Consider the following 72,089-nt stretch of genomic DNA (forward strand, 5'->3'; position numbering starts at 1 on the left):
GTATCAGAAATACATCAGTTCCAGACTGATTAAGAGTGCTCTTTTCATTTTTCTAACAAAAACACAAATATATTAGCTATATTTCAAATTTCAGTCACGTCCAAAAGTGTGGTGCTTCTATATCCTTTAGTAGCAAATATAAGAGATTAGAGAACTCTTAAAAATCACATTATAAACACAAATACACGTGCAACCTCTTGCCTTAAGATATTTTCTTCCAGAAAACAGCATCTACCACTTACCGTACTTTTTATGTAGCTCTTAGGAAAATTTCTTGAAACCAAAGTTTTTAGATAACAGTAAAGCTGGTTCCATCTGTGATCTATTATGTCCCTTTCTTGCATTTTCTAGGTCAACAGCTGCAGAATACAGTAGTAAAATCCTGTCTTTAGCCACACTTTGAGTTATAACACAAAGAAATATCTTTCAAAATAGTCTCTATTTTGTTGGATTTAAGAAAGTACCAACATATGTATACGGCCTGCCATGAGCTTGAAACAAATTAAGCAACAAGATGCACGTTTAGCATTAACGTTTCTGAAGCAGAACAAACCTTTTCCCCATACCTCATCCTGTCTTCTTCCTACCGAACACTTTCCTAGCACTGAAGTAATAGCGGGGCACTGTAATACTTCAAGCTTTATACTATATTGTTAAATACAGCACTACCTGACGAACGTTTAAGAAAAACAACCACCGAACACTCGTTGGAAAGTTCCTGATGTAAAGTGAAACTAAGGATATCGACTATCAAACAAGTACTAAAACTTCCAATTTTGAGGAAAAAAAGGAATCAGTGGGCTAGCGTAGCAATACTGCGCGTCTATAGCTCCGCTTAATCTTTTTAACTGCTCTCAGGTGACCCAGATTCCCGTTCGGCTGCCCACAATCACCAGGTCCAGTAAGCCTCACGCCAGCCCCAGTACAACAAAGCAGGCACAGAACCTCCAGTGGCCACTGAACTCCTCCTCTCCGGAGGAGTCGCGGCGGTAGGCGGAGCAGGACGCCACGCCTCCACAAGGGCGGGGCCTCCTCCCATCAGGGGGTGGGTGCAAGATAACGTCACTCAGGAAGCGCGCCCTGATTGGAGAACATTTATAAGGAACACGGAGGGCGGAAAGGAGGCGGGGTCTAGTTGCCCAGGCGACCGGTTACCCGGCTGTCGCCTGGTAACGGTTCGCGGCGGTCCTGACTGCTGCAGCGCAGGCGGCATAGGCCGCAGAGATCTGTGGGCCAGAGCCCTCGCTGGGCATTTTCTGTCCGCTCTGCAATGGCTGCCGCTGCAGCAGTGGTCACGCCATCGGGTTTGGACGATGGGGTGTCTAGGTCTCGCGGCGATGGGGCTGGGGAGGTGGCGGTAGAGCGTGGGCCCGGAGCGGCCTACCACATGTTCGTGGTGATGGAGGACTTGGTGGAGAAGCTGAAGCTGCTCCGCTACGAGGAGGAACTCCTCCGGAAGAGCAACCTAAAGCCCCCGTCCAGGTGGGTGCCCTCGTCCCGAGTTGGCTGGGCCTTGGGGAGATGCCTTCCTCGGGCTTGCTGGGAACGCCGCCCACGGATTAGCAGATCTTGCCTCCATCTTCCTAGCCAGGGAAGGGCGCTTCACCCGAAACTCAGCCAGGGAGCCCTGGAGCTCTCAGCGTCACCGAGCTCAGACTTCGTAATTTAGTAGAGAAAGTAAACAAGTTGTGGAACGGCAGAGGACTGGGAGACAACCTGCTCATTCCTTTAAACACAGACGCATCTCCACAAAACACAAACTGTTATAAAGTTACGAAAAATACTTACTGTAGAAAGCACAAAAGAACACAATGAAAATGTGTAGAAAAATACATAACCCACAATCTCATTTCTGGAGATGAAGTCTGTTATCAGTTACATAATTTCTACTTTTTGTTTCCCATTACTAGACCTTATATGTACAATTGGCAACCCTGGGATCTAAGGACCTTGCTGAGGAGCACTTAATAGTAAACTTGTTGACAATTGCTATGGTTTAAAAGACTTCTACTTTTGCAATAACAGTTCTCTTAGAAACTGAGAAATGGAAAAGAAATGACAACTGTAGCAATTGTTCTCTCATCATGGAACTTAAAGTTCTGTGCTTGCTGTGCAAAAAGTTCATAATATTCTGAAGGCAATGTCATTAGTTGCTGAGGGTAATGGACAGCTAGCATTTTCTCCTCTAGTCATTAGCCAAATGATAGCCAGATAATTAAGTTTTATTGCTTTTCCTTCACTTTAATACTTACATTTATTTTATTCTGTAAGAGACAATTATGTTTGCAGATGGGCTAAAATTTCTTTTCTTGACAATTCTGATTTCATTCTTCTCTTTTCCATTAACTTGAAAGATATGTAGGGTTTATGTAAACTGTCCATGTTGCTAAGTTAGTCCGTAATAGGAAAAGGGTAAGAGGAAAAAGTAGTTGAGCTTGATCCATGATAGAAGTATAGGTTAGGAATTATTACTTAAAATGATTTGTCCTGAAAATATAGACAACCAACATTTTCTAGGTTAATAAAAATGTATTATTTTTCCAAATGTCAAACTAAGATTCTGTTGATATCATCTCTCTAATATTTTCTTATGAGTTCAGCAGGATACTTTGTACCTTGGATTTATGTGGAGATATACTAGTCCAGGAGTTCTCGAAAGTATAATCACCCAGACCAGTAGTTTCAGCATCCCCTGGAAATTTAGAAATGAAATTCCTCTGGCCTTTTACCATGTCTGTTTTTTTTCAGAAATTCTAGGGGTGGAGCAAGCAGTCTCTGTTTTAGTAAGCCTTCTAGATGATTTTGATGCATAGTAATGTTTGAGAAACTACTGTCCTTGGTCTGCAATATCTATCAATATCCATTCCTTTGTCCTGAAGAATACCAGTTGATAAAGAAAAGATGAGTTGGTGGTGGGTAGAAGCTTTGAAAGGGTTTTGAGCATATATCTGAAGGACTTCCATGGCTTTATTTTTTCTTTCCATATTTCTGTTATCTCCCAAATAACTTACACTTATTCTGAAGGAGAAAGTATGAGAAACATGAAAGATTGTTGACCATTGATTCTTAAGACAAAGTTTATAATAACTGTAAATACATTGACTATAATTATGATAGCTACATGAAAAAAAAACAAAATAAGATTTTTGATCAAACTGACTTGAGTGTTGTTGCTAACACATTTTATTTCTCTCATTTTTTTCGTATAAATCATTCTAATCCCCATAAAACTTTACTAGAGTAGGGGATTTAGCAAAAGTCAAAGTGAACAATTGTTTGCTAGACTGGTGATGTGATAAAGGCTTCTTAATCCTGTCTGCACCCTAGAACTTCTGAAGTTTTTGAAATATACCTATGCTGGTACTCCACTCTCATAAATTATAATTCAATAATTTGATGAAGAAATTAGCAATGATTGGTCAAGAAGCAGTATATTTACTGGCGCCTCAGTTGATTTGAATATGCAGTTAAAATAAAAACAACTGTTTAACATACCTGATAGGTTAGAAACAGTAAAAATGCACATGAATAATGTTTAAGGTCTTTTAAAAACATATTCTTATGATTTCAAATTATCATTTTCAGAGGGTACTCACTTATTATTAAACTTTTGGCAAAAGTTTTACATACTTTGTTTTCTGACATGCACTACATACCCTGCATATAAAGTCTTTGATCTAATATTTTATGTAGAGTAGCAAATGACCTAATTCTGCTGGTACGGGACTTTAATGTGAGTGCTGTGCATTACTGGAAATGTAAGAATGAATTAACAGTGTCTCAATTTGAAGGCTAGACCTACTTGCATTATTTCAAATTTTCCCCTCCTCCCTTATTTTGAAACAGACACTATTTTGCTCTGCCTACCAACCCTGGTGAACAGTTCTACATGTTTTGCACTCTTGCTGCTTGGCTGATTAACAAAGCAGGACGCCCCTTTGAGCAACCTCAGGAATACGATGACCCTAATGCAACAATATCTAACATATTATCTGAGCTTCGGTCCTTTGTAAGTATAAACACCCTGTTCTGTCTGAATAGACTCAAGTTATTAATTTTAATATTGGTAATTCAATAATAAATGCTAGCCTTTTGAATGTCTCCTTTATGGGAGGAAAAAATATGTATATATAATATATATAATAACTATATATACTATACATACATATAATGTATAGTAATTATCTCTACATTTCTTTTTGTGTAAAACCTTCTCAGAATGATACTAGAATATTAATGCCACTTCTGAAAATATTTAGCATATAATCTTTCTAGCCCAAAGTAAAATTTTTCTTGGTAAATTTATGAGTGGTTAGTTCTTCCTTTAAAAGAATGATTTAAAAAAAAAAAAAAGAACTACAAAGTTGAAACACTTTGTATTTTGAAAGGGAACTTTGATTTGATAGCCTACAATAGCAGTTATACTCTTAATTTATGACTTTTCCTGGAGACAACTAGTAAGTCATTTTTGGCGTACATATTACCACTTTTTGACAAGTGAGTCATTCTGTCCCTCACATAGTTGTTTAAACTATGTTACCAGGCTAGTAGTTTTGCTGATTTTTATTTTAACCCAACAAGATCAATGATTTATTATGCTATTGCAATATAATTGCCTTTTAATTTGATACTTTTAACAATAAAGTTTTTATTTTAGTTTTGTTGTTGTTGTTGTTGGATAGATTTCTAAGAAGCAATGTAATAAGTTATTTTAAATCAGAGAAATAAAAAAGTGATAAATGTGTTCAGCAGTTTTGTGCTTAAAATATTGCAACATTTAGAAAAAACTAACAAATACTAGCCTGTTATCTTTTGTTTTTCAGGGGAGAACTGCAGATTTTCCTCCTTCAAAATTAAAGTCAGGTTATGGAGAACATGTGTGCTATGTACTTGATTGTTTAGCTGAAGAGGCATTAAAGTATATTGGTTTCACCTGGAAAAGGTAACTATTACTCATCCTGACAGTAGTAATTTTATGTGCTTAGCATTTCCTCTGAAGGTACACAGCTGTTTAATTGAACTGATAAGAATTGACTGTTTTAAAACTGAAAATGCCACAAGTGATTAAGAAAAGTCAGTATAGAAAAATTGGAATGCCTATCTTCAAACCATTTCTAAAGTAACATTAATATTATTGTGCCCCTCGATATTCAAATATGTAATTATTAAAGGTTTAATTGTATATATTTGTTAATTTAGGAATTTTTTTTTAAAAGTTTCTGCATGTTTTATTTGTACACACCTGCATAGTACATACATAGAGGTAACTAATAGCTACAGGTTTAAGAAAAAAATGGGAATTAATTCCTTAACTGGGATTTTCCACCTTTGCTTAATGGCTGGGCCAGTATGCTAAAGAAGTGAAGAAGCCACAAGATACTCTCCTAGACATCATTCATAGTTTTTTTCTATAACCTGAAAGTGCATTTCTTTTTAATATTTCTATGATGATTTTGGATTTATCCTGTGGTATTAAAATAATGGATTGGGGAACTGGGATGTAGCTCACTAGTAGAGCAGTTGGTTCTCCAGCACTACAAAAGTAAACAAACAAATAATAAAATCATTTATTTATAGGTCTGGCTTTCTTAGAAATCCTGCAATCTTCATATGTACTCTGTGGCAGTTAGCCTAGTCGTTGGTATACCAAAGATGCCCAATTAATGAAGAAGAAATAAAACTAGAAACTGTCAATGTATGTAGGTTATTATTTGAAAATATACATTTCATCTTTTCAAAATTAGGATTTTTGGTAATTTAGAATGTGGTTGTTGTCTCTTACGTAAGCAAAACATAAGCAAGAAGTGGTTTCTGAATTAAAATTAACTTCTGTAGAAAGAGGTATATGTTATTTCCTGTTAACATTTTAATCTATATTTAATTATAGTCTTTCATGTAAATAATCTACTTCTTCTTAGTAAGTTCTTTTAAAAAATTCTTTGATTTAGGTTATCATCAGGTTTAATCCTGTGAAATAATCAATCTTTAAACTGAAATATGGAAATTTCATTTACTTCAACGTGAACATTTCTATTTAGTGCAATATAGAGAATGTCTACATGATCCATAATACTATTTTATTAGATTTGTAGAAAAGGTAAGTTATGTGATGTGCTGCTTTGTTAGGCATGTTTTTAAAGTTACCAATATATAGTCTAATGTATTTGAACTTTACCAGAAGCTTTAGTATCTCAACCACTATTTAACTATTTGATTTTTGCACTTTATTTCTAGGTACATCTTATTCTTGGCCTGGGCATTGTGCCTCAACTAATTTCTAGGGACTTCATACAAGTATATACAAGGGGAATATAAAGGAGAGAAATTGTGAAGTAATAAACATTAGAGAATATATCAGCTATGTACTATGTATATTACATAGAAGTCACATATTTATAGATGTTTATTTTTATGTCTAAATATGTCAAAACAAATTCTAGAGCATTCATTGCTTTTGAGATATTACCTAATTCTAATAATGAAATATTCATCCTTTAAGAACACTGATTTGGTTCACAGTACTTTCTTTCCTTATATTTTTGTATTCTGTTAGCATGTCAAAGATATGGACATGTTAATAAGTTGACATCATGATAAGTTGCCATAAATAAACCCAAAAACATTTTTGGTTATTTTAATATTGAAATGATTGTTCAGTGTTTAGTGTTAGGGCCATTAATTAGACATTGGAAATAAGAATAAAGCTCATCACCCACAAAAAACAAACTTCCAATTGATCAAAGATATAAAAGTGAAAAATAAAACTACAGAAATACTGAAGACCAGAGGGACATAGGAGATGTCGTGTTAGGGAAAACCTTGTATGAATGATGTTAAATCTAGGATTTATGCAAGGAAAGGTTGCCAGATCTTTCTAGTCAGAACTGTAACAGTCTTGAGTAGCCAAGATTACAAGTAATAAACTAAGAAGATATTTCTAACACAAGTTAGGAAAAACATCGGTGTTCTTAATTTTCAAAAGCCAAACGACAAAGAGCACAAGTAAGCACTTCACTGAGAAAGAAATATGAATAACCAATTAAAATAAGACAAGATGTTCTACCACTCTCATGCCAAAGAAATGCAATTTTTTTAAAAAAATGAGATTTTTTTCACTTGGTTGATAATAAGGATTCTTTTGAAGATTTAAAGATAAAAAATTAGATATTTATATTATAATGGTGAATATGGAAAGAGAGATAGTATCCTTCACTGTTGTTCAAAGTATAAATTAGGGTAACATTTTGGAAGTCAAGTTTGGCTAAATCCTGCAAAATAATAACATGTATAAAGTTGTTAATATAGTAATTCCACTTATACAAATTTATTACAAAATAGCATACATTATGATAAAGGTATAAAGATGATTTTTACAATAGTGTCTAGTCAGAAACTAGAAACAACCTCATTATTAAGACATTGACTGCCAATTTGTAGTATTGCTATTCAGTGGAATATAGTGCAAGTGTATAAAAATAAGAGATATATGCGTAACTAAATGTGTATGTTGATAAGTAAGGAATGTAGATTGGATAACACTATGTCTAATATCATAATTTTTGTAAATGTTTTCCTTAAATTTGGAGTACACATTTTTATTTTTCACACAGAAAGTTTCAGAAGGAATACAGGAAACATTTAACAGTAATTATGAAAGCAGTCACAGAGGACAAGATCTGAGGTGGAGGGAATCCTTATTATTTCTATTACATTTTTTGTCTTATTAAAAAAAATTTTTAATTCTCATATTAAGCCTTATTATTTTAGGCCATCATACCCTGTGGAAGAATTAGAAGAAGAAACTGTTCCAGAAGATGATGCAGAATTAACATTGAATAAAGTGGATGAAGAATTTGTGGTATGTGTGTTGCTGAACTTTGTGTTTATTTTTCACCTTTGGGTTCCTTTCCTTAATTCCTCCAGACTTCCATTTTCTGGAATGTATTTTGTTTCTAGAGAAAAAAAAATCTTTTAAATACAGCGCCAAATATCAGTTGTTTGGACCTTTAATTTAGTGTTCATATTCTCTAGTGAATTTTAGCAGAGGTTCTTAAACGTTAAAAGTACATACCACTAGTTATATGAGTAAATATTTTGTGAACAACCATTCATGATATTGAATAGACCATGACTATCAAAGGATTTAGAATAGAAGATTAGAACTGAGGGTAATACATAAATTATTCTACTTTATAGGAACAACATTCATTTCCCAAAAAAATTATTTTTTAAAATTAAGATGAATTCTACCCTACAGAGTTATCTTTTTGTTATTGGTACTAGAACCCTAGTTGCTCCACTGCTGAGTGACAGCCAGAGCCTTTTTTAATTTTTATTTTGAGACAGTGACTCAGGAAATTGAGTTGCTGAGACTGTCCTTGATCCTTTTGCCCCAGCCTCCTGAATTGCTGGGATTATAGGTGTGTGCCAATGTGCCTAGCCCAGGAATGTTTTTATTTTTTTAAATATTTTTTAGTTGTAGATAGAAATAATATCCCCAGTGCCTCACACATGCAAGGCAAACGCTCTACCAGTGAGCTACAATCCCAGCCCCCAGGAATTTTTTTTTAATGCTTAATATAACCAACATTATTTAAATTATTTGGTAGCATCTTTACCTTTTTCTATGCTTAACATCCTATTCCTGGTGTGAGGTTAAATGATGAATTCTCTACAACAGTAAGATGATAGATATAAAAGAGCTTTTTTGTAAGATAATGCTCAGAACTAGAAATGAATTTAATCCTAATGTTTTAAAAATTATGCTGAAATGTAAAAAAACAAAATTTATGTAATATGTTGCTGTTATAAACCAATTAAAGTTTTTAGGTAACTTTTTAAATTAGTAGATAATGTATTCTGTATTTCAGTTTAAATAGGTTATTATCTGCTACAAAGTTGTTAATCATGGAATTATTTTAATATTAAATGCTAAAAAATAACCACTAAATTTGAATATTCTTACCCGCTTTTTGTAATCATATCCTTAGTACTTAATGTCCAATTAGGATACTATGTATCTATTAAGTTAGTTTTGAAGAAACATGAGTGACATGAGGATAATAATTTACACTGTTATAAAATTAACTGAGGAAAAAATTCTAAATTCTGTTATCATGACTTCAGCTATGTAAAATAACTAAAGAAAATAAATATCAATATGTTAACATTTGTTGTAAATGGGTAGAAGGGTTATAGGTGATTCTTTTTGACAATTCTTTGTGCTTTCAAAACATTTAACATTCATTTTATCAGCAGTGCAAATAAATATTTTTAATCATATGGAAAGTAGATGACTGCTACTTACAGAAGGAAAAAGATCATTGTAAAACTAGTCAGCTTGAAAAATATTTTCTAACGTGATAAAAAGTCAAAGCAAAGCATATATTTGCTCACTCTGCAAGTATTCATTGAGCACAAGTTATGTAGTGGGTGAGGACCAGGTGGTAGGAAATGTGCAAAAGCGCTAATGCAGCTAGGAGCTTTGTGTGATCAAGGAGCTGAGAGAAACCACTGGGCCAGAATTTCTGAGTGAGAGGGCTGGTGATTTAAGATTAACTAGGCAGATAGACCAAGTCCATATTGTTTGGGTCATTTAGATTTAGACTTTATTCCCTGTGTAATAGATCTTTTCATTCAGGGCTCAGAAATTAATTCCTCACATATTCCAATTTTTCACCTCATTTATTCTACTTGAGTATTTCTCTTGTCTTTTTTAATATATATTTTTTAGTTGTTGATGGACCTTTATTTTATTTATTTATATGCAGTGCTGAAGAATCGAACCTAGTGCCTCACACATGCTAGGCAAGAGCTCTACCACTGAGCCACAACCCCAGCACCCCCCCCATCATCTTGTCTTCTTAATAAATACTTAATAGTTATTAATAAGTTTATCAACAAATACCTGGGCCTAGAACCCCAGCATTAACTTCAAAGTCATAACTTAAGGGCAGAAAAAATTTCCTACTCATCAGGGGAAAAAAAAAATCTCTGCAGGCAGAAACCATGTCTAATTTTGCTAGTTGTTTCTCCAGCTTATTGAGCAGGGCCTGGCATATAGTAGGTTTTTATTAAATAAAATCTGTCACCATATTGTTGTGTAAATATTTAAAATTGTATCTAATTTTTTATTAGGAATCCTATAAAGTTCAAAGCAGCATTATAGAGTCTGTACGTTTAGAGAAACAAAACTAGAAAGCAGCTTTTTAATACATTTCTTCCCAATTAGAGGTAGACCTTTTACTATCATAAGATGAAATCAAAGGCCTCCCTCAGTGAGTTTCCCCTAATGCTATTTGTTCCCTGTGTCATATCTCTTTTTTTCCTTTCTTCCTTATTGTCATCATATTATTCTAAGAAGCTCTCTTGCTTCCCCTGCCTTCCTTGCTAAGGAAAGCTGGTTTAGTGCCAGAAAACCTTATGTTGGTGGCATATTGATCCTGTTGCTTGAATTTGTAGTGTGGCTCAAGGATGGTGAAGAACATTTCTGGCAAAGTTCTGTAGAAACTAGAAACTTTCAGTTTTAAACTGACCGAATCAAGATAGGACACATTGGTAATTATGAGGGAAAAAAAAGTATTGGTCATGACAGAATATTCTCACTTGTTCTATCATATCCTTAGTATAATTGGCAGTAAGAGAATTAAGAAGGTGCAAATTAGGCAAATAAATGATAGGAAATAGTTGTGACTTCTGAATTATTGAAATTGGAGTTCTATTTTGTTTTATAAAACATTTTCTAAGCCTATTTATATTTGAATTTCTTTTAAATATTCTCTTAGTAATATTTAGTAGCTTGAATAATCTTATATAATCAGTAGCTTAATCTGAGTTCTTTAGAGAAACATAATCCCCAAATTGGGACACACAAACATACACACACACATGCACACCTTTATATATGGATAAAGTTACTATAAGGAATTAGCATATGTAGTTATGGAGGTTGAGAAGTCCCAAGATCTGCATTTGATAAGCTGTTGACCCAGGAGAGTTGGTAGTGTAGTTCTAGTGTGAATATGAAGAGCCAAGAGAGCCATTTATGCGAGAATATAAGTTTCAGTCTGAGTCTGGGGATAAGGAAGAGTGATGTCTTGGTTTGGACAAGGAAGAGTGATGTCTTGGTTCGAAGACAGGCAGAAAAAAGTAAATTCTGCCCTTATTATTCTGTTCAGATCTTCATGGATTGACTGAGGCCCACTAATATTGGGAAGAACAATCTAACTGCTCCTTCTTCTGACTCACATAGTTATTCATCTAGGAATATCCTCATAGACATACCCTCAATATGTTAAACCAAATATCTGGGCATTCTGTGCTGAATCAAATTCACATATGAGCTTAACCATTACAAGTCCACCTCTTTCAACTTGGCACCCATACATGTCTCATTAAATCATTTACTCTCCAAATAAGGAAAATAGCAAGGTCATAATTCCACCTAACAAAATGATTCTGCATTCAACAGATATTGCACCTAACTCTTTCTCCAAAAGGAGGTAAAGTTCTCTAGTGATGTTTTCTCTTCTTGATATCTTTTAACTTTAATATTATCATGTAAAAATAACAATATTTTCTGGGCATGGTGGTACCCACCCATAATCCCAGTAGCTCAGGGTGACCCAAACTTTCAATCCTGAAGAGTCTTGGCAATTAGTCCTTCCTGGATTGGGTTGTAGTTTTCAATTGACTTTAATCACAGGGCATAATAATAATCAGAGACAATCTAAAGGATATTTGGACGTATTTCAACCATAATCTTTCTTATTTGCATTGTGGAGTAATAATCCAATTTCCTCTTGGTAGTCAGGATCAATCATGCCAGCAGCACAGTAATTTCCCTCTTTGCTTGTTGATTTGGAAATGTGAGGAGCCCAAAGTAGTTATATAGCAGTCTTAACTTTTAATTCAGTGGAATCATCGTTATATCTCCTAGTGAAAGCATTCTTCCATTTGGAACTAAGATGTCTAGGCCAGCAGAAAACAAGAACACGGGAACAGGAAGCAAAAAATTTTGCTAGTGGGCTACTAGGTGTAATACAAATGGTGCCAGACTCATTTCTACTCATTTCTCATTTGTTAGTGTTTAATCCAGTATAGTTCAATGAGTAATTTATTGATCACTTATGACAACAGTCTTATTAGGTTATTATAAAAGCATCATAAATTTGTTTCTTCTCACATGTGCATTGAGTCATTGGCATTTTAATCATTTACTCTGGTCACAGAACAGACTAAAGTGTTTTTCAAAAGTGTGCATATATGCTTCAGACTTTAGATGTAAATAGATCACTTTTGTCTGCACCTCTGTACCCCATTATTCCCCACCCTAAGAAAAGTAAATATTACTTGAATATATTGGATCCACATTTACATTTTTTCATATTTTACTAAAGTCATTCCAGTTTTCCAAGCTTTCTCATGTTGTCATATCTTACTTTAGTGGCCCCACTCCCAAAGTTTCTGAGTAGATCTGAATAGAACTTTAGAATTTGCATTCTCACAAGTTCCCAGGTGGTGCTGATGTTGCTGGTCTCAGAACCACATTTTGAGAACCACTGCCTTACATGTTTCCAAAGTCTTGGTAAGGATTGTCTTTGAAATCTACCACTGAAACTTGAACAATTCTACATGTGGAAGTGTCTTTACCAACTGACACTTACTTGTTAGTCTGTTTTTTTCTTTATGAGATCATATGATGTGAGGACCCAGCTCTGTTGGCTTTATTACATGTCCCTAAGATTAGGATAATCTTATTATATTTGTTTCATGTATTATGTCAGTTGTCACCACAAAGACCTTGATAGAAAAGGGAAGCTCATGTTCTGTGTGCTTGGAGGACCTGCCCAGACTCCATATTTACTGTTCATTAGGGAGAGAATTGCCTCTCAAAGGGTCACTTGATGTGCATAAACACCCACCCTCAACTTAGGATGCATCTGAACCATTCTTTTAAATAGAATTAAGGCCATGAACCAAACACTACTGGTACCCATTACGTTATTAAACTTGCACATTCAAGAAATGTAAAAAAATATGCATCGGTGTGATTAGTCCTTGGAGCAAGTGAAACTGTTTTGTATCTTGTCATCCTTTCATTTCTGTTCATTTCAATCATGTTGCTCAAAATTTCCATAAATTCCCTCCACTGTCTGTTTCTGATATGCCACTGGGGCTATTTTCCTCTGATTTTATGTTTATCCATAGTTCTGCAGCAAAGGCTCCTTCCTTCCCCTCACTTTTTTTCCCTCTCTTTCTTTCTTCAGTGACTGCAGAAAAGATCCTATTTAACTGGCACCATCAAAACGTCAAAGAACATATGAGCTGTTAATAATATTGTGCTTTATACATATGTTTATTAGACTTTCAAATATGCTTTACTGAGTTAGTCCTTATATTAAGTTTGTTATAGCTTAGTATATTATGTATATGAATGTTGGAAATAAATTTTTTAATTATAATTTCTTTATAATTTAAAAATGTTTTTATTTTCTTAAGGAAGAGGAGACAGATAATGAAGAAAACTTTATTGATCTCAATGTTTTAAAGGCCCAGACCTATCACTTGGTAAGTTTCATTGGATGCACACAGGACCAACAAGCAATCGGTATGTGAATTCTGCTGGAAATTTAAATGAGTAAGAAACATTTTCAGAGACTGTTTTGTGTGTCCTTTGAAAAGTAGCTCTGGAAATGTTTTCCTTCATATAAAATGTTAAAATTTTAGCAAATATAAAAATCCAGAGGGGTGAGAGAGGGAGCTTCCATCTATACCATGGAAAATCAACACAGTGCTTCTCAGGCAAACTGAAAGTAATTAATTTGTCCGAGGGCAAGTTGTATCATGGAAAGACATAAATTGTTCTATTTCAAATTATTTTATGTTAAAAATAGACAAGAATTGAATAATCTTGATTATAGTAAAATGTTTAAGTTGTAATTTTGAAATAAAATAGATTGTATTTAGACTGATATTTAGACTGAGTAGTCAGACATTGCTTTAAGACAGATTGCTTTTGCTCCTTTTTAAAATCATGAAATAAATCCAGTCTATAAAAGAGTCTGAGCTCTTACAAATGTACATGTGGGATTTTTGCATTTTTCTATATGTATGTTATATTTCAATAAAGTATAAACCTATGCACTCAATGAACATATGTACTATATATTCTTATTTGTCCTTTGATTTTTCTTGTTTAAATTTTTAAAACAAGTTTGGATCTAATTTTGGTTTCATATCATGAAAAATTCCTTGATCACACTACCTCAAGATGAACTGTTTATTTATTGCTTACTTAGTATTGTTAATTTCATTAGATATTAATGATGGGAGTTTGTGCATGTGTATGTATTAGTGGCCCACCATGAGACATAATAGAACATTGTGCTAACTCGCTGAGTATGTGTCTTGAGATAGTACTTACTAGGAGGATTCCAATCTTGGACAAGTTTCCAAGCTTCTTGTGCCACATCTTCTTCATCCATAAAATGAAATAAAAATATTACCCATTTCTAAGGTTTTTAAAGATTGAGAGAGTTATTCTATTTAAAGAAGTATAATAATATCTATCACATAGAAAGTGTATATGTGGCAAAAACCAATATCACATCTTTGCTCCATGTTTCCTCTCGCAAATCAGATTTGTAAACTCCTTCCTAACACTGATAACCACCTTTTTATCATAAATAAAACACAAGGTACTGAAAAATACTTCTAAAAGAATGAAGGTTTTCTTTACTGATTAATTGGAAAGTAGAATACTGTTAACATTTAAATACAAATAAACTCCAGTCTTTGCAATACCTTACTTTTACAGATCATTTTGTAGTTTTAAAATTACTTTAAACACTAAACTTAACTGATCTTGCAAGGTATTAGATAGGTGTTAACTCATTACAAGTATAAACATTAAAATTTGTGACCTTGGGACAAGTTTAATTTATTAAAAATCTAATAAATTATAGTACCTGGATTTAAACGGTCCACACTCCAAGAGTTTGACAGGGCAGGTATGGTGATTCCTTTCTCGAGCAAGTACATTATAGTGTTGGTGTTCATGTATATATGTGTTGAAGATGATGGTAACATGTTCCTAAAGTATGAGGAGAAAAAAGTAGAAATGTGCTGACTGTTACTCTTGGGGAAAAAAAAAAACTGTCATTTGTATTAACTTGTTTATTGACGATAGAATAGATGCCTCTGAAGGCCTGGAATTCCCTATGGACAGAGTAGTTTGGGTACTGGAAAGACCAAAGTAATTTAATTTGCCTCTATCTCTACTCCAAGTCCCTGTTGGTTCTGATTTCAATTTGTCATCTCACTTAAGCTATTTGGGAATGGGTTTTCCTTCTATATGTGCCTTTATAGTAAGTATTCGATCCTTTGGACAAACATTACATAATACATATTCTTAAGAGTTAAAACTATGTATGGTTACATTTTCACAAGAAGAAATCCAAAAGCCAGGTGTTTGTGGATGGTCAACCATGAAATATTAATGAGACAGAAAACCCTTTCATATTTTAAAAAATCTGTCAGGCTTATAATATTTCCCACTAAAGCCATCTGCCTGAGACAGCTGTGTCTGACTCCATCTTATGATGGCTCAGGCTGCTCTTTCCCCAAGACAGAATTGTTACATAGGTTAGTAACATAAATTTTAAGATTTTGTATTTCATGCAGCAGGTAGACTCACAATGCAGAAGAAATATCATTTTAGTAAAATCCAACATGAAGAATTCTTCACTAGTTCAAGAATGATACTATCAAGAAAACTAATCTATTAAATGTGTAAGTGATAGTGCAAACCAAGCAGTGTGTGGATTGCAGCAGTTCTTCCATATTTGTGCCTTTAAAATAATAAATGACTCTACAGTCATTCACTATCCTCTCACCTGCTTTACTTAACAGACCTTTGCATTGCATTGCAATATATCAATTCCTGATCTGTTTATTGTGTCTCAATTGCTAGAATGCAAATTCCTCTAAAGCAGAAGCTTTTTCACTGCTTTTTCCACCTGTTTGTGGTGTGTAGCAGTTACTCAGTGGCTGATAACATTGAATTAATGCATGCTTGTATGCTATTTTAAATTGTAATTTTATAAGCAAGGAATCATTTAATCTTCATAGAGTAAAGAAAATTTCAACAATAATTATTTCCTCTTCTATGAACCTTGTAGGATATGCAGAGAGAAATTAAGTATACTTCTTCCTTTTGATATATAAAGTGAAGTCTAGCCCCTGAAAAGTGTGCCCACAAGTAGGAGTTGGGAGTAGGCAAGATGTGGTAAACTGAAACAAGAGAAAATGCAAATGAAAAAGACACATTGCAGGTTGTGTTCTCTGGAAGCAGACACAGTTTAATAAACACTTGACAGGGTGCCAAATGTTTATTAGAAATATAATCTGTGAAAGGAATAGGACAGAAAGTAGGAGTGGGCAGAGGAAGAAGTCTAGCTATGATGCAGATCTGACAAAGACTTAGCCAATCTGGCCAGGAACTGTGGAGCAGATTTTGCCTGTTTGACTTAGTCCCTGGGGGCAGGCTACCTGGGGAAGCACCTACTCCCAGTTTAGATGGCCCTGAAGGTGAGATAGAGCTACATTCCCCATAGTTGTGCAGCAAGTTCTTCCTCCAAAGAGGACTTGGTGACCTATATTATTTAATACCACAACATAAAGCCTGTAGCTAATAATTTGAAGAACTTGTAAAGAGATACTGTCTGCCCATTGACTGAACTTTTAATGGATTGCCTAACATCATGACACAGAAGTAGTGTTTTATGAGCGCTGAGAAAAGAAAAGTTTCCTCCTATTAATGATGAAAGCTTACAGTGATGAAATTGGTTTGTTTTGGAGGTAGGTGCTTTCCAGAATATTCATCTATTTGAGATTTCAAATATATATTTAACATTTAATATTTATATATTTAATATTAATTCATTCATGTATTTAAAGCCATTGTTGTTGTATAATATTCCCCTATAATTTTCTTACCCTGATTATAATTTTGCCAAACATAATACTTTTCAGGAAACAACTGCAAGGAATGAGAATTTGTGTCATTTTCCAAAATAATATCTGTAGGTTAATTGAATTTTGAGATAATCTTTTATAGGATAACCTGATGAATGATTATTGGGCTTCAAGACTAGCCCACAAAGTTCCATATTCTCTAAATCCCTCTAATTTCTGGTATTGAAATCTGAAATTTAGCCTAAGTCACTCAGAGTGACTAGAGCGAAGACCCAGTTGATGAATTAAAGTTTTAACAATTGGGCAGGACCAGTGATGATTATAAGGATAGTGAAATGTTCAGAGCTGTGAGAGGTGGGAGCAGGGAAGGGAGGTTCTGGTGGCAGAATGTTAGCAAAGTATGTTGGTCATTTCTAAGTCAAGTATGTCAGCTGGGGAAACTGCACATTCCTGGTGGCTGTGCTGCATTGTGAGTGGTCTTGGTAGCCCCACCGTCCATTGTGAAACTCAACAGAATCACAGCAACAGTGTTCTGGCAGTATAAAGCAGAGGTGTCATTCTCCTCCCCCTGGAAGAAGAGATGAGAGGGGGCTGTGCATTCCCTGAATTCTATTTTTAAATGCCCATCACTTCATTTCAAAACATTTTTTTCAAACATGCCATAGATACTATTCTTTCTTGAGATGCTAAATTTGAGGTTTTAGAAACCAAATCCTGAGTTATACAGCACAAAACCATGTATCTCAAAAGGTTTAAACACAATAGGTTTTTAATTATTTAGCAAAAACTCATTGTACCAAGAATGAGAGACTTTTTAGCTTAAAAAACAAAAGCTGAAAGGAAATAAAAGTATGGTCTTAGAATAAAAACGTCAATTCAGTTTTAGAGTATCATCTATGCAAGTCTGCAATTTTGTAATAAAAGAAGGGAAGAAGATTGATCTGCTGGGGTTAATATCTTAAATTATTAAAATTTTCTACATTTTAAATATGACTTCCTTCTGGACAAAATGTCCTTTCTCAATTATATGGGGGGATGCTGTTTTACAACATAGCTTGCCCCATTAATTACCACGGATTCTGATTGAGAAAAATATTTTTTCTTCTTCTTTCCTAAAACATTTGAGTCGTAGGCCTCCTATCTGTGTTGTGAGATAAGTCTATAGTAGGTTTTTCACAGGAGAAATGATTCTGTCAAGATTTCATAATCTGTCACATGGATTATCATTTTGAGTGGTAGAACACATTATGACTGAGTAAATGCTTTTATTTCTCTGGTAACTAACCTGCACCACCCCTTGGTTTTACCTCTGGAGGTGTGTAGGAAATGTGAGTTACAGAAGAAAACTCTGCTTCTCACTGCTCAGAAGAGGTTCAAACAACAGATCTTGCTGGATGTAAAAGACAGGGTTCTGCTTGATCTTTAGTGCAGCTTTTGAACCCATACTTGAATTTCAAGAGAGATTCATTGTGGGTTTAGCAAGGAGTAGGAAGCAAAGATTTCTCAAAATCCCTTCCAGAAACAAATTTAGGCCTTCAAGGTAGATGCTATGGTCAAAATAATCTTAGATAAAATCCTGATTATGGCACTAGCCACATGACCATAGCAAGTTAATTAATCTCTCTGTGACTGCTTTTTTATCCATAACATGATACAGTTCTTTCCAGGCTTGCTTTGTGATTAATATCACCTAACTTGTGGGTAGCACCTGGCATGATGCTGGCATAGAGTTTGCACCTGGTACATTTCTTATTTTGGATATTTTTTCACCTTTCCTAGAGACAGAATTAGTTACCAACATTCTTATGTGCACTAGCAGAATAGAAAAAGCCTTAATCTTCAATACAAATAAGCCCTTAGATTGCCATGAGTATTTTTGACTAAGAAGCTTACATAGGATACAAGTTATCAAGAGAACTTGGATTCAATGTAAGTATGAAGTCCTGGTGATGTCATGATTTTATTTTCATAATCTGTCACATGGATTATCACTGAAGGCCCACAAGACCAAATTTTCTGTCATAAAATTTCTCTCCTACAGAAATGACTAAGGGAATCTGAGGAAAAATAAGAAAGGTTTTTTTTTTTTTTTCAGGTATCACTTAAGAACTGTCATTCTATAAATGGATAGGTTACATTTCCTGAATCAACATTAGTAGCAGATATTCATTACATAATTCTGTGTATTAGGTGGTACCCAGAATATGTACATGTTTTTAGACTTCTATTATTTAAATCTACCCACCCCTACACCTCATCTCCACCCATGACCCAGCCCTGGCAGTGTTAGTGCTTTGAATATCTGACTGACTGATTTTCATCCAGGACATCTAGGTGGTCAAAAGACCTGTGGATACTGCCTTTGAAACATCTCTCATGTTTATCCCTTCATCTATCTATCACGGCAAGGTTCTCATCATCATCTTTCTGGACTATATAACAGCAATGTCCTAAAATGATCTTTTGTCCTCATCCTCCCCATCCCCACCCTTTACTGAGGTATTTTTACCCTACTGCTGTATCTAACTTATCAAAATGTGACTTTTATCAGCTCATTCTGAATTTGATATTTTTTAAAGCTTTTCTCTGTCATTTACAGAAATTTCAAAACAATAAAATTTTGGTCAGGCTTTCAAGGCCCTTAGTGAATGCATATATCTACTTACAAAATATACATGTCCACACACACCCACAGAGAATATAGTCTTTCTTTAGATCCTTCAGCATCCTACTAATGTTACTTGGGAGAAGAAGAGATTACCTATGGGTACAAGATTCTGAGCTGGCTGTTAACATTGCATGTTTGATCTTTGAACTTTGATGCTGTGCCCTACTATTTGAGCCCAAGGTTACTTTATGAGATGGTTTAGACTATTATCTTCAATTCTTCCTTTGACAGCTTTAGAATCAGTTTCATCTCACCAGTTTCTTCTTTTACCTAAGACCAAATTTTATTCCATTAACTGACCTCAAAGTCTTCCTGATAGGCCATAAACTCTTTGCAGGCAGGGATTAAATCCTTTTATCTTTCCAAACCAAGCATAGTACCTGGATTCTTAACTTGAATGTTGTAGGAGGTAAACAAATGGCTTATTAGTTCAATTAATTAATTGTAAATGAGACTACTAGATACCTTGTGTCTTATTGAGCTTTTAATTGTCTCTTCAGCTGCAGAATCTGGAAAATGCAGTTTCCCAAGAGCTGTGCTTGATCTTAGTTAATGTTGTCTCAGAAAGGGACTTTGTCAGAATGATATAAAATTTTGATTAAATGAAAACAGCAGTTTGTTTCTCTTACTAATAGCCCCATATAAAATACCATTTGTTAAACTGAGAAACAAATGAAAAGATTTTCTCAAAGTAGTATAACCAAGGCACAATGGAGTTTTAAAATGATTTATACTTCATATGTAGAACTTGCTTAGTTGATTCATCCAGTTAATAGGCATTAAGAAATTTTGAGTAAGGGGCTGTAGATGTAGCTCAGAGATTAGGACACTTGTCTAGCATATGCATAGGCCCTGGGTTCAATCCCCAGTACTGCCAAGAAAAAAAAAAAAAAAAAAAGAAAAAGAAACTCTGAGGAAAGAGACTGTGAAATTTGAATAAATTAATGGTGTTCTACATCAAACTAAATGTTATCTTTTTGCCTTTCATTTAGCAACCAGGACATTTCCCTCAGTATATTAAATATTGCTCACAACTGAGTGAAACCTTTTGAGCTTGAATCATTTTAGGATATTGGGAGTAGGTATCAGTAAAACATTACTAAAGAGAACCAAATAATAAGGGTAAATGAAACTTACTAAATAGCCCAGCACTGGGATATCCTAATGCAGTATTTAATCGTCATATACTCTACTAACTCAAATTCTAAGTCTTATTCAAACAGGTTCACTATAAACACATTTGCCTTCATGAAAATTATAGAAACATGCCCTTTCTCAAGTAAAATATTTTTAGTATATTATTCACAACTGGAACAGTCCTACATCTAGGCCTGAATAAAACAGGACTGTGGATATGTGTCCCTTCTGGCCTTGTTGGTGATTCTGGACTTTAACCTCTTGTAAGAAGGGGAATAAGGAGGAATGGAAATGAGGGGATAGGGTTGGACAGCTCTAGCTCTGGGATTTCATCAAAGACATCTAGTTTCAATTCACATAAATGGTATAAATCAAACTTATTTTTAAATCAGTGAACAGAGTGAGTGTCTACATTCTTTTAAGAATCCTGTGAAACTTCTGCTCAGAAAAAATGCCTTCTTGCTTCATTCAGCCTGGCCCTGCAGCACTGGGATTTGGGGGCCCATAATCCTGGCAGGATCAAACCTTTGTACATACATGGCCCAAATGTCAGGGCTCACATATTCAAACTTTACTGGCAGTGCACACATGCTCACTACCACCATCCCAACTAGCATACCCTATTTGGTATAGAAACTGGACTAGTCAGATTTGGGTCTCCTGTAGCTCAGGACAGGTACCCAGATGTGCAAGTGAGTGTGTATTCCTGGCTTTTTCAACCATATGCATGTGCCAATATGTATGTACATGACAGAGAACCTTTCCCATTGTTTTAGGTTTCAACAGGAAAACCCAATCTCTCTCTCCCTTTCTGCCATCACAATAATCTTACAGAACTAAGCATTCTACTTTGTGAATGCTGCAGCCCCCCTACTGTCCCCCAAACTGGGGTGCTTTTGTGCTACCCTGGATTCAATTTATATAGATATATACAGCATTCTATTAAGTACTCAAAAATAATTCAGTGTTTCTGTATTTAAATGAGCACTTTAATGTCTAAATAGAATCTTTTGAGCTTTTTCACTGAGATTTTCCATACTTTCCTAAGATCAATGCCTACTTTTTTAATTCTTCAGGATTTTCTAAATGTAATGTAACTAAATTAATTCAGACCACAAATTATAAAGTATAAAAGCATATCATATTAGTTATTCGTTCTCAAATAGTAAGGTTAAAATCTACAGTCCCTTGAATTTCTGAACAAAATTTAAGGCTGTGGGTCTATTCAGGGCTTGCTGATATGAACTGGGAGGTAGGAGAGTCTGTCTTATGTCAGCAGTGCCCCAGAGACCTAGAAGTGAGTTTAGAGTCACTAAAAACCTCTCAGGCTTCCACAAAAAAAAAAAAAAAAAAAAAAATCCCTCAATAAAGTAATCTACTTAGTTTTAGATTGAATTGAAAGACTAATCTAATCTAGCTCATTTAACAATTGTCTTTTAGTGACATGAATTCACATTGAGAATGTGATTTCACTATAATGCTTGCGTAGTCTTTTATGTTGACATAATCTTATTTATTCATTCATTTATTCATTCATTTATGTATTTATTTTTGGATACGGAGTACTCGGCCACTGAGCCACATCCCCAGCCCTATTTTGTATTTTATTTAGAGACAGGGTCTCACTGAATTGCTTAGCACCTCAACATTGCTGAGACTGGCTTTGAACTTGCCATCCTCCTGTCTCAGCCTCCTGAGCCACTGGGGTTACAGGCGTGCGCCACGGTGCCCAGCAACATAGTCTTATTTTTGAATTTTGTATTAGGGAACATTTCAAACATAACACAAGAATCCTATGTATCATTGCCTGGTTTCAACAATTATTAATATTTTGTCAATTATGTTTTCTTTGCTCCATAGAATTTTAAATTTCAGATATCATGTCAGTTTATCTATAAACTCAGCATTTATTTCTAGCATATAAGGATTCTCTTAACATGACCACCATTCTGTATTGTACCTATAAAACAATAATTTTTTAATATCATCCAATACTCTTCTGTATTCAAATTTCCATACTTGCCTCAAAAATATCTTTTTACAGATTATTCATTTAAATTACAATTCATGTAAGGTTCATGCATTGTATTTGGCTGTTTATGTCACTTGGATTCTATATAAATATTTATATATTTTTCAGTAGATTTGCTTATAATTTATCAAGGGAATTTAAAGGGAAAAAATGCTACCAAAATTATTGCCTTAGGCTTTATCTTTAAATCATTAATTTGTATATTCTCTGCATTTTTAAGTCCATACATATTTAGTGCTGAAATGTGAAAAGCTGGGGAGAATGTTTTCCTTTTGTGTATCAAAAACAGTCATGAATTGATTTTATTACTCAGGTGCAGAAATCAAATGTAGATATTTGGTCCCTATCCTATCCTGTTTGAGTTCAAATATGTCTATATAATCACATTTTAAATCTACATCATACTTTGACCTAACCAAAATATTCTTTGTTAGTGTAAAATTTATAAATAATAAGTTCTTTGGTTTTAACATTTTGATCTTTTTTGTTTTGTTTTTCAGCTTTTGGATTTCTGTTTATACATAGTAAAATTAAACTAAATAATATTTTCTTACCAAACATGAGTATTTGTATTTTTCTACTGTTGCCAGTTAACATACATAAATGGCTTGTCCATTTGATGATAATCTCATTGAGTTTAGTCTGATATCTCAAAGACATTGTCCTTTATAAAACAGATATATCATGTATTTGCTCTTTTTAATGCTTATTTTGCTATTCTACCAGGTTATAGCATTATTTTCTTTCAACTTGGGTAGGAACACAGAAAGGAATTTCTATTGCCACTATAATTTTAACACTACCAGCCTCAATTTAAATTGTGCAATGCTGCTAAAATGTCTTGAGATTTTTACCATTTCTTTTTATAAACTCTCAATCTTGTGATATCTTTCCTTTCTTAGGACATGAACGAGTCTGCCAAACAAGAAGATATTTTGGAATCCACAACAGATGCTGCAGAATGGGGTCTAGAAGTTGAACGTGTACTACCACAACTGAAAGTCACAATTAGGACTGACAATAAGGTATCAAAGAGAGAACACATTTTGTTCAAAAAAAAATTCTGTAATTCAATTTCAGGGTGAGAGTACTCCAAATTATACAAGATGGAGAAGGGTAGTAGGATTCAGTTCCAACATTTTGTCATAATAGGTTATTTAACAAATTGTTGAATGAATAAATAATATGTTATGATCCAAAGAGCAAAAAATAGATCTTTGAAAGAATGATTTGGAACACATCATATTTCACTGGAGTAGTGAGCGGGTATTTTTTTAATATGTTTCATTGTATTTTCTTGGAAATTATATTGAGGTGAATAGGAATTCTATGATTATACCAACTAATTGGGGTTAGAAGATGGTTTTGAATTTTACTGAATGGCAAAGCTAAAGGCAACCTTGGGTGTTGCCTTAGTAAATCTATTTGGTTCATATGTTTAAAAGTTAAATATTTAAATAATCAAGAAATCATAGATAATAAGACTTAGGGATTAGATCAAATGAGCTAGATACTGTACAAGTTTCTGTTTCTTTTTTTAATCTATACTTTTGTAAATAATGTCTTCAGAACCAGCAAATAAGTAACTAGACAATGCTATTCTCATTAGCAGTATAATAATCTCTACAGATGGTGCTAAAGAGACATCTAGGTAAAGAAACTAAGGAGATTTTCATCCTTAAAGACTGGATATAAACCCTTAGGACTATGGAACAAGGTTCTAAGGAAGCTTATCACTTATCACTTTGTGGTCCTATATCTGCCCCAAAGTAGAAGCCTACAAAGACTGCTGTTTTCGGAGTGTCTTAGAAGCTAATTCATTCTTAGAATATATCAGACAAAAAGTAGCCTAGATTCCTATGACAGACTAAGAATAAGATGAAGATGAGAGTTCTTACTGTGAACAGCTGTGGGATAAACTCTATCCAAGATAAGCAGACAAATTCTGCACCCTGACATTGCCATGTATTTACCATATATTTACCCAATCTTATAGAGGACGGCTATTATTTGACTCTATTTATTATGTTTTGAATCTGGAGTATCCCCCAAAAGCCTATGTACTGAATGCTTGGTCCAGAGTGCAGCAATGTTCAGAGATGGGCTTTTAGGAAATGATTGCATCATGAGGGCTCTAACATCATCATCAGTGGATTAATCTACTTGATGGCTTAATACCCTGACTGGACTACTGGGGGGTAGTAAAAACTATAGGCAGGTAGGTAACTATAGCAAGTAATTAACTGGGGTTTTGCCCTTGGGGACTATATTTTGTCCCTGGTCCCTTCTGCTGGTGCTCTCCCTCTCTCTCTGCTTCCCAGCTGTCAAGAGTTGAGCAGCTTTCTTCTGACATGCCTTTCCACTATGATGTTTCACCTTGGAGCCAGCCAACTATGGACTGAAACCCCTGAAACCATGAGCCAAAATAAATCTTTCCTCCCGTAGGTTGTTTTTCTCAAGTATTTGTCACAGAGATGAAAAGCTGAGTAACACTATATTAGAGGTGAATTCTTTATTTGCCTATCTCTCATATGTAAATACATATTAATAAGAATTTCTTCACTGATTAGATCTCTGCTAGAAATATTAGTTTGTAAAAACTAAATGTGATTCTTTTTTGCGAAATTTAATTTCTAATTCTTTGGCTTTGTCAGAACAAATTCTCTTCATAAAATTAAAAATCACTATTATTGTGATTCTAGTTAGAGTAACATGTTAAAATAGTTGTGTAGTTGGGAACTCTCAAGTACAGTTTAATCCCAGAAGGAAGGAAGTCTAATTTGTTTGCTTTCAAGCTAAATAAACTCTTGAAGGCAAACATCTCATTTAGAACTTAATAGGGTTTGTTTTTTTAGCAAAGTCATTGAATTTCACATAATAGAAATAATAAAGAAAGAAAGAATATAAATGTAATTGCTAACAACATACTGTTTTACAAAACTAAGTGTGGGTCAAATTCTATAATAGATGGTAATGCAATAACAAAAATCATGGGTTTGTGGAGAATCATGTTCTCCTAATTTAGGGTAGAATTGGAACCTATTCTCATGTCATATTATCAGCCTTACTCTTACAAGGATATACTATGTCAAATTATTTATGCATCAGGTTTATACGCAACATTCCAAATTATCAGATGAACTTATTTAAGTTTGTTTTAGAATATGTGAATATTATTTTGAATTTCAATTTTTATCATAAAACATACTAACCTAAAGTCATACCTAATTTGCTTTATTTCGAATTCTTCTCTAGATCATTTGGTCTTTATGTCTAGTATTTTATAAACTCTTTTTCTCCAAGCCTTTCAGAGGTACTCAAGGGGAAATGCAGATTTATGGTCAATTCTTTATACAACTGACTTAAGAAAAATAAAATTATACATTGGTTTGAGAAAATAAGAGGCTAATTAATAGAGAAATGCTTCTCATTTCTAATAAATAAAAATAAAATAATCTGGTCACATATGATGTTTCTTCACAGAGACTCATTATCTTCCTTCATCAGAAGAAGTTGACTCTAACATCATAATAGATCCCATCCTTCTGCAACTTCTGACTATCAAAACCACCACATCTCTTTAATTTTGGCTAGCATACTAATAACCATTCACTCAACACCAGGCTATTTAAGACATTTATATATATCTACTTTGTATTTGATTGGAAAAAAAGAAATTAATTATTTTGGGATCAATGTGTTTTACTGGTAATCATTGGATTAATTTTTAAATAACTTAAAGATATGGGAGATAAGTAATAACTTATTATTTAAATCCATTAGAAACTTATTGAAAATAGCCTTGCATTCATGGTAAATGAGTCCCAAATTTATCTGACACTGAGTCAAATATTTATTTTTCTTTTTTATTCCCACAGGCTGTTTATTCTCTCTCTGCTTTGTGGTTGGGAATTACAAAAGAAAAGAGAAGAAAATTTTCTCTTTTGTTTTTACACATTATAATATATATACTTGGATGAAATTGTATCATACAGCAATATTTTATTTTGTGTACTCTCCATAATATTGCAATCAGTTGATTTTTTGCAAAGTAACTTATCCCTGTTGTCTGATACTACATGTTACTATTGCCAGTTTTCAAAGATAGCAAAGTAATTTTAATATTAGCTTAAACAAAATAGAATTAGGAAAATGAATATGTTGCCAAAAAACAAATATGCTGAACAACTGAAGATAATGAATTGTTATAAATATATCAGTTGTAATGGGTTGTGTTCATAATTCTCTTATTAGCATTGCTTATAGCTCCTAATGATTACTCTAGGATAGTTTCATACCCAGATACCAACTCAGGTCTGCTCCATGTAGGAATCATGTGTTTAAAGACATAGTTAGATGTTCTTCAAGAAGGTCAGTAATTTTAGCCAAATTCTAGGATATGCCACTGTGGTAATGCTTCAGTTATGACCAAATGGGTAAGGCTCAGGAGTTTATTCTTTAGTCTGAGGTTACCAAAACCAGAGTAGACATTGGTGCCACCTAAAATTATTTAAGAGTATTTTTGGTATCCTGTCCCTACATTTTGTAATTTTTTTGTCCCATCTCCCCCTTACTTTTTTTCCTCATTATTTTTCTCACCCTTTTCTTTTCTATTGAATTTTTATCTTTCTCTTTTTTGTTGATCTTTATGAGACTTGACAATGGTACCCATATATGTTGCACAACTGCCCTGCTGGACTTAAAGCTAAATTAGAGTATTAATAATCAGACTAGACTTAGATCTTTAACTAGTTAAGAATTATTCTAATTTCTGAGCCTTTTTAAATATAATTTTGTTTTTAATTATAAAAATAATTGGAAGCACTGTTTCAAAGAGGAAGAGGGCAGGTAGTGTGCTATGAATTAAGATCCAAAGATCACCCATGTAGTCTAGTCTCAGTTCCTGATTTATTGAAACAAAGTTTCAAAACCTTAGTGGAATCCTGGTAGCTATGAAGACCCGCTGATTAACTTATCTCATATACCTTCCCTTGGCCCCTGGAGGTCATATTTATGCTACTTATTTACCATGTGACCTAATGCAAGCTATTTTACCTCTCTGTTCATCCTTTTCCTCATTTGTAAAATAGAACTAATCTTATTACCTCACAAAGACATAAAGCATTGAGGACAGTCTGACTCATAGTTAATATCTAATAAATTATCATTGTATTATTATTGTGTTCTATTATAGCCCTTTTGTATTTGGTGCCTGTATTCAGGAAGAATTTACAAAATTTCTATACTAATGCTTTTATCACTTAAGGAATATTTTTTATAAGCCTCAGCTTATATCTTTATAATGGGTCATAATCGGATTCATGTAACTATCACTTTGGTAAATCTTTCTCATTTTTGCCCTAGTAAATGTACATGTAATATGATTATAACAGATAGTAATAACTGTTATTTATTAAGTGTGGTCTATGTGCCAAGCTCTGATTGCCTGGCCTTTGTAAGTGATATGGTATTTGAGCTTTTGCCTATTCAGTTAGTGACAATATAGTATATGGTTGAAAGCACAAGTTCTGAACCCAGGTTGCTTGAGTAAATATTCTAGTTCAACACTATTGGATCCTGCAGGCAAGTTACTCAAACACTTTGTACCTCAGTGTCTTCTTCTGTAAAATTGAATTTATTATAACATCTCCTTCAATGAGTTATTAAAAGATAAAATGAATGAACATTCTAAAGCACTTAGAATGGTGTCAAAAGAATAACTTATTATATGTTGGTCACCATTTCAGTGTGCTTTTATTTATATAATTACAATTATATCTCTTTTTAAAAATATGATGTATCATGAGCATTTTTACACATTGTTAAAAATTAAAAACAATAACTTTAATGGCTGTCTGTAGTTCTTGAAGGTTACTGTTAATACCCATCTGAGTGCCAGGCTTGCCACGCTTAGCAGATTAGAGTCAAACCAGGAGGACTAGAATCTGGGAGGAGAAATGGCAGAGCAGAGTAATACAAGAACTAGAGGTTAGAGTGTAGGTTAGCATAGGGACCATAAGATCTGACAGTGTAGATCAATAGTATGAAATGGATCGTGCCAATGAGTCATGTTAGAGAAACAAGTGGTTATTAAAGGTGAAAGGCCCATTCAAAGGCAAAGCATGGAAGGTAGGAAACAGAAATGAAGAGTAATTAGAAAACTAAATTTAGAAATCTTCTATGCTTACTCATTGCTGCAAGAGTGTATAATCAGATCAACCTGTAGGTTGAAGCCGCTAACCTTTTTTCAGTTTGTGTGAGAGGCTCTTGCAGGGTACTTTATGAGAATTCTGGAAGGGTAAAGTTTCCTACATAACTGAAAAATGTTGAATTCCATAATGATAACATATATATTTTTTAAGTTTTTTTTTTTTTTTTTAAAGAGAGAGTGAGAAAGACAGAGAGGGAGAGAGAGAGAATTTCAATATTTATTTATTTTTTTAGTTCTCGGCAGACACAACATCTTTGTTTGTATGTGGTGCTGAGGATCAAACCCAGGCCGCACGCATGCCAGGCGAGCGCGCTACCGCTTGAGCCACATCCCCAGTCCCTATTTTTTTAAGTTTTTAAGTGAATCAGTTGACAGTCATTGATTTGAATGTAACAGTAGTTGAAGCTGAGGTACCAAAGAATGCTACATGTCTCATATTTCTTGGGAAATAGATGTGGATGAATACCCATATAGATTTTTACTTTTTGTATTATTAACTAATGTTGAGTCTCTAAATAATACTGTTTCTTGAGGAAATGTATCTTTTGTCTTGAGTTTTAACTACCAAAAGTAAACCTTTATTTGACTTTATTGAAATTAATGGAGTCTCTTCAAATGAGAACATGCAGAGGCTATTTATTTAGAACTTGCTATATAGCAAGGGCATCAGCCAACCATCACTTGTATTTGGCAGAGAGTCAAAGTCAAATACAAGGGAACTTAAAAGACTTTTTAGCAAAACAAAGAGGGGAAGCCTTCATATATGTTCAGACATGTCCAGAAATATAGAGGTGGGCTAAGCCAACATAGACCTTTTTATGTGATTGATTGGTTAGGGGAAGATGCGTGGATTCATCTAAATGTTGGTCCTAAATTTAGAGAGGGTGCTGGACAAAAATGGGGAAGCTGGCCATCACTGAATAAGTTTGGGGCTAATTGCTACAGAAGTTGTAGTTTGGCTTCCTGGACTGGTTACTAGAGATTGTGGATTTGAAGTCTGTTGGTTTGTTTGTTTAATAATGGCTACTATTGTCCGTTTTCCATTTATATATTTAGTCTCTGAACTTCATTCTTTGACCAAGGAAATGGCTTCTTAAAATCATCAATCATATTAGTCTTTAATATAGAATGATTTTTTTTTCAAATCCAGGTTTCTTACCACAATAGAAGCCAAGTAAACATGAATAATATTTATTTCTATTCCTCAGAAGTAAGGAAAATTATAAAGTGTGAAATCAGTTTTCAACTAACCCTTAACATAGACCCTTTTTAAAATTATGCAATACTTATTTCTAAAAAATTGTATATTGTAATGATTTAATATTAGGTATTTAATGCAATAAACAAATGTTCTAACATGCTTTAATGCCCGGTAAATATTGTAATTAAAATTTTGATTAATGAATTAAGTAGATTTTTTTCCAAATTATAATTAAATGTTTCCTGCTTTGTTGTTTTAAAAGATAGTTGGGTAGGTTCTCCCTCCATTCCACCAAAATGTCTGTAGTAATTATGTAAATCTTCAGATTCATTCATTACAAGGAATTTAGATAAAGAGATTATTTTTTAAGGCTTTGGAAATAGTACAGCATGTATTTCTAATTATTTCAAACCTTTGATTCACTGGACTGCTTTTTTACATCCTTTCCTATTCTTGATGATCTGATTTTCTCAGAGTCCTGTTGTAAAAAGAACCTTAAACTTTAAATTTCAACTTCAAGCAATTGAGTTTTATTTTAACCAAAGTAAACTATATAGGTGTTGCCTTGGGTAATTCACAGCAGGAAACCTTTTGGGAAGAGTCATTGTGCTAAGGATGAAATCATTGCAATAGTCTTGAGCCCTTGGGCTCTGTAGTCACTGTGAAAGCTAAAATCTAAGAGGAAGGAGAGAGGCCTTCGTTAATCAGCAGGTAGAATTCCATTTAAATGAACCTGGAGGGACTACAAAATTGCTATATTAGATCTCAGTCTCTTTGAATTGGAAGTCAAATCCTAAAGAAAGTTATAATAGTGGGCCTTTTTTCCTTTTATTATTGTAGACAAAGCTATATCTGGAAGCAAGAGAGGGTATTTTTCTCATTCCAAAGCAGTAGAGAGAGTAGCTTGTTTTGACCTTCTATAGCATCACTGTATTTGGATGCAGTATAAGAAGGTGTTAATAAAATTTAGTTTCTCTAAATATTTCTGACCTGCAGGGATTTATAAATTGTTATTGTTTGGGACTAAAGAGCATGTCTTAAGACTATACTCTGGTTGTTAGATAGGATACATCAATAGGATCATTGTATCTGTGAACCAAAAGGTGTAATATATTCTGTGGGCTGGGATACAGGAATACATTTTATGTATATAATAGTTATTAAAAATGGAATTCTGCCTCTTATTTGAATAATGAAGAAACTACCTTTATAATTCTTACAGATTTTTCTGGTAGTCAGACCTTCTGTTAAGAAATAGTCTTTAAATTATTAAAGAAAAAGAGGCACCAAATTAAAAAAAAAAAAAAAAAAAAAAACAGCTTTTGCAATTACCAGTAACAAATGTAAATACAGGTGGCAATAAGTTGGTCTCCATGAGGCTCCATGCAGGAGTAATAGCTCCAATTACTGTCACAAATGTTTGTAATTGTATCTATTGCTGCCAGACAATAAATGCTTTTTAATATAGCAAGGCCATAAATGTACATGCTGCTGTTGTTTAAACAAAATGCAATTTTCAGCAAATTTATCCTTGAAACACCTGCTATAATCAAAGAGAGGTGAATTGCTATCAAAATAAACTGCTTAAATTAACTAGACACATACATTTTTAGAGCAGCCTGCATGATTACTCAATTTCCACGTCATCTCAGAATGAGGGAAAGTACTCACTGATGGACTTTTCAGCAACCTTTCTTTAAAAGCGTCTACAGAAAACAATATTCTTTTGAATTATTATTTGTAAACAAGGTGTGTTATTTTGTGAACTTACATAGTATTTGCAAGGTCAACTGTTTTCACTTTGTTGCATGTGGGTCATGGATAGCAGGGTTTGGGGAAAGAATACTGTGGTTAAAATTATACTGTAAAAATGCAGCAAAGGGCTGGAGAAAAATTCAGCCGTCCTTAAGTAACTGGGAAAGATTTTTAGTCGCTTCTGTCAGAGTCTTATTGAACATTCAGGATATTCTTTGTTTAAAGATGGTTGATGATGCCTTCCTTTCTATTTACCCTGAGTGTGATAAATGTTTCAACTAGATGGGGAAAAGGTTCCATTTATCACAAGTTAAAATAGGAGAACAAGTATTTTTGCTTTAGAGATTCTCATCAGCTGTAACTAAAGAGCATCAACAGTGGTGGCATATTTTAAGGAAATAACCAATAAAGACTGCATGTTTTGTAACTACTACTGCAGAGGGAAGTGACTAATGCCTCACTGCTGATACACTGCAAATAGACATTGTGATTGAGAGCAGTGAATTAATACTTATTGATTATAATTAAAATGTCTAGACTACCTAAATATTTCATTATTGCAAAGTATGATTTAATGTTTCCTTTAAATTACTTAATATAGAATATGAATTGAAGCAGAAACCATTTGTCATATGGGCCTTTCTACAAAAATGTCCTTTTTATTGGCTTGATTCATTTTTCCAATCAATCATATTAGAGTAGTTCTATCATTGAGTTTTATTTAAAATTCCTTAAGATTTGAACAAATTTTGTACCCACGGTTTTTATGCCATTAGACTTGATTCTGTTTATTTTACCAAAATAATAATTTATATTTCTTGTTTTTTTAAATATGCAGGAGATGATTGATAATTGGTTTTGTTTGTTCATTTTTCTTGGTGGAGGAATATTGAGTATCAGTGTGAGATCCAAGTTGTGATTAGTAGATGCCTGATGTTGGAAGGGACTGTCAAAGTCATCAATCCAGATCACCACAATGGTTACTCGGCATCCCACAAAATAATTAAATTTTGATTTCTGATTTGACGTATGAGCATCTGCCTTGCCAAATCTCTTCTCTAGGCCTATAACTCCTTATAAAGCCTGGAAACCCTTGCTGGGAATATCTGTATGGCAAAATTAAACTAGTGTAAGTGGAGTAAGTATCAGTAATAAGTCTGAGTCAACATATGAAAACTCTTTAGAAACAGATGGTAAAGATACTCTCAGCACACATTACAAATGTAATTATTTAACTAACAAGGTATTACATTTAGAAATTGTGGCTCTCCAGTTTCGGTTCAATTATAGGGAGTTGTGAGAATCCCAGTGAATGTTATGATAGCCTTGCTTATCCACTGTGCCACTGTTTAATTTTTCTCTACAATGAGAGAAATGTCTAGAAAGCATGAACTTCCCTGAGAAAACACATATTTTTAACAATCATTATTCCCATACCCTCTACAACAAAGACACTACAACATTATACCACACGAATATACAGTGGTCACCCCTTATCCACAGAGTATATGTACCCCAGACCCCTAGCAGGTGCCTGAAACTGCAGATTGTACTGAATCCTATGTTTTACCTATATATGAATATGTATGATAAAGTTAATTAAAATAACTATAATAAATTATAACCGTACACTGTAATAAAAGATGAATGTGTTCTCTTAAAATATCTTGTTGTACTATACTGTTCTCACACTTGTGATGATGTGAGACGATACAATATGTGATGAAGCGAGGTGAATGATGTAGGCATTAGTACCATTAGGCTACTAAGGTTACTTGAACACAAGCACTGCTATACTTAGTTGATCTGATAACCAAAAGGGATACCAAGTGACTACTAGCAGGCTACTCAGTGACCAGTGGGTGGGTACCATAGGCAGTGTGATTACACTGAACAAAAGGATGACTCATAACCAGGTGAGATGGAGCCAAAAAATATGAAATTTCATCATGCTATTCAGAATGGCGCATAATTTAAAACTTATAAATTGTTTATTTCTGGAATTTTCCATTTCATATTTTCAGATCTCACTTGGCCATAGGTAATCAAAACTGCAGAAAGTAAAACTGCAGATGGAGTTGGGGGCTGATGTTCTTAACTCTTCCTAAGTATGTGTTTATTTCTTTGAACACATAAAAAGAAAAATCATGTTTTCATACCACAATCATGTTTTCATACACAAGGGTGTACCACAAAAGACTAAGCTGTTGGCAATGGAAGAAAAATGTCACATTTAAAAATTCAGAAAGACTACATTCTGTAATTATTCTTCAATATGATGGGAATTTTTCATTAAGAAAGTAAGTCAATATCATAAAAAAGTTATTTAATTGAGTGAACAGTCTCATGGTCTTTATTTTTCTTCTCTCACACACATGCTCACACACAATTATATACATAGATAGTTGTTTATGCTAGAAATTCTGACAATACATTGAAGAGATTCTAAACCTTCTTGTGCAAAGTGGTGAGAATAGAATACAGATAATGTTTTTTGTTTGTTTGGTTGGTTGGTTTTTGGTTTTTGATTTTTGATTTTTGATTGGCAAAGGGATTGCAAAGGGATTGTTCTTTGTGGAGGAGAGAGAAAGACTTACTCTGCCTATGTCCTTACAGAGAGTATGATAGACTTATTCCAGAAATATTTGCTATGGTGAACTTAGACATCTGCACATCTTTCTATCAAACCATCTTCTCCATCATTTCACTTAATCCAATTTCCTGCCATCAGATTTTTTAAAAATTCTATTATTGACCATGAATGGGTTTTTAAACATGCCACAGGAACATTGATATTCCACATTAAAATATTGAGACTGATTACTCTTGGACTGCAGCTCACATTTCCCCTACCTCTCTCCCACTGCAGATACAATTATAATTTTAATAACTAAATCTCTTTCACTGCAATTGAAACAGAGATATGCTGTTCAAATCCCTTTACAAGCAAGGACATGCTGCCCAGCTGCAGAAAGTGTGGTCAGCTTCCAGCTATCTTCTCCTTCCATTGGCAGAGAGCTACCTAACTCAAGGTCTCCTCCTTCCTAGGACAGCTTGCATCTGGGCATATGTGAACTGTTACCAATTTGAGACTATTATAAAGAACACAGCTATGAAATTTTTTTTGTCTTTTAGTAAACATGTACACGTTTCTACTGAAAGTTTTATTAGGAGTAGAATTATTAGTTTATGATGTATATACATATATGTTCAGCTCAAATAGATCTTGTCAAATAGTTTTTGAGAGTGTTTATAAAAATTTATACTCAGTAGTGCATGAAAATTCCATTTGCTTCAGATCTTTATCAATATTCAGTAGTCTTTATTTCAGTCATCAGGGTAGGTGTTTGGTGATATCTCATTGTCATTTTTAAAAAAATATTTTTTAATTATAGATGGACACAATACTTTTATTTTATTTGTTTGTTTATATGTGGTATTGAGCATCAAACCCAGGGCCTCACATATGGAAGGCAAGCACTCTACCACTTAGCCACAACCCTAGTCCTCTCATTGTCATTTTAATTTGCATTTCTCTGTTGACTAATGAGGTTGAAATACTTTTCATATGTTTATTTGACATTTGGATAACCAATTCTAATTTTTACAGTCTTTCTTTTGGGGATTCATAGAAGTTCTTTAAATATTCTGGATCTAAGTTCTTTGTCATATAGATAGATAGATAGATAGATATTTGCAATATATATATACATATATATTCCAAATGTCAATATATATACATATATATATATATATATATATATATATATATATATATATATATATATATTCCAAATGTCAACTATTTAGCTTCTTATTTCATTCCCTTATTTGTGTATCATGAAAAACATTGGCTTAATTTTAATATGCTCAAAGTGGTCTATTGCAAGGGTGAATACAGTTAATAACTTGTTTAAGAAATCTTCACTTTTATTCCAATATTATGAAGTTATTACCCTGATTTCTTCTTGCTTTATTGTTTTTGCCTTTCATATTGAGATCTGCAATTCATTTGTGTTAGTTAGCTTTTGTGGCTATGACAAAATACCTGAGAAAAACAACTTAAAGAAGCAAAGTTGTATTTTGGCTTATAGATTCAGAGGTATTAGCCCATGGTTGACTGCCTCCTTCATTGACCTGAGGTGAGGAAGAACATGGCAAAAGGGTGTGGTAGAGGAAAGCTGCTCAGCTCATGGAAGCCAGAAAGAAAGCTGGGGGACAGTGTCAGGCACAAGATATAATCCCCAAGGACCCCCATTGCCTTCAACTAGATCCCACCTCCTTGTTTCCACCACCTCACTATACTTTATTCAGCTATGAATCCATCTATAAATTAATCCAGTAGTGATATTAGAGGCCTCATGATCCAATCACTTCCCAAAAGCCACACCTCTTAACATTGCTCCATTGTAGTCCAAGCCTTCAACATGTGACCTTTAGGGGGACATTTAAAATCCAAACTATAACATTATCTAAGTTTTAATTCTTATTTATGGTGTGAGATAGAACTTAAGATTTGTTTTTATATTTGTTTTTATATGCAAATGACCCAACCATTTATTGAAAAGGTGATTCTTTCACCAGTGTACTGCTGTTATAAGTCAAGTAAGCATGCATTTGTGGGTCTGTATCTAGACTCTATTTTATCATTCTACTTGTTGTTATTTGATAATAATGAAAATGGTATCCTTTAGATTTTATTTTCTGTTTATCTGTTGGTAGTATATACAAATACAATTCTTTTTTATCTTTACATCTATCTGGCAAACTTGGATAGATGGTAGGCCTGCATTTAGAATTTTGTCATTGCAGATAATATCAATCTTAACTCTTCTTTACATCCTTATGCCTTTTGATTTTATCTTGCCTGCTGTACTACCTAAGAACTCTATGCGATATTCTCTGGGAGAAAGCCTTCAATATTTTGATGTCACCACTAGGTATATCAGCTTTATGACTTTTGTAACTATCTTTTAGTAGACTTATAAATATCTTCTGTTTCAATTCATGAATTTTTATCATGAAAGGATGTTAATGTTTTATCAAACGAGTGTTTTTCATTTGTTGAAATGATCATACAGTAAATATTTTTCCCTTGTGAATTATATTGATTGATATTTTTATTTTTTATTTATATATCATAATTATACATATTTGTGGGCAATAGCATGAAAATTCAGTACATGTATATTATTTGTAATGTCAAATTAGGGCAATTAGCATTTTCATCTATTTTAACATATATCATTTCTTTTAGGAACCTTCATATTATTCTTCTAATTTTATATGAAATATATAATAAACATTTGTGAATTATAATCACCCTACTCCCACATAGAACACTAGAACTTCTTCCTCCTGTATAACTTTTTTTTGGTACTCAGTTTCTGACTTCCCCCTACTCCCCTTACCCTCTACTGTTCCTACATCAAGTGGCCATGACTCTACTCTCTACCTCTGTGAAATAAACTTTTTTATATTCCACATATGAATGAGAACATGTGATATTTGTCTTTCTCATCTGGCTTATTTCACTTAACATAATGCCCTCCACTCCATCAATCTTACTGCAAATGCCAAATTTCATTCTTTTTAATAGCTCAACAGCGTGTGTGTGTGTGTGTGTGTGTGTGTGTACTAAATTTTCTTTATTCATTCATTTATCTGTGAATACCTAGGTTGATTCCATATCTTAGTGATTGTGAACATTCCTGTAATAAACATTGAAGAGCAGATGTGTGTTTAACACACTGATTTCCTTTTGATATATATCCAGTAGTGAGATTGCTGGATCATAAGGTACTTCTATTTCTAGTTTTTTGAGAATACTTCTCATACTATTTACCATAATGCTGTACTAATTTACATTCATACCAACAGTGTGTAAGAATTTCTCTTTTTCTGCATAAGGAAAAATTTTTATTATTTCTCTGCATAAAGATCTTTTTATATATATAATAGCCATTCTAACTGGGGTGAAGTGATATCTTCTGCTGTTTGAATGTTAAACCTCCCCGAAAAGCCCATGTAGAAAAGGCATGGCCACGAGCCTTCGATGCTATTGGGAGATGAAGGAACTTTTAGTGGTGATGCCTAGTAGGAGGAAATTAGATCACTGTGGGCATGCCATTGAAGGGAATATTGGAATCTTAGCAACTTCCTGTCTTTGTTTCAGGATGCCATGAGGTGAAAATCTCCTCTGCCACATGTACTCCTAACATGGTGAATGTGTTGCCACAGGCCAAAAGCAACAGGACCAATTGACCATGGACTGAAATCTCTGAAATTATGAGCTAAAATAAACCTTTCCTTCTTATAATTTGATTTAACTCAGGTTATTTTTACAGTATCAGAAAGCTGACTACCACAGTATATTACTGTGATTTTGATTTTCATTTCCCTGGTGATTAGTAACATTGAGCATTTTTGGCCATGTATGTATCTTTTTTTTTTTTTTTTTTGAAAAATATGTGTTCAGATCATTTGCCAATCTTTAAGCAAATTATTTGGTAGTTTATATTTGAGATTTTTTAGTACCTCATATAATGTGACTATTAATCCCTTGTCAGATGAATACTTTGTAAATATTTTCTCCCATTCTGTTCTTTTATTTCTTTACTCTTATTTTGTTTGCAGAAACATCTCATTTTAATACAATTCCATTTATCTATTTTGACTTTTGTTGCCTGTACTTCTTGGATCTTATTCAAAAAATCATTGCCTATACTAATGCCACAAAGTCTTTTCCCTATGATTGCTTAAAATTTTATAGTTTAAGGTCTTACATGTAAGTCTTTGGTCCATTTCTAGTTTATTTTTGTATAGGGTGAGAGATTGAGGTCCACTTTCATTCTGCATATGGATATCCAGTTATCTCTCAGCACCATTTATTGAAGAGATTTCCTTTTCTCCCAATTTAGGTTTTTGGCACTTTTGTCAGATCATTTGACTGTAGATCTGTGGGTTTATTTCTGGATTCTATGTTCTACCCCATTGGTTAGGTACTGGTTTTTATGCCAGTACCATGTTGTTTCAGTTATTATAGCTTTCTAGTATATTAGGTATTATGATGCCTCCAGATTTGTTCTTTTGGTTCAAAATTGCTTTGATTTTTTGATGTCTTCTAGGCTTCCATGTGAATTTCAAAGTGCTTTTTATATTTCTATGAAGAATACCACTGGTATTTTAATGGGGATTACATTGAGTTGGTACATCACTGTAGGTAGTGTAGACTGTTAAATAATATCAATTTCTGCAGTCCATGAACATAGGATATCTTTCCATTTTTGTGTGTGAGTGTGTGTGTGTGTGTGTGTCCTCATCAATTTCTTTTATTAGTGTTTTGTGATTTTAATTATAAAGATCATTCATTTACTTGGTTAAATTTCTTATTAGATTTTTTGCACATATTGAAAATTGGGTTGCTTGATTTCTTATTCAACAAGTTAATTATTTTTGTATGTTGATTTTGCAGACTGAAAATACTGAATTCATTCATCAATTCTAATAGTTTTTTTTTTTTTTTTAGAGAAATCAAAAGACTTTTCTGTACATAAAATTGTATCAGCTTCATCAGGGATAAATTGAGTTCTTCCATTTTTATTGGATATCCTTTATTTCTTTCTCTTGCCTAATACTTCTAGTACTGTGCCGAATAAGCGTCATGAAAGTGGACATCCTCTTAGAGGAAATGCTTTTAATTTTTTCCATTTAGTATGATGTGGGCCTTGGGTTTGTTGAAGGTAGCCTTTATTGTATTGAGGTAATGTCCGTCTACATCTAATCTGTTGAGGGTTTTTTTTTTTTAATCATGAAAGTAAGTTGAATTTTATGGCTTTTTCTGCATCTATTGACATGATGATATGGTTTTTGCCTTTTATTGTGTCAATGTGATGTATGACTTTTATTGATTTGCATGTGTTGACCCATCTTTTCATCACTGGGTCATATTCTACTTGATCATGGTGTATACTTCTTTTTATGTGCTTTGCACAGAGTTCAATTTATTAATATTTGGTCAAGAATTTTTGCATGTGGTCATCAGGGACGTTGGTCTATAGTTCTCATTTTTTTTGTGTCCTTAACTAGTTTTGGTATCAGGATAATGCTGGCCTCATAGGATGACTTTGGGTGGAGAGGTTTTTTTAATATCAGATTAATGAGTCAAACAGTCTCTGGTTTGGCTAGGGCAGACTGTTCCTCCATTCTCAGGATTTTTCACTCTAAGCCTTATGGAGACATGGTAATCCTGCTCTTTGAGTTCTGGGCAGCTGAGTTAAAAGAAACGCTGCCTGATGCTAATCTGCCATCTTGCTCCCAGAACCTCATAGGATGACTTCATAAGATTCCCCTCCTTCTCATTTTTGGGGATGAATACTTTGAAAAATACGTATGTTAGTTTTTCTTTAGAAGTTTGGTAAAATTTAACAGTTAAACCTTACAGTCCTGGATTTTTCTTTACTTCGAACCTTTTAATAACTGATTCAATCTTGTGTCTGTTATTATGTGTCTATTCAGATTTTTTATGTCTTCATGATTCAATTTTGACAGGTTATACATGTCTAAAATTAGTCCACTTTTTCTGAGTTTTCCAATTTGTTGGTGTGTAGTTGTTCATAATAATCTGTACTGATTCTTTTTATTTCTGAGTTATCAATTGGAATTTCTCATTTTTCTCTTTGGGTCTTTTCTCTTTGTTAGTCTAGCTAAACATTTGTTGAATTTGTTTATATTTTCAAAAAACCAACTCTGTTTTATTGGTCTTCTGTAATTTTTTTAATTTTTTAGGTGGACACAAATCTTTATTTTACATTTATGTGGTGCTGAGGATCGAACCCAGTGCCCCCTGCATGCTAGGCGAGCATGCTACCACTGAGCCACAACCCCAGACCTTCTGTAATTTTTTAGTTTGTCTTTCATTTATTTATCCTCTGATCTTTGTTATTTCTTTTCTTCTGTTAATTTTAGACTTAGCTTGTTCTGTTTTCCTACTTCCTTGTACTGAATTGTTAGACTATGTTATTTGAGATCTTTGTATCTTTCTAAAACGTGAACATATGCGATAAACTTCCTTCTTGTACTGCTTTTTTGCTGGCATGTTGTGTTTCCATTTTTATTGGTCTCAAGAATTTTTAAAATTTTCCTTTTGATTTATTTGTTGACCCATTGGTCATTCAAGAGCATTGTTTTCATGTATTTGTACAATTTCTAAAGTTTTTTGTATTGTTTCCAGTTTTATTCCATTGTGGTTAGAGAAGATACATGATACAATTTTTCCTTTTTTGAATTTGTCAAGAATTGTTTTGTGACCACTAAAATATGACCTATTCTGGAGAATGTTCTATGTGCTAATGAGACAAATATGTATGCAGCTGTTGCATTAAATGTTTTTTAAGTCTCTAGGAGGCCTATTTGATTTATGATATAAGCTAACTTCAATGTTTCCTTTTCCTTTTTTCTTTTTTTTTAATTGTCTATAAGAAATTCACTTTATAGTTAAAGATACATACAGACTTTAAAATTGAAGGGACAGAAAAAATTATTCCATGTGAATGAATGGGTGAACAGTAAGTGTAGGAGCAGCTACATTTACATAAATAGACAAAAAAAACCTGGAAAACCACACACACACACACACACACACACACACACACACCACATACATACATACAAAGAAAGTTATCTATAATAAAGTGATTAGTTCAACAAAAGGAAAAACATATATGCACTTAATGATGGAGCACCCAGTTATAGACGGCAAACATCATTGACTTAGGGAAGAGATAGACTGTAATACAATAGTAGATGGGAATTTCAGCACTCTACTTTCATCAATGAATATTACTCATCAAACCAAAAAATATAGCTAAATCTCAACTTATTCATTTTAGTAAAGATTTTTAAAGAATTGATTATGTATCTTTAGTGATGAGCATAGTGCCTAGTACATACTAAATATTCCATGAATGTTAACACAGTAATTATCATTAGTAGATTTATAAAGGTCTCAATATGGATGTTATGTTGTACTAATCTATGTCAAAAGGAAGAGAAAATCTCTGACTAGCCAAAATAAAAATCTCTCACACAAACTAAAGCCTAAAGCTCAGGCATTTTATTTGTAGGACAGTGCCATTAATCCTTTGGAACTTATCCTTGTTTTAGAGAGAGTTCTAGCAAGGTTATCTAGATTATTCATCTGTAGCAGATTAGAAACAGTAAGTTCTCCTAGTGTCTACAAGTTTTAGTCAGGTTTTTTTTTTTTTTTTTTTTTTTTTTTTTTGTCACTGTTACCAAAATATCTCACAAGAACAACTTGGAGGAGGGAAAGTTTATTGGGGCTCACAGTTTCAGAGGTCTCTGTCTATAGATGGTCAACTCCATCACTCTGGGCCCAAAGTGAGGCAAGCACATCATGGGTGAAGGGCCCAGCAGAGAAAAGCTGCTCAGTTCATGGAGAGATCAGGAAGCAGAAAGAGAAGCAGCCACAAGGTGGATGTATCCTTCTAGTACATGCCACTAGTTACTCACCTCTTCCAGCCATGCCCCGCCTGATTTCAGTTACCACCTATTTATTCAAACTAGGATGGACTGATTAGATTACCTATCTTCCAATCTAACCATTTTTACTTCCTGCATTAACAGGAGCTTGAGGGACACCTTACATCCAAACTGTAATGCCTTACTTTAGCAAAACAATAAAGATAATAAACATTTTATATAATGTGCAAATTTTGAATTGGGAGTTATTAGAATTTTTTGTGCTTATTATTATAATTGGATGACATAATAAAAAAATGAAATAGACTGCTTGATATAATGGAAAATCTGTGAGAGAAAGGACATTTGTTTTCCTATTCATTTAATAATTACCAGTGTAAACATCAAATAATCTCCATTTGTTACCAAATCTTTGGAGTGAGCATACAGGATTCCTTCCCTATATATTAGAAGGATCTTAAAAATCCTGAAGAATGTGAAATTTGAGTTGAAACAAAGACCTAATGGTTTGGGGCTAACTCTCTTGAATGGAGACTATAACAACCCTTATATAAGTATTTTTATATTCACTAAAATAAAACTGTAAAACAGAACATTTAATTAAGATTTCATTGATAATTATTTATAACAGATTTGGGAAAAGGCAGTGAGAATAGAGGGAAAAGGTAGGCCACATTGCAGAACAGAAGCAGCTTTTTTTTTTTTTTTTTTGATAGAAAATGATTTGAGATACATCAGAGCCATGGGGACCTGTTCCTGCTCTTTCATGGGAGAAGTAAAAGGTACCAATAGACTCTGTGAGCTGCAAGGTCATCTGTGTCCTGGTGTATATTTTTCCTGAGCCTAGGGGGGGAAAATCACAATACACAGGAAAATTATATATGTGAAAAATGCACTAATTTGGAAGTGCTTTCCATTTTTCAGACATGAGACTTTGGAAGGGTTATATAGCCTGATTCCTAGTTTTTCTCACTATAAAATATTTATATATAGTTCATTTTTCTACATAACACCCCCCCCCCCAATCACAGTGGTTACAGTAATAGTAACACATTATCCTCACTCAAGATACATGTCTGCTGATGTGTTGCAACTTTACCCCAGCAAGGTCCGGTGTTTCTTACTCCTGTGTAGGGCTGGCTCCTTATCATGGCTGAAAGAAAGTATAAGAGAGCTGCCTTTTAGAGCTTCTGCACAATGTCATCATTCCACTAGTTAAAGAGAATACTAGCCAAGGCCAGCATCCGTGGAGTACAGAAGTTTATTCCTCCCACACCCAGTGAGCAAATCCCATAATACACTCAGAGGGAAGAGAGAAGTGAATAGAAAATGATAATAATATCTACTCATCTCTGCAAACATTTGAGTCTCAAGTAAGAAAAGTTATATAAAAGTGCATTGTAATAATGTATTTTCTACTGATGTTAGAATTGCTATTGTGATAGTTTAATGTTATCTATTTCAGGGATCCAAGTAGATTTCAAGTCCTTACATATCATTTAAAACTTCTCACTTCTCTATTTTTACCGTAAACATTTGAAAAGCTTTTAACCATCTTGGTTTTTCAAAAGCTGTGTTTTGCCTTTTTTGCATTCATGTTTTAAAAATGCCACAATTATAATTTAATATATTTATTTTCCACTATAACTGTATTAAAACCATTTCAAGAATTTTTTATTGCAGTGGCTCAGGAAGCTGAGGCAGGAGGATTGCAAGTTCAAGGCCAGCCTCAGCAACTTAGCAAGGTCCTAAGCAACTTAGTGAGACCCTGTCTTAAAATAAAAAGCAAAAGAGATGGTGATGTAACTCAGCAGTAAATCATCCCTGTGTTTAATCCCCAGTACCCCCCTAAAACGTCCGTTTTTTTCTTTCCTTCCTTCATTCTTTCCTTCCTTCCTCCCTCCCTCCCTTCCCTTCCCTTCCCTTCCCTTCCCTTCCTTCCTTCCTTCCTTCCTTCTTTCCTTTCTTTATTTTTTTTTAACAATTAAAGTAATAAAATTCCCTTGTAAGAAATTTAGAAAATTTTGGCAGGATAAAGAAGTTTAAAAAGACCTCCCTTTTTAAATCCCTGCATTAATATACAAACATACAAAGGCACATCCATAACATTTTCACATTCAAATACATTCAAATATTAATTTTTACTAAATTGAGCATCTAATGAATACTCTATTGAGACAATTTTCCTGTATGCTATTAAATATACATTTTTGCTTATCATTTAAGTATTTTAAGGACACGAGTTTAGCAGTTTAATAGGTAACACTAATATATAATATGCAATACATAGTTTTAAAACTCAGTAAGGAACCAGGCCCACTATCTGAATTAAAAATTAGACTACTTCAACACCTTCAAAGTTACTTGCATACTCCTCTGCTGCTGTGCCTTCTCATCAACAATAACCACCCTTAAGTTTGTATGCTATCATTAGATTCTTTCCTTTTAAGTGTTTTTACATATGTGTATGGCTCCAGTGTATATTGAATTTTGCTTGGTTTTGAACTTTATAAACTGGTTTCATACTGCATTGCTTTTAATAGTGGGATGCATATTACAAAATTAGCTTAAACTGCCCTCTACTATTACATACTTGCTTTCTGCTCTTTTATAAGGAACTTGTACATTAATATTTGTGTTTTCATATTTTGGGGGGAATAATTTCTAGAGATGAAATTTGCTGGATTAAAGAGTGAGAACATTTTTAAGATTTCTTCTGCAACTGTACATTAGGAAATGTGTCATCTAGATTTTAATAAAACAAATCTTCAGATTGGCTTGGCAGATAATTATAAATTTTACTAGCTTTCCACTTTGATGAGTTCTAAGAATATACAAATATCCCCATGGTTTATCAAATTTAACAAGTCCTGAACTAAAGTCCTCAGTATTTTTTACTTCCTTAAACCCTGTCCTGTTCTGGTCACACTGGTATCACTGTCCCATCAGTTCACTGGGCTGGAAACCTTATTCTGTCTGCTCCCCTACTCTACTTCAGCCACCCCACACTCACCATTCCCCTTAGTCTTCAAATCCTTCTTGTTATCCCTCTATAATATCCTTTGAAAGCCTCCTTTCTCTTCCCTTCCCTTCTTATAAATACTTCTTATAAATACTCCAATTCAAACCCTGCTATGACAGGGACCATTGCACAGTCTCCTAACTAGTCTTCAACATGTCTTTAGTCTTTTGCTTTTCTAATAAGTCCTTCACACTATTAATTCCTCAAACCATAGATTTGACTTTAAAACTCAAACCAAAAATATTTGATAATATTCCATTAGCCACATTATAAGATCCACATTCCTTAGTTGCTATAGGCAAAGCCCTTGATCTATTTCAATCTACCTCTTCGGCTTTATTCTTCATTCTCCATCCTTTCTACCTCGCCCTAAGAACTTCGTATTTTATACCTTAGCCAGCCTAGGCTTCATATTATTCCCTATGTATTTTCCTTGTTCATATTACTTCTTCAGCCTAAAATACCTTTCCTCTCCTCCTCTTTTCTATCCTGTTGAAATGCTACTCATGCTTCAAGATCTCACAGAAATCCCAGCTCCTCCATGGAGTTTAACATCAATGTAAGTTATCTAATTATACATAGAAGAGTTGGATATGGTTGCTTCTTTTGAATGTCAGATGTCAATAAATGCAAAAATATATTTGTTTGTAATACTGGGTAGAAAAAGGAGACCACAAACTATTTTAAACATATCCATTACAATAAATAAAGATACACACACACACACACACACACACACACACATATATATATGGGGAGATACATACACATGTGTCATATAGATATATATATGTGTATGTATATGTTATGTGTTTCACATATATATACTTAGAGAGAAATGAGCAAAAACAGAGACTGAACTAGGCACAGTAGCGCACTCCTGTAATTCCAGCAGCTCAGGAGCCTGAGATAGGAGGATAATGAGTTCAAAGCCAGGCTCAGCAAAAGTGAAGCACTGAGCAACTCAGTGAGACCCTTTCACTAAATAAAATACAAAAATAGGGCTGAGGATGTGGCTCTAATTGAGTGTCCCTGATTTCAATTCCTGGTACCCAGGAAGGAGAAGTTCTTTTTTCAAAAAATTGATAATAATAATTTTATTAATAGTATTAGTTTCATTTTCTTTCATAAAGATGCTTACTTGGGCTTAAATAGGTTTCCATTTTGAGACTTAGCCATATTTTGTTCATATGTAGAAGGGTAACCAGTTTCTTATTCTCTGTTTTCCAGTGTTGACTGAGTCGGAAGGGTCTTGTTCCTTTACCAACTATGTCTACTCATTGTCACAGGTGGTGAATGGTCCCTTCAGCTGTAACATGAAACCAGTGCATTTGTAGATGATGCTAAATGGACAAGCCTATAATCTCTAAGTTCCTCTCAGCTCTCATGTTCTGAGATACTTTTTTGCTTACAAGACAGTAAAATGGCTTAAGGTTAAAGAAAATGCTGATTTCTTCTATAACTCCCTCACTAGTGTCAAATAGCCATTTTCCCTTTTCTTAACTAAACTGACAGTATGTTTTATGAGACAATTAGGACATTACTACCCATGTGGACTTATATGTACACCCTCCTGTCACTAGGGTGTGGTTTGCTTTTATGACAAGGATGTCTTTTGAGATTTTTTGCAACTTTAATATGTTGTATGAAATTAATAACTTATAATTCATTTTGAAATACTCAAGAAATTTTTGTCCTGTAGTCACTAGCCTGTTTCAAAGTTCAGAAATAGAATGGAATTAATTTACAAAATATTTTTCTCTTCACAAAATAATGCAAATAATAAGGTTGAACATCAAAGTATGCAAATAGATATGTGGGATTAATAAATATCCTGTTTCCATCGCTTAAGTCAATTTACCATAATGTTTTTCTCTTATCTTGGATATTTCTCAAGTCTCTTAAAATTTTTATCTGTAGTAATATAAACTGAATACCATGAAGATACCTTGTAGAGAATTAAAATGTTGATATAGATTTCAAATCAGAGTAGTAGTAGTAGAAATATTTCAAAATATATGAACTCATGAACTCTAGTAATCATACAGACTTACTTTATTAAGAAAGATTCAAAACTCTGACTGAAGAAAAGAGCCCCATTGTAATTTCCAAGAGACAAACTAATCCTTGATATATGATATTTGAGTTGAGAGTTGAGAGTTGCTTCTGGCAAACATAATTGTTACTGCTTAAACAAGTATTTCTTTTCTAGTAATTAGAATTTTTTTTCATTTTAATGGGTAGTCATAAATATTAACCACCAGCAGTGCAGAAATAATTTATATTCAAATTATCAGCCATCACTCTGTGAACACATAAAACAATTTACATTTATTTAGAACCTTTATTCCTGAAGTACTCTCTACACATATTTCTTTATAGCCTAATTGCAATCTATATATAAGACTTTCCCACCTGAAATAGGGCAGTAGTCAAAGTAATAAAGATAAAGGACACAATATCATAATAAATAAAGAATGAAAAGTAGTTTTTTATACTTTGTTTCTATATGCTCTGTGTCAATAGGACTGGAGAATCCATGTTGACCAAATGCACCAGCACAAAAGTGGAATTGAATCTGCTCTAAAGGAGACCAAGGTATGTAGATTACTTAAATTGAATCAATATCCATTTACTCATCTGTGGGACACCTATTATGGGAAAACATGAAAGAAAAATAATACAATTTTTGTCTTTCAGAGCTCATTAATTAAATAAATCATATTACATTTCCGCAGTTCTAATGCTTAAACCAACTAAAGAAAGCTAACTATGTAAAACCTTTTATATTTTAAATATACTATATATATATTGCATATATTCTATATATTACACATATCTATGTAATAGATATTTTAGAAACATTGCATCACTTTGTCCTGAATACCAAGAAATGAGAGAACATCATACCCACAATGCCTAGAACCTACAGCTTTCCCGGGCTTGCTGCCATGCTAGAAATAATCTTTTGGAGACAGTCATAAAGAGGTGAAGCTTGAGTGAAAAGTTATAGGTTCTAGACCAGAGCACTCTGTTTAGAGAACTCTTACAACTGGAATATTCTAGTTATCTCTGAATTGTGTGATAGGGAAGTCATGTTCTTCCCTGACCTACCTTGATTTTAAAGTTTATATAAAGCTAATTACAAATATATATAAATTGTAGATATGTATAAGGAGAAATGAATTTAATCAATCCTTCCAGGCTCTTTTTTATTGTAGCATTCTGCAGTGTGGCAAAAATATTTCTCATCATAAACTTTTTTTTTACCATTAAAATTTCACACTATCTTCTTTTTCATATGGACTGAGAGATATTTAACTCATTTTTAACTAGTTTTTAAAAATATTTCTGAGTTATTTAATCTACTAAAAATCCCTTGGAATTTTAGGGATTTTTGGACAAACTCCATAATGAAATTAGTAGGACACTGGAAAAAATTGGCAGCCGAGAAAAGTACATCAACAATCAACTTGAGCACTTGGTTCAAGAATATCGTGCAGCTCAAGCCCAGCTGAGTGAGGTAATTTAAAAATTATTTCCGAGGATTTATCCCAATTCATGACCCTAATCTCTAAGCTTGACATGATAGTTTTCATTTGAAAATTATGAAATGTTTTTCATAAATAGCAACACTTTGATTTTTCTGCCCATTTTAGGAAACCAAAAGAAGCAATAGAACTTATCTCCAATTTACATGTATTAGAAATTGTTATCTCTTAGAAGTCTTTAAACATATTTTTTCATTTGATTTAAATAAATGAGGACATATGTTGTTGGGGAACATAAGCTAAAATAGGAACAGTGTCAGGACACCTTGTTTTGTTTCTAACTCTGTTGTTAATTTACTATAGGAGTAGGAGGAAGAATAGTATTCATTTACATGTGTCAGAGGGAAAAGGCAATTCTTGCCATCATGGCTTACAGTAATATAGTGTAGACTATGAAAGCAAGACATGTTCAGAGACAAGCAGGTTAATTAATGAAATGAGACAAATTTTTCATTCTTTCAAAGTATTAGATTTCAACCAAAAAAAAAAATAAAAACACTATCCTTTGAAAGCAGTAGTTCTTTATACCAGAAGTAGAGGTATAATGACTTTCTTTGAGGGATTTATACACCCTATTTCCTAATGTGAAGGCAAACTAGTCAGAATACTTGCTCATGTCAGTAGAAGGCATATTTTTTTTTCTTTTAGCAGACAAATTAGGAGGAGAAAAAGTGGAAGTAAACTTGATATACTTCTATACCAAAGACCAAATAGAAAATAGTTTTTACTTTTTATGGTATTATCTGTTTAATTTGTCATTCCCTCATATACACTTATATTTATGAATATTTTTGTTGAACTGATGTGAAATTCTTTGATTATAGCCACCATGCATCTGTCCAACCTTAATATTAAATAATTATTTGTTAGATTAATTTCTGGGAGTGTATTATAATTGATTATAATGTCCTACTCTTTGTTAATCCTTATTAATTTCAGAGTTTGCTCTACTTTGATTGATTTTCTTTTTTAAAACAAAATTTCTCTGCATAACATGCAAATTTGATTGACCAAGAACCACTCTCCTAAACTGTTTAGGGATGGCCAGGACAGTTTTTATTGTGAACCATGCCCGTGCAAGTTACACAGTCAGTATGTGAAGGTTAAGGTAGTTCATCATTTTATAATGCTTGAGTTAAATACATGGTGCCTATTAAGGACATAAAATAACTACAGTTAAATGTCACTTTCACAAATGTATTCATAAACAAAGAGGGGGGTTGTCATAAAATGATATGCAGAAATTGCAAACACAAAGAGGTCATGTTTAAGTAATCTGCTTCTGTTTTGGATTTGTCATTAAACAAAATTCTTTCCCCCTCAGGCAAGGGAGCGGTACCAGCAGGGAAATGGTGGAGTAACTGAAAGGACTAGGCTCCTGTCTGAGGTAAACACAGTGCTCTTGCTGTGCTTCTCACCTGTCAGCTGAGCCCCAGTGCCTCAGAGCCATTGGATGATTGAATACCCCTTATTTTAATAATTGTTTCTTCCTCTTCAAATTATCTTGTTTCAGAGAAAAGCCCTAATTTTCTTACCAATGAATCAATTATTTATTCTTTCTCTCATTTTTATAAGATGCCTGAAGTTAAATTCAACATAAAATTTGCTCATACTAGCACACTGATAACTTTTCTTAATCTTCCTTTTTATATAATAATTATAAATAATATATAGAAACGTAGGTAAAGTACTGACTGAGGAGTCTAAAGCAAATTTTAATGTTAATCTGCAAGATTTAAGCTTTATTTTTAGTGATGTCAATAACTTGTGTGTGATCCTGGGTATATCTCTGTCTACAATTGAAAGTGGTTTACAACCTCTTTATTTTGAGAACTTCTAGAATATCTGCAAATATCACTGCATTTATTTTCATGATCTTCCAAGTTAAGTAATGTATATATTCTATTTTTTCACAGAAGAACCTATAGGGGGGTGAGGGAACTAATAAGATCAGAAGCCAATTTAGGACTAAAATCCAAGACTATATTTATTTATAATTCAGTATAATTTCATAAACTTTACTGTTTTGACAGTAAAGAATTAAGCTTTCTTTGTATGAATTATTTAGGAATAGTTTTTTTAAATACTCAAAATATAGCATTGAAATATTTAGACTGTATTCCTGTGGTGCTTCTAGGCAAATAAAACATTACGTAGCAGTAAAGTACTCACTTATGTTAGGTAAATTAACACTTGAAGGGAGTCCAGGGAACCATTTAGTTCTTTTGGAATAGGTAGTTATCCTCAGTTGTAATGTTTCAGGTGCCTGAAAGAAATTAATTTGCTTTACTTGGATGAGCACTTTATTCCCAGGAAAGGTTCTTACTCACCAGGATGATAAAAATAAAGCCTACTAAGTGACAATATTTATGACTTAGGTCTAGATTATATGAAAAATTGAAAATGTTTTAGAGATTATATTGTCTACTTATATTATAATACTAGTTTGGAATTTTGCTAATATTGGCTATAATAGTATAGTCTTTATGTAGAGTGCATGTAAGAACCAATATGACAGCATAGCATGTCTCTGGGTGTTTCAAGTTCATGGTTTAGGTAGAGTAATAGAAGACATTTTTTTATATAAACATATGATATAAACATTTTTTAGTGTCCTAGAAAAGACACCATCTCTTATAGAACTACAATGTCATGAAAGATGCCTAGAAAACTTTAAGAATCCAAAACCTATTTAGGATTCTTATGCCATTGTAAGTAATAATTATAAGAGAGTGCTATGGTAGATGCTATGAATTAATTACATGATTTGAGGGCTTAATGTATAAAATAACTTGGTTTTTGCTCTATATTGTCACAACATGACAAAGCTAAGATGAAAGTAATTTGGTGAAGTTTAACATTATGGTCATTATTGGAAAATGAAAACCTTTGTATATCTGCATACTTGATCTTATTATTTGAATTGTGTACAAAATATTTCTAATAATGTGTTATCTTTTTATGTCTAATATCTAAATTAATTTTTCTCAATAGATCACTTAAAAATTTTGAAAGTTAATTAAAATTCAGTACTCATGAAAATTCTTTTTTTCAATGAAAGGTTACAGAAGAATTAGAAAAGGTAAAACAAGAGATGGAAGAAAAGGGCAGCAGCATGACTGATGGTGGTAAGTACATGTTCATTTTAGGGAGAAAAGGAAGCAAAAGAAAACTAGTTCTTCATGAAGTCTGTTTAATAAAGTGGTAATAATAAATAGAAGTGTCTGTTTTTTTAAATGAACTGTCTTATTTCAAAACTAGTACATGGTACAAAAATGATGTCTGATAATCAGTATATTATGTTTTTTACAAAATAGCTGGGAAGAGTGGTAATTGTTTTACTATGATTTGGGGTTCTTTTTAATTAAAATTGTATTGATTCAAAAATAGAGTGGGAAATATTTAAGTATGTATTTTTTTCTGCCAATTTAAAAAATAATGTTTTATTCTATTTTCATCAAATGAGTTTTATTTTTCCATGAGACATAGAAAAAAAAGTACTTGTATATGCCCAAATGACTCTAAGGCAATGAGGGTGGTAACCTTTTTTTTTTCTTTTCTTTTCTTCCCCCTGACTGGGCAGGGTCCAATAGAGAAGAATTTTAATAATCTTCAAAAAATCATACTCCATTCTGAGCTGATGATGATTACCTAAAGCTTTTCTATGCCCTAGAAAGACTTTCTAGAGTTCTAATGATATATACTCAGTGATCTTTCATAAGGGGATATGTAGGGAGTTTGTTGCAGTGTTTTAAATAGGCTCATTAACTGGGCATAGGGGCACATATCTAGCTACTCAGGAGGCTCAGGTAGGAGTTCAAGTCCAGCCTGAGCTAACATAGTAATACCTTGTGTAAAGAAAAAAAGAATTATTAAATGGACTCATTATATATACTTCAGAGGCAATTCTCTTCCCTTTTTACCTGAAGATCCCCTTTCCTACAGACAAACATTCTGACCCATAAAATTATGTTCAACAAGTTCTTAAATATATGCTTAGCACCTTTTCACCTACCAAGTTAAAAAGTTCACCCACCGTACATTATATATTGCATTCCTCCCCATTCTGAAAACCTCAAGTGTTTAAAATGCCACAGCAAAACCGTGTGAATGTCAGTGAGTTATTAGCTGTGTTTTTAACCCTATTTTTGGCTTGAAACAAAGTGAGGAAAATGTCATGCAACTATAATAAACTGATACTCTAAATGAACGTTTTTATTCCATGCTATTTTTACTCTACAGCTCCTTTGGTGAAGATTAAACAGAGCTTAACAAAACTAAAGCAAGAAACTGTTCAGATGGACATTAGGATTGGTGTTGTGGAGCACACATTACTCCAATCAAAACTGAAGGAGAAGTCCAACATGACCAGGGACATGCATGCAACAGTTATTCCAGAAGCAGCAATAGGCTCTTATTAAAACATACAATTTTTCGTCCTTCTGATTAGTTTTTTTATGTCAAATTATATTTCATGCTGCATAGGCTTCTAAAACACAATTATACCTCTTAAGCATGTTCAGTGGGTATTTTTTGCATATATATATATATATACACACACACACATATTGTATCATGGTGATTATGATGGTTAAAGCCTTTATATTAAATATAATGTGTAATAAAGTAATTGAAAATTCTCACATTCAAAGAAGCTTTCACTAGTCATTACCTATGTCAAAACTGCAACTCATTTTTCTGAGCATTCCTTGTGTAAGCCAATGTGTATGACCCAAGCTTTCTGTAGACACTTCCGCTGTTACTACCTTGACTATTGACATAAGGCTGGCCCCTTTACTTTGATCCAACTCTGCAGTGACCACAAGTGCCCAGAGGCAGCTAAGAATAGGTGGTAGAATCTTATATGAACCTCAATTACCCTTGCTTTGTTTATAGTTACCTAAAATTACTATTTTTTAAGTATAGAAAAAAATTCAGTATCCCTATTAGCATTTGAAGTTTATTGCTTTTCATGAGTAAGGCTGCTGATGAACTAACTAGAATGAGGAAAGGGTAAGTATGTGTAGATCTCAGCCTCATCTTGTCTCTAGGGCTAGCTGTGCTCAGGAGCCATTCAATAGAAGGAGATCTGGCAGCTCACATGAAGATCAGCATCTGGCACTAGTGATCTTTACTTATGCATCTTTCTGAGAACTTTTTGAACTAAATTGGTGAAATAAGCAGATTATAGTGTCAGCCTTAGAACTGGAAAAAGAAATAGTTATGGGATCACAAAGCAGGAAATGGCCCACATTATTTTCTTTAAATAAAAGCCAAAGCTTTCTTGCTCTGCCAGAAAGTAAGGAAGTACTTAAAGAATGATGGGGAAATGTCTAAAGCCCACAGCCAGATTCTGGGGTGAGTGGTAAATTTTGATAAAAATGCTTTGTGTTCAGGACAACAGAAATAATTAAATCTCATTATTTTTAATCTTAATAGTTTTCTTCCTTAAATCTTATTGTTTTCTTAGCATTTTCTTTCTAAACACGTATATACCCCAACAAACACACACACACTACACACTATTCCTTTTCATCAAACTCTCTATACTGTAAGTTCAGATAAGAGAAAATTGGTGTGTATAAACTATTACCCGAGAGGATGACAATCGATACAATGACAAATAAGTTAGTTTATTTAATTTGTAAAGAAGGGAAGGATCCATAGTGGGATAACAGGCCATATGAAAGTCTGAAATTGTCTTCTTCCTCTGTGGTCATTGAGAGAAGCCAGTTTAAAAAAAAATAATAATAATCTATTGTCCTGGAAACTTGCATAGGTATTGTCATGGATGAGCATTGTTTTTGATGAACTCAACCCTTCTAGATAAATCAGCGCTCTCATTAAAATGTTTTTGCTCAGAAGCAAAGTACACTATTTTGTGCAAAAAAAACTACAAACTCTTGCAGTGTATGAGCAGTCTATTTTTATTTCCTTTTTTGGAATTTGATTTCACTCAGGTTGTCTTTTCCCTTAGAAAACTGTTCATACCTTGAACTTCACTACATTGTGATTGATATGTTCTTCTGTCCCCCTAATAGACTAAGCTGCTTGAGAAGAGAGACAAAATCATTTTCATTTCATATTCCTAACCAAGTATCCACACATAGAAAGTGCCCAGTAACTTGAGTTAGTAAGCAGATAGGCAGGTGACTGGCATTATACAATTCCAGTAGAAACTTCTAGCTCCTGTTCTATAGCTTGAAGAATTCAATGACTTTAAGCCTATGTGCCTTATGTAGTTTCAAGACTGTAATTTAAAACTGTTTCCTGTGATATTATATTGAAAATGGAAGAATGCCTATGAACTTGTTTTATACAATAGGCAAATACAATAAGCCTATATAGTTTATAAACAGAAATATTTATAAATGTATAAATAAACATATACTCATCATGTATTTTCTAGTTCTGTTCTTTGAGAGGGTCGAAAAACAGTTACTGCCCAACAACAACTTATATTCTATACCTAGTACTCAGATCTTGGAGTCTAAATGCTCTATTTAAAAATCCCAGAAGCTCGGGAGGCTGAGGCAGGGGGATTGTGAATTCAAAGCCAACCTTAGCAGCTTAGCCAGGTCTTAAGCAACATAGTGACACCCTCTCTCTAAAGAAAATATTTTAAAAGGGCTGGGGATGTGGCTCAGTTGTTAAGTGCCCCTGTGTTCAATTCCCAGTTAAAAAATAATAATAAGGACTTTTTAAGGAAAAAGTCTGATTTATGGGCTGGAATGGGCTGGAACAGGGAAAGCACAAATTAGCCAAAACTTTCTTGCTCTGCCAGAAAGTAAGGAAGTACTTAAAGAATGATGGGGAAATGTCTAAAGCCCACAGCCAGTTTCTGGGACAACTTGAGCACCAAAGTGAATCATTGTGAAGAATTATAACCCATAGAATAATTATGAGTCCATACAATTATAAGTAAGAGAATGAATAACAGCTAGTTCACTTGACATTATGTCAAATGTCATAAAAATAACAGCTAATATCATTTGGCATTATGTCAAATGTCATTGATGTCTACTCTTTGTTTAGAAAATCACCACCTGAGGGGGATAGTAGAGGATAGGAAAGGCAGCAGAATACAACAGACACTAGCATGGCAGTATATAAAAACGTGGATGTGTAACCGATGTGATTCTGCAATCTGTATTCGGGGGAAAAAATGGGAGTTCATAACCCACTTGAATCAAATGTATGAAATATGATATGTCAAGAGCTATGTAATGTTTTGAACAACTAGTAATTTAAAAAAAAAGAATACAAAGGAAAAGAAAGAAAAAGAAAAGAAAATCACCACCTGACAATGACCATAGTGAATTGTCTTGGGTGGGACTCATCAATGAATGCTAAAACACTTAGTAAGTGAATGTTTGATAAGAAATGGGGTATTTACATAATCTCAATGTATGTAAGATACTCCCCAAAGAAAAAAAATGTAAAATTCTACAATAGAGAAACCTGGCAGACACCACTTTAAATCAGTGATCAAACTTAACATTACAATGAGAGCAAATAGACATCAGATGCCTTCTGAAAAGGGCACACATGTATTTAGTTCCTGCTGAAAATGGATAACCTTAATCTAATCATGGAACAGACAAATCCGACAAATCCAAATTGGAAGACTATACAAAATGGCCTGTATTCAAAAAAAATGTAAGGTTAAGAAAAATAAAGACCAAGGAACTATTCCAGAGTAAAGGAGACTAAAGAGACATGACCACTAAATGCAGCAAATGATTCCAAATCATATTCTGAGCCATTATGTGTTTTTTACATATATATACACAGAGAGAGAGAGAGAGAGAGATGGAGATAGATAGATTTAGAAAATCACCACCTGGCAATAAGCATAGTGAATTGTCTCGGGTGAGAATCATCAATGAATACTAAAACTAGATGTAAAAGTTTGATGAGAAACAGGGTATTTACATAGTACTTATATATGTACATATATATTGTTGTTATAAAGGACATTTTGACACAATGGGGAAAATGCCAATAAGGTACATAGATTGAATAATAGTGTTTTAACTTCTTGATATTTCTACTATGGTTATATACTAGAGTATTCTTGTGTTTAACAATACTGCAAGTATTTGGATGTCACGGGGCATCCTGACAGCAACTTAATGGTTCAGGGAACAAGATATATGTGTGCATTTGTATATTCAAATATGTACAGAGAAAGAGAAGGATAATGATAACATGTGGTGTAAGAGTTAAATGCTAATTATCCTGATTTGATTAAGAGCATGCTATATGCTGCATGTTGAGATAGCACAATGATTCAATTAATAGGTACAATTAATACATGTTCATAAAAAGATGACAAAAACATCTTTTTTCTGAATGATTTTTCTATGCTATTTCTCAGTTATCTTAACAGCAAAGTTATATTGTGCTGAACATAAAATTAGTGTGATATAATATTGTTGATTAATTATTAAAATCATCCACTAGAAAGAAATTTAAAAAGAAAAACAAAGGAAGGAAATGTAGTAAATTGTTAACATTTTGGGAATCTGGGGGAAGTTTATATTAAAGTCTATCTTACTTTTTTCAAGTTTTTATAAATCTGAAGCTACTTCAAAATAATTTTTTTAAATGATGGTTCTTAAAGATGAGATGTTCTGTGTAGAAGTGAGTCTCTTCCTGAATCAAAAAGCTAATCAATTTGTGGAAATAGTATGATTTCTCCATTAAAATTCTGTGACCCACTAAAAAAAAAAAAAAATTATGTTATTCACTAAGTAGAGCGATTTTTTGATGACACTAAGGAAGTCTTCTTCTATTGACCTCCAGTTTAATCTAGGTCAGCATTTTCCTGAGTTTTACACAAAAACAAATGTTTCTTTAATCAGGGAAATTTGATAAATGTTAAGCTTTATTTCCTTCATGATTTCCTGTTTATATCATGAATCTGCAAGCAGTAAATGTAGTTCCATTATTCTTTACAAATATTTAATCTCAGACCCTTTTCTCACAAGAACTATCAAGAATGCATCTTTAGGTAAATGATTGTGAAAATCATATGCAAATATGCAATCATTTTCTAACCCTTCATTAGATCCAGTGGGCCTATATAAGAAAATAAGGAGACACATGCCCCTCTGATGGATAACTCTCCCATGAGGATGATTAACAAGCATGTCATGCTCTTGGAAAACAATAGAGTTTGAAGATTTAGGACATTCTGTAGAGAACCTAGAATTATAAGACCAAAGGCTCTTCTTAAAACTTTTTATACACATCAAAAATGTTTTGGGTGGGGGTGGAGAATGTAACTCAGTGGTAGAGTATGAGCAAACCTAGCATGCAGGAGGTCCTGGATTAACACCTCAGCACACCAAAAAATATATATAATTAAAAGCAGCAGTCTTTATTATGACAATATAATTATAGCAATATTTTTTCTACCACTAAGCTACATCCCCAACCCCACTCCTTTTTTTTTTTTTTTTGGTACTAGGAATCAAACTCAGGGGCGCTTAACCACTGAGCCACATCCCCAGCCTTTATTTTTCATTTTGAGACAGGGTCTCACTAAGTTGCTTAGGACCTCACTAAGTTGCTGAGTCTCGCTTTGAACTTGCAATCCTCCTGCTTCAGCCTCCTGAGCCACTGGTATTATACAGTATACCACTGTACCCAGATAAATTCACCTTTTTTCAACAATTCTTTCTTTGGAATTTAAAACACAAGAGAGAAAAAAATAACTGTCATGCTCATGTTAACATGTCTAAATAATATCTCAAGCATTAGACTTCCATAATTGTGTTTTTATAATATATATGAACATACAAAGTCCAAACCTGATTCACTGACTCATCACCAGTGCCTTATTTCAGGCTTACCTTGGTCTCCTCCATTCTCTCTGGTTTTAATGTCCCCTCAAAAACTCATGTGGAAATTTAGTTGCCATTTAACAGTATTGTAGAGGTAGGACCTTTAAGAAATGATTTGGTTATGAGAGCTCTATCCTTTAAAAAAATATATATTTACTTCTTACTTATAGGTGGACACAATACCTTTTTTTACTTTATGTGGTGCTGAGGATCAAACCCAGTGCCTCATGCATGCTAGGCAAGTGCTCTACCTCTGAGCCACAACCCCAACCCAGGCTCTGTCCTTATAAATGAAGAAATGCCATTACCACAGCAGTATGTTTATGATCTCAGAAGTGGGTTCCTGCTTAAAAGATGAATTCAGCCCAACTTCCTCTCTTGTCTTCTGTGTACTCACCTGCCATCTCATTATGTTATGGCACAGATGAAGATGCTAACCAGATGCCAGCACTATAGTCTTGACCTTCTCAGCCCTTTGAACCAGCAGCCAAATAAACTTGTATTTTTTTATAAATTTCCTAGTCAGTAGTGTCATTCTAGTAGCAAAAAACAGATACGGAGGTACCTCGGGTAAAGCATCAGAAGTGGTACAGAAGTTCTACGCCCTCATCGGGCACACCATGGTGCAGTACTCTCTTGTGTTCTTCAATCTGGAAGCTCTCTGAACCCCACCATTCATATTTTTTATAGTTTCCAGTGTGTAGGCATGATAGCCTCAAAATTTCTTGATATTGCAAGGGGTTTGAAACACCATGCCAGGAAATAAGGACAAAGGTTATATATATCTTTCTTTTTATGACAATAGCTAGTAACATTCCATATGACTTTCAAGACATCACTCATCATAAGTTTAATCTTTTCTTCTACAAGATTATATGGTCATGTTTCCATTCATGTTCAATGGATGGTATTTTCTTCCTATGCCCTGAATAAAGACTTCTGTGTATAATAGTGCATGAAGAGTCCAGACACCTTGATTCCAAACCAAATCTGCTAGTGGAAGGAAAAATCATTTGCAAAGAAGAGGTTCTGTAAATTTAAAGATAGGACTACAATATTCTAAATACTTCTAGTCTTATGCAAAATGCATGATTTTGACTTTTTGCAGGCTCTCTCCACTTTTAAAATGTTTTACAATGCTGTGCTAGAACCAAATTCTTAACATCTCTGAAGAGCTGATTGTCAGATATTCAGAAATTTTTAGAGCCAGTTAAACTGTGATGGCTTTAAAAAGCCCACAAGAGTGTTTACACCAACAAAGTAGGAAAGCACTACAAATTGGACCTTTAAGAAACAAAAACAAAACAAGAGAAAAACAAAAACAGCATGCCACTGATAACAAGTATTATAATGTCCCATGGACCAGAACTAAACACAATAAACATATAACAGAACGTTCCACCATATTTTAAGGTAGAGTACTATAGTACTAATTGAATCAGTTCAGATTTATAAATTGTTCTAAAAAATCATTAAGCCTACATAAAGCTACTCAGTGTGTCAAATGTGCATCCCCTGCACCATTTTATTGGTATTACTTCACTGCTTTCCCAACTATCACCAGCTCCTTTTACTGCTCCTCAAATCAATAGGTTAAAGCAACCCATGAATCTTTCTTCATGATAGATTCAGAGATTATGCTTGTATAACTGAAATAATATAGAATGCACAACTAGTCCAATTATTTGACCATAAAAAAACCTAATTTAGCACACTGCATCATTGATCCATTTAATTGTATAGCAACTTCCTATTAATAACAGGAAACGTCCCTGACCCGGCCCTGCTGAAATTGAATCTGGCCAGTTTTCCACAACCATAAATTTCAATAAGGATTCTATATGATAAAGGAACTAAAAAATCATAGCTGAGTTTATTAGATTTTTCTTGGTTTTACTGACCTATTTGCCTTGCATATGACCTGATTCTTTTACACCTTGCGGACTTCATTAGTCATTAAATGTTAGCGTCTACTTATGCTCATGACTGGTAATTCTAGTTCAGATAGAGATTGTGATAAATTTAAACCATCTATTCACTCTTCCCTTGGGAGCCATACAGCAGCCCACAAGAGTTACAGAGGGTGCCGCTGATCCCAAAGTGCTGCGGCAGTCATGTCACTGGCCTGTTGGTCTCAGCAGAAGCTATTTAGTACACTACATAGTACAGATGCAACAAATGTTGGATGAATAATAACTCTATTTTGAACACAGTACCAGGTGCTGAGGGAACTAAATATAAATAAGGCATAACTTTCCTTCTGGGTACTCACAGTCCAACAGGAAGAATGTATGTACATTATTAAAATGTTATAATGGTAAGCTTCATTACAGATAAGCAGTGTTATTGAAGCTGGGAGGAGGAAGTAATTCTAACTTTAAGGAAACAAAGAAGAATTCATAGAGTTGGTGCTTAAAAGATGAGTAAGATTCCAGTAGCAAAAATTAAAAAAAAAAAATTCCATGTCCATTCTGGACAGAGGGCATGACACCCAGTCCGGGGGGGGGGGGGTGTTAAAGACATGACAAGGTCATGTGGTAGAGTATTAGGGGAACACTAGAAGAAAAAGAAGATAAAAGGGAGGGTTAAAAGGGAGTTTTGAATGCCAGGCTAAGGAACCAAGCAGGAAAAGTAGGTGAATAAAATGAGCATAGGAATAAAATATGATAACAGAGCTACATGCAGTGGAACATAGTGGAGGAAACATGTGGAGTCAGGTCTTCTAGAATTTTTCAAATGGAAAAGAGGAGAAGCAGCAGAAAAGGAACTAACATGGGAAAAGGCACAATGGTAATAACGATGGAAATTGTTGTCACCCATGTGTGCCAGGCACAGTGCTAAGCCCTTTGTCTATAGTAACACTTTTTTGTTGTTGTTGTTTTGTAACTGAGGGAGATAGTATTTTCATTTACAATGTGAACTGAGGTCTAGAGAACCTAAATAACAGACCTGAAGCCATTCTACAGTGCTCCTAGGATGTGAACCCATCATGTATGATACAAAATATATAAGAGCAATACTAAGTCTTCTTGATTTTAACATAAAAACTTTTAAAAAAATATTACTCTTTATTAAGTGGCTATTTTTCGAGGAACTTGATTCAGTTCAGAATCAGGAAGTGACTCTCCTAGAGTGTGAGCCCAAGGGCAGCAAACTAGGTATCAGAGCAGAGTTGATATAATATCAACAGTTAGACTTTGGATAATGATGAATGAAACTAAGATATGGTCTTCCCAGAGCCTGAGACTGGTATGGAAATAGGAACTAGTGGGAAATACTGGGTGGATGTTCCCCAATTTTGAAGGGGTCCAAAAAGTTCTTGATGCCAGAAAATTCTGTGTGGTCCTCAGAAAACATTTAGCAGCCCATGAAATTTACAGTCAATGCTGTCAATCAAGATGTGCCACTTTGAATCGCATTCCCAATCTTTTGGTTTAATCTGATGCTGTTCAGTCCTAATCTCACTGGGATTCTGCAAGGGACTGGAGTGACTGACCTCACCAGCAGCAGCTGGCCATGAGCAATGAGCTCTACTCACTCATGAGTGCAGGTGGCTAGCTGAGAGCAGGAAGGGCTGACACAGTTCTACAACTTAGGACAGACCAGACCTAGAAATGGCATTGTCTATCTGGAGGCTGGACCCCAAGCCTGGGGTGAGTAAGATCCTTCAGAAATAAAGACTGAAAAAAAGACACTTACTCTTAAAGATGGGTCAGAGGAAGGAAACCAACAAGTAGTCCTCAGATAAGGTAAAGCCAAGTGAACACAGCTTTCCAACATCCCCTTCCCCCTCACCTCCCCACTCCCCTGTTTCCTGTGTGTCACATTTATTTTTTTAGTTTTGATTTGCAATTGGAACAAACCTTCAAAAAGAAAACTCCCTTTACTGGGAGTCTCAATGCCCTCTCCCTTATGGGGAGGTCGGCAGGATTAAATGGGGTGATGCAAGTAGCGGAACCTACAGGGTGCTGGGGTTCACCTTCACCCCCTCCAGGGCTTCTGCCCACCCTCTCCCTTCCCTAGGGTTATCACCTGGGTTTACTAGTCCTTTGATCTTATCAAAACAGAAACAGGTTCAATTAAACAGAGTGCAAGTGATTTCTACATACAGAGAAAAACAGCTTTTACAGGATATTGAAAAGGCGTTATTTGGTGACGCCCTTTTATGGGTGAGAAAATTGTGGTAATCCGAAGAGAAGTGCCCTCTCCAAATTCATAGCCCTGTTTTGTGCCCTAGCCAGCACTTTCTGCTGTTGCTTAGCATTTGGGGAATTTCAAGGAGTCAAAGAAACAAGACAATGAATCATTTGATACTGCTTATCCTTCCAATTCTGGAGCAAACCAGTTCCGCAGGATCATCTTATAAGGTCTGCTGCTCACATATTACATTTCAGCATTGCTATTTTACAAGTACAAAGATGGTCACTGTTGGCCTGTTACCTTTCCTTCCTTATTAGAAGTAGCTGGTGTTAATGATTACCCCATTGTTTCACTTCTTAGACCCACCTTTCCTATCATATGGCTTATATAGTTTATCTTAGAAGCTCACCTGGCCTTCAAAGTACAGTTCCATTATACACATTAATTCCCTTATGGCCAGGAGGACCCTTGATATTTGACAAATTAAATGGGTCATCTAAAACAGCTCTAAAGCACTGTTCCTCAACTATTGGTTCCTAGGAAGTTGATAGATTTTTTTACATTATGCCCCTTCTATCTCCACCCTGGTGTTCAGGCTGAACTCCAGGTAAGAAGAGTCGGGGGGGAGGCAGAACATCATGGTGGAAGAGTGTGGTGGGAGAAACTGGCTCACATCATTGCACTAGGAAGCAAAGAGAGAGAATTTAAATCACCAACTATATATAGCCCAAATGCATACCCCCCAATGATTCCCTCCTCCAGCCATACCCCACCAGCCTATAGTTACTCCTCAGTTAATCCCTATCAGGGGCTTAATTCATTGATTGTGTTAAGATACTCACAACCCAATCATTTCACTTCTGAACCCTCTTGCTCCCACTCATGAGCTTTTGGGGAACACTGAATATTGAAAACACAGCACTTTGTTTTCCTTACAATTTGAGGAAGTACCTTGCATAAACACCAATAATATAAATCTTTAATGGACCTTATTCTACTAAACATTCTTGTTCATCCTTTCTCACTGAAATTTCCCATTCAGTCACACAGATGCCTGGGACCAAAGTTATTGTCCTAATTTAATGAAAAGGATACTGAGGCTCAGGTGAAGTGACCTGCTCAAGACTATGCAGGTGGTTGAGGTTGGATCTGAGGACAGCAGACCTCCTCACTGGAAGCCCAAGTCTCTCCCTGAGTCTGATGGCTCCCTCAGAATTGAGTGGACATTTAAAACACACCTACTGTATAAATAACCCCCCCAAAGTTCCTGGCAGTTCAAGCATAAGAAGATAAAGCAGAATATTAAAAATACATATGCACTCTAGTGAAAGTTCCTAGGTGTTGTGTAGGAGTGAGTGGCTTGGTACAGTTGTCAAGGTAGCTATAATGAAAAATGGTCACGGTTTGAATGTGCCCCTTTATCTCACTAACTCTATAACCCAGTTTTATCAAGGACTTCAGGCTTGAAGAGCTCAAACTGCATTTTGAAGCATATATCATTAATATTCACCACCACACCCTCCAAGTGTGTAGGGCATATGTCATTATCTTCATGTTTCAGATGGAAATGCACCATAAAAAAGACGCAGAACATGTGGGCTTGGGTTAAGGTTCTGAGACTGTTCCCTTTTAGCACCATCAGCCACATCCAATTCAGCTTTATCCTCGCTGGTAAGAAGCAATGCCGACATAAACCAAGTGGGATGCTGTCATTTCAGCTGATGTTCCCAATGTCAGAGTCTGACCAAAATCATAAGATCAAAGGCCTAGGACTATGATAAAAATGAAAGGCCATGATGAAGCAAGATTAGCAAAGAAGCTATTATGTCCTGGCCTGGATATTCAAACATCCTTTGAAAAATATTAAAAACACAGAGGTGTATTATTATACAATGGCATCAAAGCCTAAGCCTCATGTGCAAACAGCCAGCCCACGGGATCCAAGCAGTGGCCACCCAAGAGCAGGGGTTTCACTTTTGATTCTGCTGTGATCATTCAGCAGGATCTTGAGCATTGGTTTCACTGCTTCCAACACTTTGCTGTTTCTCATTCTTCAAAATGTCTCTGAGCTTTATAAAAGGCAGGCGAGAAACACCTGACTTTAGCAACAATAGTACCCCTGAAACCACCATGAGAAGCATCATGCTGAGTAGATCAGATCTGATCAGTACATCTGATCCAGAGTCCTGTCACCATTACCTGAAATGTTTGTGAGAGGGCTTCTTAACACTGACTCTGGGCTTCTGGAAACATCATCTTTCAAATGCAACAACCACACAAGATTATTCATTGTAATGATTTTTATAATCACAAAAACTTAGGTACAAACTAAGTGTTCATTAATATGAAATTGGTTAAACAGATTATGTACACCCTATAATGGAATATAATTTAGCTCTTAAAAAGGATAAGCAAGATATTTGTACATCAATAAAGATATATTGGTAAGTCAATAAAACAATATGCGCACACTGGAGTGTATGTAGAATGCTACTATTGGATTTAAGAACTGAGGGTGAATATTTTCAGTCATTTCCCATATTCTTATTGTACCCCCTCTACATCCCAGGAACTGTAACCCTACTGGGGATATGACAGCAAAGAAGAAGAAACAGACCAAGTTCCCAGCCTTCCAGGAACTTATTCCTAATTTATTGTATATGCATTTTTTAGATCTTTGGAAAGATGCACCAATAATAGTTGGTTTGCACTATATTAACTTTCATATTTTTAAAATGTTTAATCCAAATAAAATACAAATGAACAGGGGGCAGGAATGGGTAAATATTAAACACCTTTCTTTATTAATCCAATATGTATTTTCACTAATTTATCCAAATTTGTCTTGATCCTCTTTATCTATTTAGATTGAGTATTATGCCCTGTTAGCAGAGCCTTTTCCATATATTTACATGTGGAATTTAAATAAAGCAGCATTCATTTTGTTTATCCTATAGGAATTTATTTCCTGATTCCAAAACTCCCTTTCATATAATATTCTGAGGTTAAATGAATAAATTCATGTGTGCTGTCCTCAAACCATACATTAATCTAGATCCCTTAATGAAACTCACCCATTGCCTTTACCCACTCTCACTGAAGAGTTCTGACTCCTGATAACAACTCCTATTTCCATCCTGTTACATAAACCTTAATTTAAGTGAAAGCTTCTCTATTTAAAATTAGAGTGGCTAGGACTCGATTTCCTCCTCCTAAAACCACCAGCCTCCAGGACTACATTTTACCTCCATGTTCATCCATGGACCCCTTTCTTTCAGAAAATATTTAAAAGTGATCATTCTAAAACCCAGAAATTCTTTTTTTAAAAAGATCCTAACAATAAACTCATCATTTGCTGTCCCCCATTCTTCCTCTGACTCACAGTTTTCAGCCAGTCTCTGGCTCCCTTGATGTCCTCTGCTGAGGACAGGGCTGTGTCTATGTGCCCATTGTTCAGTTTTGTACTTGCAGCCCAGATCTGGTCACATCGGTGTGCTCTCTGCCCCTCTTCCCTCACCCACACCTCTATTTAACAATCTTGAAGACGTCTCCCCATCTGATCATCCTCAGCCCTTCTGCAGTGCTTGAAACACTGTGAAATCACTTATACCTGCTACAATTCACAGGCTCTTATTAAAAGGGTGCTTGGCTACTTGTTACCCTCTAGCACCCCTGGTCTCCTACAGATTCACTTCTGTTTGGAGATATTCAGTCATCCACTGTAGCAGACGCTATCAGGCTCTGCCCATGTCCCTGGGATTCCTTCCTAGAGTGACCAACAGTTCTATTTTCCCAGAACAGTGTGATGTAAAACTTTCTGTTTTAAATATGACCATCTCAGGAAAACCAGGACAAATGGGTCACCCAACCTTACTATTTCCACACACACTGCCTCTGGTGTGCCTCCACTCCCAGGCTGGCACCTACATCTCCTTGTCACAGGACTTCCCTCTGCTGCCCAAACCCCCTGTGCTTATTCCCCAAAGAATCAGAGGTGACTACGAGTTTTAACATTCCTAGGGTAGCCCTGAATCATAACTAATGGATAATGGACTTGACGTACTCCAATGCCTTGACCTTTTGGGACAAGGCTGAGTCACAACTTGTACTATCCCTGCAGGATTCAGTCCAACTCGCTCTTCATGGGTCTTGGGCTTGATACCACATCTTCACTTGGTTTTCATCATTTCATTGTCCCACCTCCCTATGCTACTTCTAGTTTTTCCTGAGAATGTGTCCTAATATGTCACTTTTTCTCATCTCAGAGTCTGATTTTGGAGAACCCAAATATTTTGGTGCTCTATTACTGTGTAAAGAACTGGTACATGTAATGGTTAAAACAATTATTTAGGATTTCTCCCAGTTCATAGGCTGAGTGGGCTCAGCTGGGTGGTTCTTCTACTCCACATGTTGACAGCTGGGACGGCACTCATGGGGGCTCAACTGGGCTCTAATGTCTAAGACATCTCATGCCAGGACACTCATATGTCTGAAGCTCTGTTTGTCTTACTTCGGTCTCTCATGTGGTTGTGGTCAGACAGCAGCTGGGACTAGAATCATCTAAAGGACTAAGAGTCAAGTGTCAGGTGTAGTCATTACTTGGAATAGACATAAACTCCCTTACTCATTACTTTTAGTTAAGGGCTACCCAGGAATGTGAAAACTATCTTCCCTCCATGTAGTTTTAAGGCCTCTCCCGTTGCATTGGTGTCCTACAGCTGCCTATAACAAAGCACCAGAATCTGTTTCTTAAAATAATAGATGCTTCCCCCACCCCCATAGTTCTAGAAGGTAGAGTTCAAAATCAAGTTCATCAAGAGGACCATGCTCCTTCGGAAGCTCTAGGGAAGGATCTTTCCTTAACTCAACCTAGACTCTGGTAGTTTGCAGCAGTCCTCCACATTCCTGGCTTGCAGCTGCACTGGTCCAACCTCTGCCTATGTCTCAGAGGGCCACCTCCCTGTGTCTGTGCCTTCATCTAGCCTCCTTGTAAAGATACCATCGTTGGATACTGGGTCCATCCATTCCAGTCTGACCTTATTTTAACTTGATTACATTATCCATCAAAGAAGCTAATTCCAAATAAGATCACATTCATTAATTCTGAGTAGACAGAAATTTTGGAGGGACACACTGTTCAACCCAGTGCACCTCTCCTTGTGGACTCTTGGCAAGGATATACCATCAGAAAGAAAGAGAATTCACAGACAATTCAAGGTTCTCAGAAGCACCAAAGAAGCAGCGGCCAGGTCTTCTTAAGACTTATCAAGTGTTCAACATATAACTGGCACTATTTTACATGCTGAGGTTACAGTGGAGAGCAGCACAGGTAAGTTATGGTGTCCCATGTCAAACAACTTCCACTGCAATAGAAACAATATCATTGGTCGTTTCTCTTGCCAAGAACTCTTTAAGCGACTGTGTGGTGGCAGTGTGAAAAGAGTAATGACTACACCTGACACTTGGACTCCAGCTCAGATTTAATAAAAGATAGTACAGTCTATCTCCTCTCTCAGCATGTCCCTGGACCTCCATTTCCTCATCTATTTAATGAAGAGTTTGATCCAGCCAATCTAAGTCCTTCCAACTCTGTGTGTCTCCTCCATTTAAACAGCTGTGTTTAAACAACTTTCTAATTTTCATCTTTATAAAATCTTTGGAAATAACTAATTCTTTGGGGATGAGTGAGGGACAAGAACTTATAAAAGAAGGGGAAAAACTGAAGTTCCTGAACAATTCACAACTGCCTCTCCCCTTTCATATTTTTTGACTCTTAAATTGTGACACTTCCCTAAATTATTAGCATGCATCTGCTCAAATTGTGGTTTTCATCTCCACTGACCCATTTGGCAGGAATGACAGGCTGCAAATTGAGATCTGGACTGACATCATATGATTTTTTTTGCCATTGCTAAATCTAGCCTACACCTGTTACAGAGAACACCAGGTGTTAGTCAACAGATGTTCCTGAGATTCACAAGGAAAAACAGTTAACTGCTCCTCTATGCATCTTGACAAAAAAACATAATGATACCCATTAATACACCTTAATGGAAGGAATCAGGAAATCAACCCATACATACAATGGCACGTGTGTGTGTTGAGTCAAGTAAGTCAGTAGAGACGAGAACAGAGGAAGGCATTTTGGATTTTATTTTTTGTTTCTCTTTGTTTTGAGAATGAAGGTTAAAACTGTTTTGACTAAAGCAATCTCTATGCCAATCTATAATACAGGTACCACAAGCATCAAAGTTGTGGAACTGCTTTAAAATGCAGACTTCTAGGCCAGTATCAGAGAATGAGAACTGGTAGGTCTGGCATTTAATAATTTCCCCAATACACACTGAAAATTGTGGTTTTTTTTTACTAGAATCTCATCTTTCTATGCACAATTTATTACTTCCTGTTCTTTTTTCTAGGCAGTTTGGATTTCAGGTCAGATCTTTGCAAATACCTCTCCACCAGGGTTCAGAAATTAGCCAACCATCAATGTCATCACCACTACCCTTTTGCCTGCACAGACTCCTGACTTCCCACTCCAGCCAAAGCTGTAGAGACACAAAATCCAAGGGTGAAGAAAAAAGACAGTCTGAGATTTGCCCAGACCAAATAAGTCCGTGGAGGCAGGTAACTGAGAACCTCAGAAGATAGAGATGCAGGGCAGCCCGGAAAACATGGTGGAAAGATGTCAGCAGCCAGCATCCCAGAGCTGCTGGTTTTCCCCGCCACACACTGCCTGGCACCAGCATTCAAGACTCAGAAATGACAAAGGCCAGATCACACCCTTTTGTCATATCCCACAGAGAAAATTAAGAGGATTTTTACAAGGAGATATTCAGTGTTATTCTATGATGAGCTATTTAGGGTGGGTTTAAAAGTTCACGGTAGAAGAGTGAGACTTTAAAACAGAAAAAAATTAACCTCCTTAAAATTTAGCATGGCCTATCACCCAAAAGAAATTCAGTTTTTGCCATTTAATCTGTTATTTGAAATTTTATCAAAGTCCTGAAGGAAATACAATGTTCAGCAAAAACAGACCTGGTCCCTGCCTTTCCGGGGTTTATAATTCACTGGAAAAGAAAGTAATTGAGTGAATAATCACATTCACAGCAGCCTAATTGCAAACTGCACTGTCTTATAACAGAAAGGCTCCTGGTATTATAATGTTATATGATAGGAGAACTTGACCTAGACTGAGAGGGGGAGCCAGGGAAGGTGTCTAGGTAAAATCGCAATGTGATCTAAGAGCAGAAGAATGAGCAAAAGTTAACCAAACTCCAGGGTTGGAGCCATTTCAGATAACAGCAGAAATAGCATGTACAAAGGCCCTAGCCTGGGGTAAAGACCTTCAAACAAAAGACATGTGTGCTTGAGTGCAGAGAGCAAGGGAAAGAGGACCCAGATGGGTCTGGAGCTCCAGACAGAGGCCAGACTTTGCAGGTCCTAATGCTAAGTACATTGTTCTCAAAAAACAATGAGAATCTTTAAAGGATTGAAGCAGGACTTTGTATGTTCAGATTTACATTTTGCAAAGATCTCTGAGACTGTAATATAAAAAGTAAATGAAAAGGACTAAGGCTAGGGGTGAGATCAGTGGGGTTTGATGGTTAATTTCATATTCCTGGTATAAAACATAATTTCTGAGTGTGTCTGTGAGGATGTTTTCAGAAGATTGACATTTGGATTGGTAGAGTGAGTGAAGAAAACCATCCTAACCAATGAAAGTGGACATGATACAGTTCAATCCATGAAGGGGCCCAAAAGAAGAAAGAAAAAAAAAAAAAAAAGCAGAGGAAAAGTAAATTCTCTTGAGCTGGGAGATCCATCTTTTCCTGCCCTCAAACCCAGGTGATCTTGGTTCTAATGCCTTCAGAGATTTATATCATCGGCTCCCCCAGTTCTTGGGTCTTTGTGCCACGGACTATCCTGGGCCTCCAGTTGCAGATAGCAGATCATGGGACTTAGCCTCCGTTATTTCATGAGATAATCCCTCTGAATAACTCCCTAAATCTTAACCTAATCTATCAGTTCTCTTTTTCTAGAGAATCCTGACTATCCCAGGGATCTATGGCATTAGCCTGAATAAGAGACAATGGTGATTTGGACCAGGATGGGCTGGGGAGACAGAGAAAAAAGGACTACTTGAAACACGTTTCAGAGGCATCAGTGACACAACTGAATACGGATTGACACAAAATTGAAGGAGAGGGATGATCCAGCAACGATGCCTCTTGGTTTGGCTCATACCATCAAATGGAAGATGGTTTTCTTCACTAAGGGAGGGAACACTTCAGAGAACTATGTATGGAGGGGGGAATACTTGAGTACACTTTTGGATGTGTTTAGTGTGAAGTGTTTCTGAGACATTTAAATCCAGACTTTGGGTAGAAAACTGAAATTTATGACATCAATGCTTTGGTGGCAGCTGAACTAGTAAGTGTACATGAGATTACCTCGAGATCACCACACGAATCATTGGCAATACAGGGCACTGGTTCAGAGCAGGGGTCCCAACGTGAAGCCACCCAAGTTGAAAGCCCATGTCTCTTCCTAGCAGTGCAACCATGAAGAAATTGCTCAAATATTCTAAACCAAATTTTTCCTCTCTAAAAAACAGAAACAATAATATTTCTTACCTTACAATGCTAGCAGGGTGATTAACTGGCATGAATCATTAAAAACTTTTAGCATGGTTCTCAATATCTAATAATCACCACCCTACTTACTCAATAAGTTTGTACATCCCTTCTTTTAGAGGATAACAGAGTAATTAGGACTCAGGGGCTAAGGCCTGAGCAAACTTAATACTTCATGGCTAGATAAAAAAAGGATGAAGAACAATCAAGTGATGCCTTAATCTGTACTTTCCAAATCTACCCACCAGAGAAACTAGGTCGGCAGGCACATCCAGAGCCTGCGAGATTGGCTATCCCCCCTAAGGCAGCCAGAAAGAGAGATGCCAAGAGTTCTTGAAGAAGCCCATGTCAATGACCTGGTCCAAGGTATAGAGGATATAGAGACTAAAACAGAAAAGGAACAAATTG

At 34.7% G+C, this 72,089-nt stretch overlaps 1 protein-coding gene across 1 annotated transcript; it reads left to right on the forward strand.

Annotated features, from left to right (window-relative positions):
* Nucleotides 1-1,168: 1,168 nt before the first annotated feature.
* On the forward strand, nt 1,169-55,444 carry Ift57 (intraflagellar transport 57). The gene is made up of 11 exons (XM_076867700.2): nt 1,169-1,482; nt 3,847-4,009; nt 4,824-4,942; nt 7,768-7,858; nt 13,501-13,569; nt 23,717-23,839; nt 48,030-48,101; nt 48,895-49,026; nt 50,379-50,441; nt 52,116-52,182; nt 53,297-55,444. Exons 1-11 carry the CDS (start codon nt 1,271-1,273, stop codon nt 53,473-53,475), a joined length of 1,290 nt encoding a protein of 429 aa, XP_076723815.2. The 5' UTR covers nt 1,169-1,270; the 3' UTR covers nt 53,476-55,444.
* The last annotated feature ends 16,645 nt before the right edge of the window (nt 55,445-72,089 follow it).

The sequence above is a fragment of the Callospermophilus lateralis genome, chromosome 10, assembly GCF_048772815.1.
Source record: "Callospermophilus lateralis isolate mCalLat2 chromosome 10, mCalLat2.hap1, whole genome shotgun sequence".
NCBI lineage: Eukaryota > Metazoa > Chordata > Mammalia > Rodentia > Sciuridae > Callospermophilus > Callospermophilus lateralis.

Bases quoted from the DNA above. Each gene is read 5' to 3' on its own strand.
- Ift57 (XM_076867700.2), top strand. From the start codon at position 1,271: ATGGCTGCCGCTGCAGCAGTGGTCACGCCATCGGGTTTGGACGATGGG. The intron at 23,840-48,029 runs GTATCAAAGAGA...CTGTGTCAATAG, and splicing joins CAATTAGGACTGACAATAAG to GACTGGAGAATCCATGTTGA. The intron at 52,183-53,296 runs GTAAGTACATGT...TTTACTCTACAG, and splicing joins CAGCAGCATGACTGATGGTG to CTCCTTTGGTGAAGATTAAA.